The 72089-nt window shown below is 38.7% G+C and overlaps 3 protein-coding genes across 8 annotated transcripts; 2 read left to right on the plus strand and 1 right to left on the minus strand.

Annotated features, from left to right (window-relative positions):
• The first annotated feature begins 829 nt into the window (after nucleotides 1-829).
• LOC126827262 (uncharacterized) lies at nucleotides 830-35812 on the plus strand. Of its 3 annotated transcripts, XR_007682628.2 has the most exons (6): nucleotides 830-967; nucleotides 4483-4682; nucleotides 9145-9240; nucleotides 29384-29523; nucleotides 30153-30404; nucleotides 31117-35812. XR_007682628.2 is itself a non-coding variant. In XM_050556533.2 (4 exons), exons 1-4 carry the CDS (start codon nucleotides 26494-26496, stop codon nucleotides 31282-31284), a joined length of 1233 nt encoding a protein of 410 aa, XP_050412490.2. In that variant the 5' UTR covers nucleotides 26492-26493; the 3' UTR covers nucleotides 31285-35812. The 3 variants fall into 3 exon arrangements, 1 of the variants encoding a protein (XP_050412490.2); XR_007682629.2 differs by lacking the exons at nucleotides 830-967; nucleotides 4483-4682; nucleotides 9145-9240 and adding an exon at nucleotides 14367-14476; XM_050556533.2 differs by lacking the exons at nucleotides 830-967; nucleotides 4483-4682; nucleotides 9145-9240 and adding an exon at nucleotides 26492-27166.
• Nucleotides 35813-38426: 2614 nt separating this feature from the next.
• LOC126827265 (contactin-6) lies at nucleotides 38427-48213 on the plus strand. 2 transcript variants are annotated; one of them, XM_050556539.2, is made up of 7 exons: nucleotides 38427-38676; nucleotides 40162-40277; nucleotides 42056-42394; nucleotides 43603-43860; nucleotides 44335-44664; nucleotides 45284-45412; nucleotides 47465-48213. In XM_050556539.2, the coding sequence occupies exons 2-7, from the start codon at nucleotides 40187-40189 to the stop codon at nucleotides 47512-47514; spliced, it is 1197 nt and encodes a 398-aa protein (XP_050412496.2). In that variant the 5' UTR covers nucleotides 38427-38676; nucleotides 40162-40186; the 3' UTR covers nucleotides 47515-48213. The 2 variants fall into 2 exon arrangements, 1 of the variants encoding a protein (XP_050412496.2); XR_007682630.2 differs by lacking the exon at nucleotides 42056-42394.
• Nucleotides 48214-52716: 4503 nt separating this feature from the next.
• On the minus strand, nucleotides 52717-62264 carry LOC126827256 (orexin receptor type 2). 3 transcript variants are annotated; one of them, XM_056102425.1, is made up of 2 exons: nucleotides 62050-62264; nucleotides 52717-55827 (listed from the first exon to the last, which is right to left on the minus strand). In XM_056102425.1, the coding sequence occupies exon 2, from the start codon at nucleotides 55825-55827 to the stop codon at nucleotides 54577-54579; it is 1251 nt and encodes a 416-aa protein (XP_055958400.1). In that variant the 5' UTR covers nucleotides 62050-62264; the 3' UTR covers nucleotides 52717-54576. The 3 variants fall into 3 exon arrangements, with proteins under 3 accessions (XP_055958400.1, XP_055958399.1, XP_050412482.2); XM_056102424.1 differs by having other exon boundaries at nucleotides 52717-55908; XM_050556525.2 differs by lacking the exon at nucleotides 62050-62264 and adding an exon at nucleotides 58527-58973 and having other exon boundaries at nucleotides 52717-55908.
• Nucleotides 62265-72089: the final 9825 nt, after the last annotated feature.

A 72089-nucleotide genomic window follows, 5' to 3' on the forward strand; every position in this document is an offset into this window, starting at 1 on the left:
CATGTTTATAGTTGAGGAGATTTCCATCGAAAATATGAAATCCAAGATCTTTTCACGAAAAAGCAATAAATTTTACTTGATAATTTGTGAAATTGGGCGAAACTTTCCAATTCCACGAGTTTAGGCATAAGTTATTTCTAATAAGTGAAATGAAATGAAATGGGGTTTAACGTCCTACTGTTCTGCTCCTTAACTTGGCTAATGAAGACGGGCATACGCCATACAGTGTGCTATGAGGGAAATTTGTCCGGGCAGCGGCGCTACGGCCTACTCTTATATCGAATTCCAACTGCCACGGGATCTTTTACGTGCACGCCAATATGTACACGGGACGTCGGTTTTTCGTCCCATCCGAACGACTAGACAGCTGTCCTTGTCAGGCCCTCCATCCTGCATCACTGACAAGGGGAAAGCACGCCGGAAAATCTGGATGACCTTTCTCGGCCAATGCAGGGATCGAACACCCTACCTCGAGGCTAGCGAGCCAGCGTCTTACCCACTTACCCACTTAGCCCAGTTAAGGAGCAAAACAGTAGGACGTTCAACCCCATTTCATTTCACTTCAAGAACTGGTGTAATCATATGTAGGCCTATTCTCATGGAATAAAAATGATGACAAATACTGCAGATTTTATATTTTTAGGTTATCTCGATTGTCATTGCTACCGCTGTTACGATTATAAACAAAGTCTCGATTATCCATTTTTTAAATTAAATTATTAAAAGGCGATCGTGTTTTAATCCGTCGAAAATCACAACCACCCGATGTTCTAGAGGGTAGGTTATGCTAGGCCTACAGTAGGCAGATATATAGTTCTTATATATGCATCTTTAAAAATGGTTCCAATTACGAGACAATTCGAGATTCTACGTGACTAAATGGAATCCCACGTGCAGGAAAGTCTGCAAGTAGAGGATAGGATCTAATTCTGACAGCCCTGCACGAAACTATTCAAAAGTTCTTCAGGTTAGTTGATATATCCCTTTAAAATATATCATTGAATTCCTTGTATTACCAGGAATATGTTCATATATAACATAACCTGTTACTTTGTATAATAACTTTGTGGGGTATATATTCTATAATCCATGGCCGGGAGGTTCTTTCATGTATGTAAGACGTCGACTATATAGTGTTACTATATTTAGTAACAGGCAGGTGTAATTAAGATGGGAACGGCTAAATTCCATTCGTTCCATGTCTACTGTTACTGGCTAGACTGTAGAATTTATCCTTTATCTCAGATTATGTAAAAGTCCATCTTTTCTTTATAATTTTATAAAGTAAAAATTCAGTAGATCATAGAATAGTTTTATTTATTTTGTTGTGTTTGTAACACGTGGTGCGCGAGACAGGAATGTGAGATAACCTTGTAATGGAGGAGGGCACGTGCAAATAGCGCGTGATGTGTAGATATCTACATACATACATACAATTGGTACAGAAGATACTTGATGACTTATAGTATATGTGAGAAAGAGAGAGAGGGAGAGAGAGAGAGACCAGGCCATTTCAGGACTAACATATGGTTTAATTATATTTCAATAATTCGCTCGCTTGCCCGTAGCCGGTTATATTGATAAGCTTATTTTTTCTCTCATGGATTAATCTGAATTCTGTTGAAAAGTTCTTTTCTTGGTAAAACTGAAATATAGTGAAAAGAATAGGTAATAAAGTTAAAAAAATAACAAAATCACATAAATCTTACCAAATTAAAGTAATTTAATATTATTGTTAAGAAAGTAATAAAGTATACTTATCTTTCTATCTTAATCGAATCTGTGAAAAAACACCACCATTCTCTTCAGTTTCTTGTTAATCATATTAAGTTGTTATACACTGAATTTTTTAATTTTAAATTCAGCCAATGGCCAAACAGATTTCAAGAGAGTACATTGGCTGTTAATTATAGTTTGTGGACAGGTGTGCACGGTTGACAGAATCTGAGTACAGAATCTGCTATAGTCATTAAAATCTAACTAGCAGGATCACCTAACTGTCAGACTGTGTTCAAATAAACTGTGTCTTTATTTCATTGACTTATCTGAAGAATAATTTATTATCTGATATTTTTGTTGTGAACATCTACATTTACTGGCATTTTTTGGAGGGTGGGGTGGGGAATTCCTTTGAGTGTCAACATGTATCACTATTTCATTCATATTATATACACTATTTTATACTTTGTATTTGATTTTTCGTTGTAAGCTTATTCTAGTTTGTCATTTGGTATCACAATAAATTAAGGAAAACTGCATCCAGGAAAATTATGTTGGAAAAGTTTACATAATTCACACAAGTGCATCACTAAATTCTATTGTAAACTATAGTATGAATAAAAGACATCGCCAATTTATGAAATCTGTACGTAGTATAAAACATTGTTTCTACAATATTATGTAGGAAACTATAGTAGCTACTAGGCTATTTGTTAAAATGGTTTAAGTACAGTATACATATAAATTCTTAGTTTTCAACAGAATGTCATAGACAACTGTAGGAATATACTACTGACTTGAGACAATAAGTTAGTTCTATAGAAAACTATAGTTTTTACCACCAAATCTATAGGTATCACAGCTGACATGAGAATACAAGTTAGTTCTATAGCAAACTATAGTTTTTAGCACAAAGGCTATAGAAAACTGAAGGATTACTCAACTGACTCGAGGATACAAGTTAGTTCTACAGAAAATTATTGCAGCACCAATGAATCTGTAGGTTTATTTTTTTCCCAATAGTTTCTTACAGTATTCTATAGAATTCTATAGAAATTACACTTGGAAAATATTCATCTACCAATCCTACACAAAACTATAGTACATGTTTTTGAATCTATAGTTATGTAAAAAAAAAAATACAGAATGATTTCGTTTTCCTGCAGCATTCTATAGCATTCTATAGAATCCCACAAACTTCTATAGAAACCTGTACTTTTTCTATAGGACGTTTTCATAAGGGAGGGTTCTTTAGCAGGGGGATGAAACCGGAGGACCCCGAGAGAGAGAGAGATGTGGTTTAACGTCCACTCGACACAAACTAGGTCATTTCGGGACTTACACATGGTTCAACTTTATTTTCATAATTCGCTTGCGTGTAGCGGTCTTTAGCAGTGGGAGGAACCCAGAGAAAACCCATGAGATTGGACAGGCAACCCTAATCCTTGTCACGTACAACCAGGGATTCGAAACCACGCCCGTTGTCCCAATAAGCACATTATGAAACAGCGCGCACGTGCTAACCATTCGGCCATTCAACCCCCCATTATAGTATATGAACATCAACGGCAGACGAATATTAAAATAGGTTTGGGAAATGAAATGGGGTTTAATGTCCTCGCTGTACTTTCCGGCATCAACTGATCGAGTTAATGACGACAGGCAAACGCGATGTAATGTGCTATGGCAGTGGTTTTTTGGCAGTTGGTATTCGATATAAGAGTAGGCCGTAGCGCCGCCGTCTGGGCAAAATTTCACTCATTGCACACTGTATGGCGTTTGCCTACTTTTTGTTGATATTTTGTCTGTAAATGATATACAGGTTGCAATTAACAGATTTGGATCCAATTTGGAATGATCCAGCATAGGTTTGTAGGCCCTACCTATATATATTGGTCCATGTCCAACCCCCAGGGGCAGAGCCACGCCCATTTTTGTGTTTTTTGTCTACAAACTGGAATTCTAAATGGATCATCTTGGAACTTGGCATATTTATACCTTATACTGTAAGGATAGCAACGATTTATTTTGGTGCATGTCCCGACCCTAGGGGTGTGGTACCACACCCACTTTTTTGTTAGTTTTTATCGGTAAATACTCTATAGGTTGCAATAATTAACAGATTTTATTCAAATACAGCATATCAATCATTTCAATAACAGGGTGGTGCCTATTTATATTGTTCCATATCTAACTCACAGGGGCAGAGCCATGGCCAATTTTTGTATTTATCGTCTACAGGCTCGATTCTGAATGAATCATCTTGGAACTTTCCATATTTATTCCTTATACCATAAGACTGCAACTGTTTATTTTGGTGCATGCCCCGACCCCCTGGCCTGGGGCAGTGTCACACCCACTTTTTTGTTAATATTTTACCTGCAAATTTGACAAAACAAACGCCTAGTCTTCTTTGCCTCTTGTCATATTACAGCCATTTCATATTTCATTCTCTTCATTTTAAAAAGTACCATATCAATCAAAGCAGGAATGTGGACGTATATTGCAGCGTTAGCGTTGCTCTTGTTATTTCATTAATTCGCAACTGCTTAGGGGCTTTAGCAGTGGAAGGAAATCGGAGAAAACCCACAAAGTTGGACAGGCGACCCTACTCCTCGTCACGTACAAGCAGGGAATCGAAACCACGCCAGTTGACTCAATGACAGACTTTATGATCAAACGTGCATGCGTTTAACCATTCGGCCTCCGATCCCCCAAGACGTTAATGGACCCTTGTATAATGTATTGTATTTTTTTTTTCAGCCAATATGGAACAGGATTGAATCTGAGTGCCCCTAGCTACCAACCACAACTCCATTTATTTAAGTAAACTATGCGTCAACCTTTGAAAGAAAGAATTCAACATGCCATTGATCATGCAATCTTTCGTGATGAGGTGGAGTATGGGGCACTCATTGTTGGGGGAAGACGAATCCCACGTAAAAAACGTAAACATCGAACAGGTAGATATTTCTCTAATCTTAAATTCAATGTCAGTTCGCTGCTAATTCAATGTTAGTCTACATGTATGTCAGTTCGCTGCTTATTCAATGTTAGTTCGCTGCTTATTCAATGTTAGTTCGCTGCTATTTCAATGTTTAAGAGAATTGCTAATTCAGTGCTTAAACACGCTGCTATTTCAATGTTTAAGGACATGGCTAATTCAATGTTTAAGAACATGACTAATTCAATGTTTTAGAGAAATGAAATGAAATGGAGTTTAACGTCCTACTGTTCTGCTCCTAACCTGGGCTAATGAAGACGGGCATACGCCATACAGTGTGCTATGAGGAAAATTTGCCCGGACAGCGGCACTACGGCCTACTCTTATATCGAATTCCAACTGCCAAGGGATCTTTTACGTGCACGCCAATGTGTACACGGGACCTCGGTTTTTCGTACCATCCGAACGACTAGACAGCTTTCCTTGTCAGCCCCTCCGTCCTGCATCACTGACAAGGGAGAACCACGCCGGAAAATCTGGATGAACTTTCTCGGCCAATGCAGGGATCGAACACCCGACCTCCAGGCTAGCGAGCTAGCGTCTTACCCACTTAGCCACGTGATCCCCTGTTTTAGAGAATGTCTAAGTCAATATTTAAGAGAAGGGTTAAGTCAATGGTTAAGAGAATGGCAAAGTCAATGCTTAAGAGTGTTGCTAATCCAATGTTTATGAAAATTGCGCATATTTTAATTTTAATGTGCTTTTTCACGAATACACTAAAAATTAGTGGTCTGTATCCAAATTTTACGATATTGAATTGGAATTATTTCCCTTTAATGATTTTGCCAAGGCAGGAGCAAAACCACAGCGTACATCAGTGGTTAGTTTTGCCTAATACTATACACCTTCAGCTTCTCATATTATAAGTTGCGCTTCCTTCGATTAGGCTTAGCACGTTTATGTAAACAATGTAATAATAATCTTTATAGAAGACGAATACCATTTCATATTTGACTGTAATATATATAACAATCTTATAAATTCAAAATTTACGCCAATTTTCAAAAGCAATCCTCACATCTCGTGCCATATGATTAATGTTTTAAATCCCCCAAACAAAATTGCTAGTCAGGTGGCTTCATATATGTATATATAAGTGTCTCTAAGAAAGAGCATCAGAGTTACCTGTTAACTAACACCCCTGGGCCCTGTTTCTCGAAATCTTAACTAAAGATAAAATCCAAATTTTAGCAGATACTTCAATTTTGATTGGCTAAACACTAAAATCAACCTAATATTATCCAATCAAATTACTAAAATCTTGATTTTATCTTAGTTAAAATTTAGAGAAACAGACCCCTGTTCAATATAATATGTTTATAATATACTAATACATACGGTAGAAATAGTTTGTTTACTTTCCAGGCTAGTTTAGATAATTTTCGTTTTAGCTCTATACTGATTTTCATTATATTGAACATCTTTTGATGCTCATAGAATCATTGGACATCCAGAAAATGATCACCCCAGATGTTATGTTATAATTGTATGATCAGCTTGTGTTTAAACTGTGTATATACTGTCCTTGGTGGATGCAATGATACAATAAAATCTTATCTTATCTTATTACACCTTTTTATATTCTGATCGGACAGAGTTTTGTCTTGTGACAAGTGCTGTCGAGTGGTATGATTGATTAGTTGATTGAGGGGTCGGGGTGGGGGATGTATCTTTGCCTGAAGGTTCCACCCACAAGGGTCCGTACATAAATTATGTTAAACACACGTCAAAGTTCCCATTCCAGCCATACTCGGTATCTCCAGTGGTGACGTTCAGTTCCACTCCACCCCACTATCGAAACGAAACGATACCACTTGGGTACCGAGGAGACAATCTACCACGTTATTCTCAAAAACCAGAATTCATTCACCTGACTGGTGCAGATAAATAGGTCGCTTAGAAAACATTTCTTTTTTTTTATTCATTTTCCTTCATTTAACCGAACTGCTCGCAGGTGGCCGAATGATTTAGATCATTATTATTATTATTATTACTACAACATATTTAAAGTGAGCCCAAGAACAGAGTCTTGAGGAACCCCAGATGACAAAACAGATTCAGATGACGATTTACAATTAACTAAAAAATATACTGTTTTCTACCCACAAGATAGTTTTCTAAAAGGTTTAATGCAGAGCCACAAATACCGAATTTAAAATGAAGTCTACGTAAAAGAATATTTCTATTATTGTTATTACCATTAAAATATCATTTGAAATCGATTGAGTCAAGGAGAAGGATCGCCTGTATAACCTTGTGGGTTTTCTCCGGGTCTCTCTCACTGCTGACGATGTACTGAAATAAAATTGAATCATATGTTTTTTTTTTTAGAAATGACTTAGTTTCTGTCGAGTAGACGTTAAACCTCAGTTTTCTCCATTAGCTGTGAATGTCAGGTTGTTATTGTTCTGTGGGCACATGTTATTGAAGCTACACAAAGCTACACGAGACAACATAGATACATGCACATGTGTTACTAATATTAAACTTATCATCAATGGGATGTACTTCTTAACATCTCCAGCCTGGCATGTGGCCCGTATTCATAATAATACATTCCTGAATATAGCTTTGATCAACCAGACATTATGTGGACGTATATTGCCGTCGCCCCCGTCCGTCGGTCCGTCCGTCAGTCCGTACATCGTCCACAATTTCTTGTGAACGCTCTAACGCCAAAAGTTATCATCCAATTGTTTTAAAATTGATATATGTTGTTTACATTAGTGAGATGAAGAAGCCTATTTAATTTCAATAATTTCTGTTTATGTCTAGAGTTATGGCCTTGTTTCACATTATTGAACCTTTTGAACGCTCTAACGCCAAAAGTTATCATCCGATCTTTCTGAAATTTATATGAATTATTTAGATTAGTGAAACGATAAAGCCTATTGAATTTCAGCAATTTCCATTTTTACGTCTAGAGTTATGGCCCTTGTTTCACTTTATTGATCCTTGTGAACGCTCTAACGCCAAAAGTTATCACCCGATCTTTGTGAAATTTATATGCATGATTTAAATTAGTGAAACGAAAAAGCCTATTGAATTTCAGCAATTAACAATAATTACTTCTAGAGTTACTGCCCTTGTTTCATTTTGTTAAACCTTGTTAATGCTCCATTGATGAAAGTTATCATCCAATATGTATGAAATTTATATGCATTATTTAAATTAGTAAAACGAAAAAGCCTGTCAAATTTCAACAATTTCTGTAGATTACTTCCAGAGTTGAGACCCTTGTTTCAGTTTGTAGAACCTTGTAAATCCTCAAACGACAAAATTTATAATCTGATTTGTATGGAACTGTCTTGTAAAGACCCCCAATTACCTACAAAGGAATAAATATTCGACAACCCTTGTCGACCGGGAGAAAACAGGCGACCCCACTCCTTGTCATGACAATAATGAGATAGGTATCCCCAGGGCAAGATGGTGACCTGACTAAAGTAGAATTGAGAACATATATATATATATATATATATATACAACATTTGGATTGAAATAATTATACTTGTATACAGCAAAATTTGATAAGAACTGTTGTAACATGGATGGGAAATCTTCCTTTGTTCTTTTCGTTGAATAAGCAGAATGTTTTCCCTCTAGTAGATTGGGTGGAGCTTAACCGTGCAATAACTAGATATGTTAAATGTTATTGCACTCTTTTGCTGCTTTATATTAGTTTTAGTAGAAATCATATAGAGAAGTAGAGTGGGTTTTCTGTGCAATAACAACAAGTATGTTGAGCAGGTGTCAATGTTACAAGTCATTTATAGCACGCTTCATTCGTTAACATGTTTTAACACCTGGGCCTGCGGCCGTGCTATAAATGGCACATACATACATAGAGAATCAAGACATTGTCTGTGATATCACCTCGGTGGAAGCGGACGTTAAATAAAGCTATTTAACACACAGAATCAAGACAATGATGTAAAAACAATGAGGCTTAATTTTATCGAAGAGTGTTTATATTTTTTGATATCATAAAAGACGAGTAGGAGATTTTATTTATCACCCAACCCTTTCTTACACGCACAAATAAATAAATATAATTGTTTGGTATAGATGGAAAGTTGTTTCTAGGGGGGATATCGCTCAGTAGATAATGAAAGTTGTCACACAAGCCCCGGATTAAACGAAGAGCTGTCATGTTGCTGTACTTGGGATAGATTTGATTGAACAGGAAGAATAGACACAATCCCTCAAAAGCTCAAGTATCAGAAGCCAATCCAGCAATGGCCAGAGAGATCGGCTTACCTTTCCAGGTCATAAGCCTCCATGTTCGCCATATTTATTTCATAAATTGGAAACAAGTATGGCGGCTTGGGGGCGTTAACTTTTTTTTATTTAATTATTTCGGTATTTTTTTAACTGGAGTTCAGCTTTAAACACCATGTCTGTGGTTTTTTTTGTTTCAGTGAAGAAAGATCAGAACAACAACAACAGTAACAAAAAACAGAGTAAAAAAGATCAAAATAAAAACAAGAAGTATTACAAGAATTGCCATAATGAAGGTAAGTTCATCACAATGGACCATTATCACACACACTCCTCGCAGTGTTTCGTTTGATTAGAGCTAATCCCACTTAACACTGCTGTAATGGAAGCAAATTTATGTTCCAAATTATGACTGGTCAATACTCCGATTAACAACCAATAGCTAACAATATCATTACGCTTTAAAGTAGCTTAGTCTCTAACTCAATATCATCCAAAGTCTTCGACATTGTAAACACAAATGGTAATGGTGATCCTGCAGTGTCTTATAAGGGTTTTCCACGTGCGCGCTGTATCATAAAGCCTGTCATTGAGTCATCTGGCATGGTTTCGAATCTCCGGTTGTATGTGGCAAGGAGTAGGGTCGCCTGTCCAACCTCGTGGGTTTTCTCCGGGTCCTCCGGTTTCCTCCTACTGCTTAAGACCCCTACACGCAAGCGAATTATGTAAATAAAATCAAACCATATGTTAGTCCCGAAATGACCTAGTTTGTGTTGAGTGGACGTTAAACCCCATTTCTCTCTCTCTCTACATTATTATAGGCCTTGCAACCAATTTGTGTCAATTTCTAGGTCCCAAATATTAGCGATTTAGTTCCTTTAAACTGAACCAAATATGTTTACATAAATTTACGTCATGACTCACGATTTTATTATGCCTAATTAACCAGTGCATATCCGAATATTGCAGAAAAACTAATTTGGTGACAAACAAGGCTATCAACACGGCTATAATGTAAACAATACTGTTTGGAGACGAACAATACTTTCAACGTTTTTAATACCTTAAATCACTGTCCAAAGTTTTAGGAAAGACCCCAGATTAAATGAAGGACTGTCGTGTTGGGGTAGATTTGATTGAACGGGAAGAATAGACAAACTCCGTCAAAAGCTCAAGTATCAGAAGCAAATCCAGCAATGGCCAGAGAAGGATTTCTCCGGCTATTGCTTTAGGAATTTCATTTTCTGGTACCAACTTCGCATCACTGACTGCTGTATGACGACTATTCGGCAGAAATGGCCCTTCGCTTCGTAATGGTAGGGGCATCTCATAATGATCTTCTATCATTCGTATCGAGGTAATCATCTTATCTCTAAAAATTCCTGGACCTTCCTAGATCATCTCCCGATAAAATGAGGCTGAGCGTCTCACTTTTCTCAATCTGATTAAAACACAGATCCTATTTCGTTTCGTTTTTTATAGTTCAATATTTCGTTTTACTTGTCTTTACTACACTAGGATCTGGAAGAGTTGTTATCATTGACGTGTTCTAGTTGATGTAAGGGATTAGCCAATGAAACGGTCTGTTGTAGCGAGTTATTGACGTGCGATGCACGGAACCGTGTGTAATCTACTAGATACATCAACGCTGATTGGTTAATCAAATGTCGGATGTCATAGGATCAAAAGCCGCTCATATTACCCCTGACGCGACCTCCACTGTTCAGATCTTCATGTAGTAGAGGTCACCGAAAGTATAAAAAAAATGAAACGAAATATAGATCTGTATTTTAATCAGATTGAACTTTTCGGCACCGATCTAATATTATATTTCTATCACATATGTCTGACACCAACATTGTCCATTAAGCTAAAGCAAGAGACCACCCAACACTGTTCCAATTAGCTACCCAATTTTTATACGCCCACATTTTAGTGGGGACGTATATTGGGTCGCCCCTGTCCGTCCATCCGGACGTCCGTTCACACTTGTTTGTGGCCACTCTACAGGTCACAATTTTAATCCAATTTTGATGAAACTTGAAATGCATGTTTATAACCCAAAGATCTTGGTTGCTTTCGATATGGCCCCTGATTGTTCGAAAAATTGCATTTTTAGTTTGTGGTCCCTATAGAGGTCATAATTTTTATCTGATTTGAAATTTCGTGAAAATCGGACCAAAACTGCCGGACAAAATGGCCACCCCTCCTACGCAAATAGTGTAAATATATGGTATATCAAGGTTGTGGACCCTCTAGAAGTCACAATTTTGATCCGAAAAAATGTATTTATAACGTAACGATGTTAGTTCCTGTCGATATTCGCACATATCGGATCGTAACTTTCTGAATTAAGGCCCTAGATTTTTCGAAAAATCACTTCTTGTTTAGCTTGTTCTCTATCCATCTCTTGCAAAATGTGGGCATATCCTGCCTGGCAGCCGATGGTTACATGTAGCCAACCCATATTCCAATCCCCTTTCTGCTTATAGCATCAAAAAGATCGATTTTATTTTAAATTCTATTTACGGTGATATTCTTTTAATTTATGTGTGTAAATTTGGTTGGTGCAATATATCCCGGTTGGTGCTGACGTGTCGTTAAACCACATAAATGTAGTAATATTGTTAGCTGGATTTGTGCTAAAGAACACACATGTCTGATAATATTATGGCCTTGATTAATTATTCTCCATTGTCAGTATATTATATAGAGGATATTTGTCGTTTTAGAGTAAATAACATATTATATTTCATCGAGAAGCAAGAAAACTTATATTTTCATGAATGCGTAGCATTAGTGAAAATATAAACGTTTTCTTGCTTAGAGATGAAATAAAATATGTTATTCATGACAATGAGTGAAAATATAAACGTTTTCTTGCTTAGAGATGAAATAAAATATGTTATTCACGACAAAACGACAAATGTTCTATTTATTTTATGTTTTTACAATCATTTTATGTAAAAACAACATGGACTACTTTTTCCGCTTCTAGCCAGTGGAATAACACTTTTATTTCACTGATAAAACTCAGTATTCCACTACTGATCATAAAATAAATAGCTATAGTATAAGTTTATTTAAAAAAACAAATTAAATTGTTGATGAAATATCATGAGAATAACAATCACATGATTAATTACATAATAATTAGCCAATAGAATAATTAATGGCTGTGAATCTGAGAATATATAATTAATAGAATGTGCGTACTAGGTGAGACGTCATGAAGATTTGAGAGAGGCAACAGCGTGTATAAATTCGTTAGGAGAGACCGTTGAGGTCCAAGTGGCAACATCTGGGTTGAGGGATGGAGAAAATGACTAAGTTATTATATTGTATCGGAGCTTAATATAAAACTGTAATCAAGAAACTCTGGTATTCGTTGTTCCTGTTAATCATACTATTTTTAAAAAGTACAATCACAACGTGAAACCGTCATTAATGTGGAATGTCAGAAGAATTACCAGTTAAAGAATTACATATGCAACCACAGACAATACCAGACGATCATGGGCAGTTCCAAAATATGTAGTAAAAACTATGCATGTGTTATACGCCGGATGTGGCTGCCAGTTTTAGTGCGTCGTTCGCTCTCCACGTCTGACAGAAAACCCATGGTGCTATCTATGTTCATTCATTCTAAAGTCTTACATTAAAATTCTGATCTTCGATAGGACGTAAAAATGGAAGGGTATATGGTTCAAAATACAATCGGTAGTAAAAGGTAAAAGATCAATCAATAATAAAAGAGGAAATTCTTATCTAAAAGAATATTGTCTTGATGGAAAAACTGAAATAAAATGGAATTAACGATCTACTTTGTGCATGGTGGAAACCTAAGTTTTATTCATTTAACCCAAAATGTTTGGGCTTTGTTAAAAGATCATGTTTTCTTACAACTTAGAACTCTTTGATAATATTATGAAATAAAATGAAATGGGGTTGAACGTCCTACTGTTCTACTGGGCTAATGAAGACGGGCATACGCTATATAGTATGCTACGAGGGACATTTTGCCCAGACAGTGGCACTATGTTCAACTCTTATACCGAATTCCAACTGCCAAGGGTTCTCTTACATGCACGTCAATGTATACATGGGTCCTTGTCAGGCCCGCGGTCCTGCACCACTAACAAGGGGAACCACACCGGAAAATCCTGATGAACTTTTTCGGCCAATGCAGGGATCGACACCCGACCTCCAGGCTAGAGAGGAAGCGTCATATCCACTTAGTCACCTCGACTTCCTACAGTCAAATGACTTTGAATCGAAAATCATTGTTGTTACTAACCGGTGAAGGCACGCAAAGCGCCAATCTCTCAGTTAGATACAAATAGCCTGTATTCATGTTGTTATTGATATTATAAATATAAAACATATCAAGTTTAAATTACCATTAATAACAATGAGTCATAACAGACAGCTGTTAAAATGTTGAAATGACACCACAAAAAATGTTAAAGTGTTAAAATGACACGACAATGACAATTATGACAATAATCCTAAACAACTGCTTTAGGAACTGCTAAAAACCCCTACGCGCAGGCGAATCATGAAAATGAAATTGAACCAGGTGTTAATCCCCAAATGACCTAGTTTGTGTCGAGTGGGCGTTAAACTCCATTACTCCGCCTCTCTCTGTTATTATTAACCAAGCGGGGATCACGTGGCTAAGTGCGTAAGACGCTTGCTCACTAGCCTGGAGGTCGGGTGTTCGATCCCTGCATTGGCTGAGAAAGTTCACCCAGATTTTCCGGCGTGGTCCCCCCTTGTCAGTGATGCAGGATGGAGGGCCTGACAAGGACAGCTGTCTAGTCATTCGGATGGCACGAAAAAACCGAGGTCCCACGTACACATTGGCGTGCATGTAAAAGATCCCTTGACAATTGGAATTCGATACAAGAGTAGGCCATAGTGCCGCTGTCCGGGCAAAATTTCCCTCATAGCACACTGTATGGCGTATGCCCGTCTTCATTAGCCCAGTTCAGAGCAAAACAGTAGGACGTTAAACCCCATTTCATTTCATTTCTAAGTCGATGTTTACATTGTATTATCCCATGTTAAACAAATGAATTAAAATAAAATAGGGTTTAACGTCCTACGTACTGTTCTACTCCTAACCTGGTCTAATGAAGACGTGCATGCTCCATACAGTGTGCTACGAGGGAAATTTTGCCCAGGCAGTGGCACTATGGCCTACTATAATATCAAATAGTGCCGCTGCGCGGTCAAAATATCCCTCATAGCACACTGTATGGCGTATGCCTGTCTTCATTAGCCCAGGTTAGGAGCAGAACAGTAGGACGTTAAACCCCATTTCATTTACATCTAATCATAATAATTCATATTAACATATGCTTGTTGCTAAATATTTAGTATATATTATAACATGCTTGTTAGGTCTACATACAGAAGAGAGCAGGTGTTGTAAACGATCAATAATTTAACTTGTTTAAACTGAGTTGTTGGCATCCATATAGGATAAACAACTTCTCTATGCTGGACTGACTTCTATTGTATTCAACGGTGAGTGTTTATATCTATTACCACTATATGTGTCTTAGCCAATTAATTACTTGCCCTTTACACAGTTCTAAATGTTTGGCGCAATATATCCCGGTTGGAGCTGACGTGCCATAAAACCACATTTCATTTCATTATACATTAACGTTGGTTAATTAAACGTTTTAACGATTTCAAGGGGCGAGTAGATAATGATACAAGCGAAGGTCCAAGATATTTTGGACGTGGTCGAACAAGTCCAAAAAGGACCTTTGCTTTACTGTACGCGTATAACTTATACAAGCGAAGGATTATTTAATGTACCCCTAGCGGATCAAAGAGTATATTTTGGACGTGGTCGGACTAGCCCAAAATGACTTTACTCTACCCCTAGCGGATCGAAGCGTATATTTTGGACGTGGTCGGACTAGTCCAAAAGGACCTATTTACCCCATTTTATATGCTTGTATTTTAGACAGTTAGACACATTTTGATTGAGTGAAAACATCTTATATTCGTTGAAACCACTATGTGCCTTTGTCGCCATATAGCCCAGTTGGAGCCGGCATGCCATATAACTTATTTTATTTCATTACATCATTTATTAGCCTAACCGATCCTTTATTTTAAATTTTAACTGTAGATAGAAATATGTGTAATTTTTGATATGCATTAAATAATTTTAAACACCGTGTGATATTTGGTTTTATTTATACATATATACAATATATATATCTTATTTTGTGATATAATTTCACCATATGGTTGATGGGGGAGTTGGATGGCTGAATGGTTAGCGTGTGCGCGCTGTATCATAAAGTCTGTCATTGAGTCAACTGGCATGGTTTCGAATCCCCGGTTGTACGTGACAAGGAGTAGGGTCGCCTGCACAATCTCGTGGGTTTTCTCCAGGTCCTCCGTTTTCCTCCCACTGCTAAAGACCCCTACGCGCAAGCAAATTATTGAAATAAAATTAAACTATATGTTAGTCCCGAAATGACCTAGTTTGTGGATGTTAAACCCCATCTCTCTCTCTCTCTCTCTCTCTCTCTCTCATATGGTTGACGCAATATAGCCCAGGCGTTAGCTGGCGCGGCATAAAATAAAATTTCATTTGTTTGTATTTTAGTGATGACCTTTCTTATGGGAACTGGGGTTTTGGGGTGGTCTAGTTGTTTAACCCGTGTGCATGAAATCATAAGGTCTTTCATTCAATCATGTGGCGTGGTTTCGATTCACCGCTTATACGTGACTAGGAATGGGATTGCCTGTTCAACCTTGTTGGTTTTCTCCGGGTCCTCCGGTTTCCTCCCACTGCTAAAGACGCTTACACACAACCGAATTATTGAAATAAAATTAAACCATATGTTAGTCTCAAAATGACCTACATGTAGTTTGTGCCATTAGCCCAGTTGATGCAGAAGGATAGGACGTTGAACCCCATTATGTTTGTTGGCTGGGGTATTACTTGACCTGGACTATATACGGATTAATGAGTTAAGCACAAACTTATTTATCAATGCACAAATTTGGTGAAATCAAGTACCTGCAAAAGTCGTTACAGTTAAAAACTTCTTAATATTATGAGCTAGGTGTTTCAGAAAGGGTATGCATATCTTTCCCAGTGTGCGACATCCGCCACTACTGCGTTACACTTTTAGAACACAATCTGACAAATGCTATATTGTCATATCGGAATCACGGTGGTGGTACAGGGGATAAGGCGCTGGCTCACTAGCTGGTGAATTCCGTCTTCGAAAGAATCCGCCCGATTTTTCAGCATAGTCTTGACAGTGGTGCGAGATGAAGGGTCTGGCGAGGAACAGTGCCAAGTTGTTCGAATGAGACGAAAAATCGAAGTACCGTGTGGACGTCCATGTCAGAGAGAGAGAGAATTAATGTCGGGACTAACATGTGGTTCAGTTTTATTTCAATGATTTGCTTGCGCTTAGGGGTCTTTAACAGTGGGAGGAAACCGGAGGACCCAGAGGAAACCCACTGGGTTGGATGGGGGCCCAACTCCTTGTCACGTACAAGCTGGGAAATAGCCAAAAATGCCGTTCTCGAGGGGACGAAAACCCTTATAAGACACTGCAGGATCACCATTCCCCCGATGGTGCACAGTGAAATAGACGTTAAACCCCGTTACATTTCTGGTTTGTGTAGTCATGAAACTCTTTGACACACCGCTAATGACGTCATCAGCTTTAAGGTAATGTCCTTATGGTAACATTATTTAAACATACATTATGCTAGAGCTAAATCTGCCTATTTCATAGTGAAAAACTAAAATCCTCCCTTCTATATTAAACATACATTATGCAAGAACTAAATCTGCCTATTGTAGGTCTCTCTTTAGGCCTGAAATATTATCTAAAGTATTAATTAAACATTAATTAACTTATCCAGACCACAATTAACTCTTGATGTAATCGCTAGCCTGCGATATTTTCTGGATTAGAATCCTATCTGCTGCTTAACGCTCATTGATAATTAAATAAAAAAATGGATTATCGAGTCTATCTTTTCTATCGTACAGACTTTAGTAAAGATGATCGAGGCTAGACCCCGAATTCAATCGCTAAAATCTCGGTTCAGAGTGGATCAATTTCACTGAAATTTTCCGCAAATTTACTTTACATAATCTGTTTGTTAACTATTACAGTGAGAACTGCCAGCTCTTTATCTAATCAGGGGATCACGTGGCTAAGTGGGTAAGACGCTAGCTCGCTAGCCTGGAGGTCGGGTGTTCGATCCCTGCATTGGCCGAGAAAGTTCATCCAGATTTTCCGGCGTGGTTCTCCCTTGTCAGTGATGCAGGACGGAGGGGCTGACAAGGAAAGCTGTCTAGTCGTTCGGATGGGACGAAAAACCGAGGTCCCGTGTACACATTGGCGTGCACGTAAAAGATCCCTTGGCAGTTGGAATTCGATATAAGAGTAGGCCGTAGTGCCGCTGTCCGGGCAAAATTTCCCTCACAGCACACTGTATGGCGTATGCCCGTCTTCATTAGCCCAGGTTAGGAGCAGAACAGTAGGACGTTAAATCCCATTTCATTTCATTTCATTTCTTTATCTAATCTCCCATAATATTATTTAAAGGCTCAATACCACTCTTGTTGTAACTGAATAATATGTCCCAATCTTTATTCTAGTCAACAAATTGTACTATTTTACAATATTCCAATTAATTGATGATACAAATTTCATCTTAACACACCTAATTTAAAAAATTGGAAAAATTCAACTAACGTGAAAAGCCTAACGTAAACCTTTTCAAATGTGACTTGGATTTAAAAATATTTTTGAACCCTCTGGACAAGTAAAATAGGATTTAATGGATAATTTACACAACAGGTAAGACACTAGCACATCAAGTACTTAGAATAAGGCTATTTTTTATTTTCTGGAGCTGTCAAGCCAGCAAGAGTGTTATTGTCCCTTTAAATAAAGATTTTGTAACTCTACTTCTCCTAGAACTTTTGGGGGTTGGATGGCCGAATGGTTAGCACGCGTGCGCTGTATCATACGGTCTGTCATTGAGTCAACTGGCGGGGTTTCGATTCCCCGGTTGTACGTGACAAGGAGTAGGGTCGCCTGTCCAACCTCGTAGGTTTTCTCCGGGTCCTCCGGTTTCCTCCCACAGCAGAACAGAAGGACGTTAAACCCCATTTCATTTCATTTCTACGCGCAAGCGAATTATGGAAATAAAATTGAACCATATGTTAGTCCGGAAATGACCTAATTTGTGTCGAGTGGACGTTAAACCCCATTTCTCTCTCTCTCTCTCTCTCTCTCTGTAAATGGTTCTTTTATTTTACGCATTTTCAGATATATTTTTATAATTTGTTTTTGCATTTAAGAAATTCATGAATAATAGAAAGGATACTAAGTGGAGGGCCTGACAAGGGACAATGTATAGTCCTTTGGATGAAACAAAAAATCGAGGTCCCGTGTACACATTGCCGTGCACATAAAGGAATCCTTGGCAGTTGGAATTCGATCTAAGAGTAAAACTTCCCTCATAGTATACTGTATGTCCGTCTTCATTAGCCCAGAGACGTTAAACCCTATTTCATTTTATTATTCATTACCCCCTCCTTTCTTTAATTTTCAACATGGTATACTTAGCTGGCAGTTCTCGTTCATCAACGTGCAGAAATTGCAAATCGATTCTTAACACGATTTAACTACAATCTCTTTACATCTATTTCTGATGTTATGTGTGCCGTTGCCCGGGCAAAATGTCCCTCATGGCACACTGTATGGACGTCTTCATTAGTCCAGCCGGAGCAGAACAGTAGGGCGTAAAATCCCATTTCATTTTTTTGTTAAGACTTAACTACTTTTTGTGGTATATGGTCTAAACTTTGTGATTTTTATCGCCATTCATATCACCTAATTTGTGTGCAACAAAAACATCAGCACGGCCTCTTGTTTATGCCGCGATTCTATCACTAATTATGTCATATGTGATGTTGTTTAACAGTTTTACCTGTATTTTCTCACCTGGTGACGTCATTGTTGTTGTGCTTTCATTATACCAGTAATTGGATATTATTATTAAGGGGCGTTATGCAAGAGCTAAATCTGGCTTCAAATGTATTTTCTCACCTGGTGACGTCATTGTTGTTGTGCTTTCATTATACCAGTAATTGGATATTATTATTAAGGGGCGTTATGCAAGAGCTAAATCTGGCTTCAAATGTTATATAAGTTATTATTTAGACATTTTTTCAAGTGACAGAGAGAGAGAGAGAGGGAGAGAGAGAGAGGGGGGGTTAACGCCCACTCGACACAGACTAGGTCATTTCGGAACTAACATGGTTTAATTTTATTTCAATAATTCGCTTACGCGTAGGATTCTTTAGCAGTGGGAGGTAACCGGAGGACCTGGAGAAAACCCACGCGGTTGGACATGCAACCCTACTCCATGTCACATACAACAGGGGGATTCGAAACCACGCCAGTTGACTCAATGACAGACCCCCTGATACACCGCGCACGTGCTAACCATTTGCCCATCCAACCCCCTATAATTAACTCTCAAGGGTATCAGGTGGTTTAGGTGTTGAATGAATTACAACGCCTTCGAAATTTGATAATTTAACGATACAATGGTTAATCGAGACTTTGTTTATTGTCGTACCAATGATACTTGACAATCGAGACTAACTCGTGTAAACTTCAAACACACATAACGTCACTCCGAATTTTAATATTCATTTTTCATTATGTATTTTTGAACTAGTATACGGTCACCCCTTTAGCGGAATGTTACATTTCTACCAACCACGTCGGGAGGTTTGATGGCTGAATGGTTAGCGCGTGTGCGTTGTATTATAAGGTCTGTCATTGTGTCAACTGGCGTGGTTTCGATTCCCAGCTACAACTAAAGATGTTCATTTTGATCCGATATGTCTGGTCAGAAACAAGAAGTTGTCTTGTCATTCAACAAATGGATGATCAGCAGTAAATATTAACATGGGGGCTACAATGACTGAGGGGGGTGACATCCGGGCGAGTTAATTAGCTCGCAATATTAACCAACTGATTAAAACACAGATCCTATTTCGTTTCGTTTTTAATAGTTCAAAACTTCGTTTTACTTGTCTTCACTACACTAGGATCTGGAAAAGTTGTTATATAAGCCGCGTTCTGGTTAATGTGAGGGATTAGCCAATGAAGCCGTCTGTTACGGTGAGTTCTTGGCGTACTATGCACGGAACTGTGGGTAAACCACTAGAAACGTCAACGCTGGTTGATTAATAAATGTCTGACGTCATACTTCAAAAGCCTTCGTATGACCTCTGAAGCGACCTATCACTATAACCCGTCAGATCTTAATATTAAGATCTTGATATTAACTTGTTTTTTTTTTCGAAGATTAAATTCTAAAACATTTTTGAAATAATTATTAAGAAAAATAAGACATGTGTTGGGATGGATATCATTGTATTAATTTGGTAGATGGGTTTGTATGTCTGGTTTGGGTAGATATTTGGAGGGCGGACGTATTTAGTGGAGGTGTCTAATTTTAGTAGATATTTGCCAGAGGTGTCTAGTTTTTATACGCCCACATTGAAATGTGGTCGTATATTGTCGTCGCCTCCGTCCGTCCGTCGGTCTGGCTGTCCGGCGTCCACAAGCTCTAGAGGCCAAAGTTAATATCTGATTGACTTTAAATTTATACACAGTGTTTAAGGTCTTGAGACGAAGAAGCCTATTGATTTTCAGCAATTTCCGATAATTATTGCCAAAGTTATGGCCCTTGATCACTTTGAAAAATCTTGTGGACGCTCTAGAGGCCAAAGTTAATATCCGATTGACCTAAAATTTATACACGATGTTAAAGGTCAGGAGACGAAGAAGCCTATTGATTTCCGATAATTACTGCCAAAGTTATGGCCCTTGATCACTTTGTGACGCTCTATAGGATAGGTGTTATCATCCGATTGACTTCAGATTGATACACAGAGTTTAAGATCTTGAGATGAACAAGTATATTGATTTTCAATGAATTTTTATGTCCTGAACAGCTAAATCTATGATATTAAAAGTTTTGTATACAAAACGTTAGCATGTGGCAGAACTTTATAAAAACAAATAAATTCTAATGGTTTTCTGATAATTACTTCATGAGTTGTTGCTCTTGATCAGATTGTAGTGTATTATAAATGTTTCATTACCGAAAAAAGAAAAATATACGACAAATTTTGTTGACTGCTCGGACGATTTAGCTGTTGTGGGCGTATGTTTCGTTGCCTGGCAACCTATCCTAGTAGATATTTTTTGGGGGCTGAGGTGTCTAATTTTAGTAGATTTTTGCCAGAGGTGTCTAGTTTTAGTAGATATTTATGGGGGTGGAGGTGTCTAATTTTAGTAGATATTTGTCGGAGGTGTGATTAGTTTTGGTAGATATTTATGTCGGAGGAGGTGTCAAATTTTAGTAGATATTTGTCGGAGGTGTCTATTTTTGGAGGGCGGGGTTGTCTAATTTTAGTAGATATTTGTCGGAGGTCTGTCTAGCTTTGGCCATTTTTTTAAAGAAGATTTCTTTTAAGGACAGATTCATATTAAAGAAATGAGTGAATATTTTAAATTTCAATTTATGAATTCTGTGCTAAACCTAAAATATTTCAATACATATTCAAGTTAATAATATAATTGTACAATGAATCATAATTGATGGAAGACATTATTGATTTTAATATTTTAATAATACTTCTAACTAGGTTATGTATATATGTATATATTATATGTGTGTATGGAGAATGACAGAGTGTGCTACAGGTAGCTTGACAATCGATGAGACGATAAGCGACATCTGGTCGTATATTTGTTACATTCAATATACATTTATTAGTATTTGTTCGTGCAAATTGAAACCATATAATAATCGTTCTCTTCAGCAGGTGTACGGCCGCCATTTTTTATATTTAGCCGTAAACAAGTTTATGAGTTTTGTGAGTGTATGTGCGTTTTGAACATATTGAACATGGACATGGTTTAAAGTTCGATAGCACTGGAAATTTAATCCTGTTCTCTTCAACAAGTGATTATTTCGGAAAATATTCTTTTTAAAAGTGATTTCTATATATAATATTCGTTAATACACAAGTGCAAGTTTTATGATCACAGTACCGAGAGAAGTTGTTTTTATTAAGGGATGTTTTTTTTAATCATACAGGGATATTATTCAATTTGTTTTCAGCTTTGTAGAATTATTTAGAATTTTTATGAAATTGTTTTGTGTAGTTTATGAATTAGTTTATGAAATTGTTTTACATCTGAACTCTGGGACATGAAATCATTTTATTTAATTTATGAATTTGTTAATGAAATTGTTTTACATCTAAACTCATGGACATGGAATTGTTTTATTTAGTTTATGAATTAGTTAATGAAAGTTTAATATCTAAACTTGTGGACGATTGGGTCGCGAGGGGCAGACTTGAATTCTACTGACTGACTACCTTTGTACAGGTTCCCATCTTATTTAATTCACCTGTTGTATTATATCATTAATTGCGTTTATTAAAACCGTCGATTGAGGAAGGATTTTGAACCGTTTATAAACTATTGTAAAAGTTGAATCTTTCAAAGGAATATCAGTCCGAAAATGGTCCACTTCTTTTCGGTATATACAAATATCAAATGAGGTTCAACATCTGAGGGGGTTGGGTTGGTGGATGGCCGAATGGTTAGCACGTGCGCGCTGTAACATATTATTGAGTCATCTGGCTTGGTTTCGAATCCCCGGTTGTACGTGACAATGAGTAGGGTCGCCTGTCCAACCTCTTGGATTTTCTCCGGGTCCTCCGGTTTTATCCCACTGCTAAACACGCCTACGCGCAAGCAAATTATTGAAATAAAATTAAACCATATATTTAACCCCTCCCCCATCTCTCTCTCTCTCTCTCTCTCTCTCTCTCTCTCTTTAATAACATTAGGCTGTACTTTACTTATATTATATGGTAAAATGTATCAGTTAAATAGCTTATAGTTATTGATTAACACAGAACGTTTTAGTCATTAAACGTTATCAAGCGTTTTATTAATGTATTCACTACAATGGCACAGGCTGTTGGAACATATTGCCACCCACTGTGATATTCTCGTCACGTGAGACAATATGGGCGTTGGCCGAATAAGTGTAATGATCATATATTGATATAGATTGCAAGTTAGGACGTTCTGTATTCTCATATTGAAATGATTCTATGTATTGTCGTCGCCTATGTCCGACTGTTCTACCCTGTTTATACGCCCTTATTGGAATTTATGTGGTCGTATATTGCCTCCGCCCGTCACAACACAATTTCCTTCGATAGCTCTAGATTCAATCTAATTAAAACACAGATCATATTTCGTTTTTTTATAGTTCAAAATTTCCTTTTACTTGTCTTCACTACACTAGGATGTGGAATAATTGTTATATTAACAGCGTTTTGGTTGAAGTGAGTGATAAGCCAATGAAACGGTCTGTTACATCGAGTTCTTGGCGTGCCATACACGGAACTGTGGGTAAACCACTAGAAACGTCGACGCTGATTGATTGATCAATGTCTGACGTCATAGGGTCAAAAGCCGCTCGTACGACCCCTGACACAATCTTATAGTACACCTTGTCAGATCTTCATGTAGTGTAGGCCATCGAAAGTATAAAAAAAACGAAACAAAATATAGATCTGTATTTTAATCAGAAGATTGCTCTAGATTCTAATGTGACCATTCGCTTGATTTGCCGTTGATACTAAGCATTCTCGAGATGAAGAACTGTATTAATTTTATACTTATTGTCAGAGTTATTGTCCTTGATCATTTATACTTATTGTCAGAGTTATTGCCCTTGGTCTATTGTACTCACTGTCAGAGTTATTGCCCTTGATCACTTATAAACATCTTGTAGTCGCCCTAGAGCCTAATTGGAAATGTATGCACTGTGTTTATGTTCAAGCAAGGAAGACTCCTATTACTTTCTAATGATTGTATTCGACCTTGATCAATTCTTGTGAACGTTGTAGATGATGAAGTTGTAATCTGAAAATGTGCGACACTTACTTCATAGGTTCGGTTGTTGAAATCGTTAGAGGTTAAACGATCGCGGCCGGAAGTTAGCTTTATATTCATCCTTACAGTATCTGAAGTTAATCGTGAGTGGCATTTAGCGATCGGGAAACACATTAACAGAACACAGTTTTTATGGGTTACAATCACTAGTTTTATTCTAAAAGTACGACGTTCTGAAGTTCCAAATCAAAGTTAAAGGACACCGGAAAAGCTTCATTTTTTTTTTAAAATTATGCAAGTAATTGTGTAAACGTATCCTTTCCATAAGTATAACACGAACCCGAATGTCAATATTACCTGCAACAGGTAAATTTTAACGTCACAGACTGTTTATTGACGGAAAGTTACCACTACTCGTGCAGAAAGACGGAAATTACTAACACTGAAATTTACCTGTTCTTTAAGCTTATGATATTAGTTTATTTATACAACTTGGTGATATACCGGTACTGCAGTCTGTCTCGTATTGTGGGGTTGGATGGTCGATTGGTTAGCATGTGCACGCTGTATCATAAGGGCTGTCATTAAGTCAACTGGCGTGGTTTCGAATCCCCGATTGTACGTGACAAGGAGTAGAGTCGCCTATCAAACCTCGTGGGTTTTCTCTGGGTCCTCCGGTTTCCTCCCACTGCTAAAGACCCTACTCGCAAGCGAATTATTGAAATAATGAAAATTAAAGCATAAGTTAGTCCCGAAATGACCTAGTTTGTGTCGAGTTGACGTTAAACCCCATCTCTCTCTCTCTCTCTCTCTCTCTCTCTCGTATTCATCACCATGACCATGGTACGCAATTAATTTATGTCATATGATTTTAAATATTTACTGATTCAGTCATACCCTTTGACCGGCTTCCATGTTTTGATAAAATTTGGTTGGATTAAAGCATTTGCACCAAAGATTTAGCAACATGTGGCAATGTCATGCTCTAGAGCCTGTATGATGTTCACCATGAGATATACAAATTGAAAGTGGCATGCTATATAAAAATGCAACTATCCCCACTACATTTTATCCTTCCAAAAAGGAAAAGGAATAGCTAAAATAGAACAGGGTCCATTTTGATTGCTTGGTGCTTACGACCATTAAACACCATTTCATTCATTAAACTTATATGTTTTGAAAATGGATTTAGGTTGATATTTTGGAACTTTAGATTGATTTTTTTCAGTTTTATTTATTTTCATAAAATTTTATATTACAATGTTGTCAGAATTGATTCTAGTTGCTCACTAGTTTGGATGTATATATAATTGTTATTTATATTGGTTAGTTTACGTGGAATATTATGGCGTGATTATAAATGTTTCATTGTGTGTAGGTTTGTTAAATGGACTTGTTTCAAATCCTGTAGAATTTACGTTAGTTAAATATGATGGATTATTTATGGCTTGATTACAATCCGATTCAAACACAGATCTTATTTCGTTTCGTTTTTATACGCCCACATTGAAATATGGTCGTATATTGTTGTCGCCTCCGTCTGTCGGTCCGTCTGTCCGTCCGTCGGTCCCTATAGGCTTAAGTTAATATCCGATTGACTTTAAATTTATACACAGTGTTTAAGGTGATGAGACGTAGAAGCCTATTGATTTTCAGCGATTTCCGATAATTACTGCCAGAGTTATGGCCCTTGATCACTTCAAAAAATCTTGTGGACGCTCTAGAAGCTAAAGTTAATATCCGATTGACTTTAAATTTATACACAGTGTTTAAGGTCTTGAGACGAACAAGTATTTTTGATTTTCAATGAATCTTTATGACTTGAACTGCTAAATCCATGATGTGAAAAGTTTTGTATACTAAACATTAGCATGGGGCATAACTTTATAAAAACCAAACAAATTCTAATGGTTTTCTGATAATTACTTCTTGAGTTGTTACTCTTAATCGGATCTTAATGTATTATAAATGTTTCATTACCGAAAAAAGTAAAACTATGCAAGAACTCTTGTTGACTGCACAGACGATTTAGCTGCTGTGGGGCGTATGTTTCATTGCCTGGCAACCTATCTTTTTATAGTTCAAAATTTCATTTAACTTGTTTTTACTACATTGACGTGTTCTGGATGATGTGAAAGATTAGCCAATTAAACGGTCTGTTACAGCGAGCTTTTGACGTGAGGTGCACGGAACTGTGGGTAATCCACTAGAAACAGCAATGCTGATTGGTTAATCAAATGTCTGATGTCATAGGGTCAAAATTTGCTCGTATGACCCCTGACCCAACCTCCCAAAACAACTGCTCAGATCTACACGTAGAGTAGGTCATTGAAAGTATACAAAAACGAAATGAAATATAGATTGGCTTGATTAGAAAGGTTTCATTTTCTGTAGGTTTGTTAAATGGACTTATTGTTTCGGGTACTGGGGAATTTAATATTTAATATTTCTTACAACAGCTGCTTCCTCCAAAAGATGTTTAACTATCCATAACTTTGAAATATTAACTACTAAGAGTTGTGGTTAAAAATGACTACATTGAAAAAGTTGGCTAAACCTAATCCAGACGTTTCCCCAGATGATAAGTGGTGTTTAGTTTGCGCGACGGTTTTAACTTCGGATGGTGTGGAGTTGTTAGGAGATGGCACTGAAGAGTTACAGAAAAGGTTTCATCAAGTATTGAAAGCACCGGTTCCCAAGAAACCACCGTCGGCAATAATATGTAAGAAATGTGACAGAAATATCCGACGAATCGCTGGACAGAAAGGGGAAGCGGCCGAACGTGAGATCGAGTACATGCAAAAGACGTACCGTAAAACAGTTAGCGACTATAATCTTAAGGTCGAACGAAAGTCACAGAAGCTTAAAAAGGTGGCCGAAGCCTTCATGGGATCCAAAATGAAAGCTGCAGATTCGAGTCCCGAGAAGCCAGTAACAGTGGCAGCCAGTAGATGGCGACTCATGGCTAAAGCTAAGTCCAGCACTACTGAAAGTAAGATTCCACTTCCTTTAGCTAATGGCGCATCTAGCCCAGGAGGAAGTCCGAGTGGGGCTTCTACACCTACAGTTGATCGGGACGCTCATGCCCCAGACGGCGCTGCCACCCATGACGCCAAGGAAGAGAGTACTAGTTCCAGTGACGCTACTGCAGGCGGGAAGAAAGAGGTTCGTTTCTCCACAGAGGGAGATCAAACTGGTGCAGGTATAAACATAGTGTCTTTAAACATGGCGTCTCGTGAAATTTTCTGACACATATTTTTGTTTCATTATGTTTACTGTTCAATAGATGGTGTTTTACCGTGAATAATGTAGATCTTTAGGTTATTGTTCACTAGGTATAATATCATAGCTTTAAACTCATGTTTCATAGGTTATACAATCTGTTTATGAATAAGCTCTAAGTTGTAATGGGTACCGTACCGTATACCATTCCGCATCAGGTAGTTCTGAACATTTCTATGTGTATCGGAGGGGTGTGGGGGGGGGGGGATGTACATGCAACTAAACAACAAGTAGCATTCAATTTATTAAAGATGTATTATGCACAAGATGAATCTGCCTATTGCACAGGCCTTTCTTTAGGCCTTAAATGTCATATAAACTATTAATTAGACATTTATTAACATGACAAGACCGTAATCAACTCTCAATGCCATCTGATGGGTACGATTTTAAACAGATTTGAATCCAATCTGCGATTCAACGGCTGTTGATGATTAACCGTAAAAATGGATAACTGAGACTTTGTTTATTATCGTAACAACGGCAACAATGACAATCGAGACTACGGTGTTGAAATTCGGTTTTCCCAGCTCAGATTAAAGTAATTTAACTGAAATTTTCAACATATTTTCTTTGCATTATCTATTTTTTAACTATTATGGCGAAAATTGCCTGCTCTTTATCTAATCTCCCATAATATATGTTTAGCAGGGGGGGGGGGATCTTTAACAGTGTAATTACATAAATGTCAATAACATCATTAAATAGTGTACCAAATACAAAGCCCCTTTAATTATTCCAGCTTTGTCAGGTTCTGTAAACGATGTTGCAGCACAATGTAAAGAATAGAGTTCCTTTAAATAATGGGCGACTATAAGTCTTTCGTTTTAATTTTGTAAACCATTGTGACTACCATTATGATTGATCCTGACTTCTAACTAGTTTTCGGAGCAACGGTGAATAAGTATGTAAGACTCTGGCTCGCTAGCTTGGAAGTCGCGGGTTAGCTCCCGGTGTTGGTCGAGTAAATTCATGGCCTGACAAGGGCAGCTGACTTGTTGTTCGGTTCCTTCAAACAAGGACAACTTTGCACTGAAAATTCTAAACACGCTTCGAACGACGCAATTTTGATAACTTCTTTTTAAAAGCGGCAAGTTTTCCTAATAAGTAAACAGATGCCTCGTTGTAATTGCATAGGCGTAGGTACATATCACTTACCGTCATACAGCCGAGGTTAAATGTAGAGTAACGCAATCTGCCGAGGTTTGCAGAGTGCAAACATAATGACGACTCATTCATTTCGAACATTAAATAAAGACTTGCGCAGTTACTCATTGATTCCATTTCTGATATAAAGACTGAATCATTTCCTGTATAACCTCCCTCATATACAATAAAATAATCATATTTATACATGTTTAGTTTAGGTTTTCTAGATTTTCATGGGAGGGCGCGGTGGCTCAGGGACAAAGACCTGGGCTCGCTAACCCAGACATCGTCTTGATTTTTATACTGTCATGTCTGTCACTGTATTATAAGGCCTGTCATTGAGTCAACTGGCGTGGTTTCGATTCCCAGGTTGTACGTGACAAGGAGTAGGGTCGCCTGTCCAACCTCATGGGTTTTCTCTGAGTCCTCCAGTTTCCTCCCACTGCTAAAGGCCACTACGTGCAAGTGAATTATTGAAATAAAAGTGAACCATATGTTAGTCGAGTGGAAGCTAAACTCTCTATCTCAATAGCGGGCACAGCGGGCATGGGTGGGTGTATGAAGTTAATACACACGAGTCTATTTGCTCGGTAGACGCAGGATCGCGAAATCATATCCCTGCCATTAAGGCCCATGAACGAACGGACAAGTCTTTAGTTGTAATTGATCGTAGCTTTGCTAAAGTCCCGATTACCCTCGCACACTGTATGGCGTATGCCCGTCTTCATTAGCCCAGTTTAGGAGCAGAACAGTAGGACGTTAAACTCCATTTCATTTCATTTCATTTCACCCTCGATGACAGAGGACGTTAAGCACGAGTCTATGGTTGTAATTGATTGTGGTTTGACTCGAGTCCCCAGAAGACATACCATGGAATACAAAAAGCACCTAAACCACCATTCGCTCGCTCTTCTTGTAAGTTTAAACCGTACATTATGGCTGACAAGTCAAGTCAAGTAATGGGATTGTTGTCTTTTTTTTATTTCAGAAGCGAAAACTGGAGACAAAAGTCCACTAATTAAACACGACTCTTTAGAGAAAGTTGATCAAGATACATGCGCAGAGGACCGTCAATCATCTACGTCACAGGAAGCAGAAAAAGCAAAAGAATCAGAACCAGGATTTAAGGTAATTTATCTAAAGATCTTCGTTGGTCGGTAAAAATAGTTTTTTCATTTGACGTTATTTTCAAAATAATGATGTAGTATGATAAGACAGTTTTCAGTAAATCGTTCTGCCCTTTAATGACACAATTGAATCAGGAAATTTCAAATTAGGTTGTATGAATTATTTGGAAGGAAATATACCAATCCATTCGAGTCTGTTTTACACGTTTTTGTTCGGGTTGGGTGGCCAAATGGTTAGCATGTGCGCGTTGTATTATAAGGTCTGTCATCGAGTCAACTGGCGTGGTTTCGATTCCCGGGTTGTACATGACAAGGGGTAGGGTTGCTTGTCCATCTTTGTGGGTTTTCTCTGGATCCTCCAGTTTCCTCCCACTGCTAAAGACCCCTACGCGCAAGCGAATTATTGAAATAGAATGACCTAGTTTGTGTCAGTGGACGTTACCCCCCTCTCTCTCTCTCTCTCTCTCTCTCTCTCTCTTTCTCTCTCTCTTTCTCTCTCCATGAGATCAGGGGAAGCTACCGATAAGGTGAAATTTAATGGTGGTCTCTATCCTAATCAAATAACAATGGTTGTCTCCCTTGCCTTCAACCGGCAGTCTGAATTATATACTTATTATCTACATATTTCAGATGCCATTCAGTTTCTTTAAGAAGAAGGAATCGATAGATGAGAAACCACTGAAAGAGGAAAATGAACTAAAAGAGGAGACGCAGGAGAATGTGGAAGCCGCTGTAAAGGAAGTCACCGAAGTCGTTTCTACGGACGCTGAAACGGCCATTATTTCAACAGTGAAGGTCCCAGCTAAAGATGCCAGTGAACAAGATGGCGGCACTGAAAACAAGGGTGGCGACCATGTAACACAATTAAATGGCGAAGTGAAGGTATTTACATGAAGTTAACACCATATGTATCCAGGCCCGTAAAATGTTCCACCCCCCCCCTTATGAAAAATTTTTCGACCATAAAAAAAAATAGATATACATTGTCCGTCAATATTGCAGCACCCCGAGAACACTTCCCGCCCGCCACGTTGCTCTGAGCTAGTTACGGCCCGGTATGTATCCCAATGAATTTGCAATAGTTTGTTCATACTGAGCTAGTTACGGCCCGGTATGTATCCCAATGAATTTGCAATAGTTTGTTCATATCGTAATCCCAATTTTGACACGGCTTTGTTTAAAATCATAGCACCAGAAAGTACTAGGCTCTTGTCGCGTACTTTGGCTCGTCTTGAGTTTCTAATGTTCTAAGATTATTCCAGAGGGTTAAGTTCCTGTTATTCTAAGATCACTCCAGATGGTTGCGTTCCTAATATTCTAAGATTATTCCACATGGTTAAGTTTCTATTATTCTAAGATTATTCCACATGGTTAAGTTTCTATTATTCTAAGACTATTCCACATGGTTAAGTTCCTGTTATTCTAAGATTATTGCAGATGGATAAGTTGCTATTATTCTAAGACTATTCTATATGGATATTCTAAGATTATTGCAGATGGATAAGTTGCTATTATACTAAGATTATTCTATATGGATATTCTAAGATTATTCCAGATGGATAAGATACAGCATTAAATGATGTATTTATTTTAGGCCGAATTAGCAACCAAGTGTGAAGATGGCCATAGGAAGGATGGAGAAGGAGAGACAGAAACTAAAGATGAAGTTAAGTTGATTAAGAAAGAAAACACCCCGCTGATAAAAAATGAAAGTAATGTGAAAGACTCTGGACCAGGCATGCTCTGTTGCACCATTATGTAATCTTAAATATACTCCATTCTACCTTACACCCTTTAGTATGGGATTTGGCAAAATTCAATAAATTATTGACATTAACTTCCACACGCTCTCTTATCGATAAACCATCTTAATTAAGAGAATTTCCATCAAAAAAAGGAATAAAATGACTGATTGATTTCAAAAATCTGTTAATATATATATCACAGCATGCACTAATATAACACACTTCTTCTAACTATGGGAAACATCAATTACGTTGATTTTAACATCACAAATTATTCTTAATTAGAAGTCCTTGCTATTATTATTGAAAGTCTCCAATGAAGAAAGAAACAGAATTGGTGTTCGGGTTTATTAAATGACGAATGTAAAATTTTTAGAAAGAGTTTCCAGTGATTTTTTTTTTAAATGAACAGTATTACCCATTAGTATTCTTGTTACTGCTGTTATTGTTGTTGTTGTTAGCAAAGTTTATAGTTGGCAAAAATGTTTAAATAAAAACTTTAAAAAAAAAAAATCTAGAAAAAAAAATCGAAAAATGAAAAAAAAAAATAAAATAAAAAAACAATGGTATATATAAAATATATAATCTATAATTAATTTTACATAATATAGTTAGATCACAGCTGTTATTAGATTAATATAAAATTGTAGCTTTCAAATTGTATTAGAACACTCTATGGGGTAACTTTTCAGACCATTGTCATGAAGTTACGCCATGATGGTTGTACTCACGAGATTTAAACGATTTGGGCGAATTTCACTCAAATTTCAAGTTGATTTACAAAATTTGAAGAATATAATTTCTTAGACAATGACATTTTTTTATTATCTAAGATAAAGATTTATCAAAAATATTATACAACTTTCGTAACTATTTCGTTTATCTTTTTTTTAAATAAGATCACGTGATATTATTATGGGTCATATATCACATAACTGAACGTTCGTAGACGGTAACCATTTAATTTACACTGAATAATTGGGATAATCGATATAGATATAAAACGAACGTCTTGACAATTGGAATAATCGATATCGATATAAAACGAACGTCTGGACAATTGGGATAATCCATATGGATATAAAACGAACGTCTTGACATTGTTTCTTATCTTTGTCTGCGATATCACCTCGGTGGAAGCGGACGTAAAATACAACTAACACACACATTGTTTCTTATCTTCAATTTAAAGAAAATGGATACCCTCTGCGTACGTCTTTATTGGTTCTTGGCTGATCACGTGATGTTACGTTTACTTCGAGGCTTGGCGTATGACCATGTCTTTCTTAAGCATAATTTTTACATCTATTGTAATTTATTATTGTATGTTAAAACCCTGATATAGTGTTTTAATTTCAACTTTACCTCCTACAATATGCGTTTAGTTGTTAGGGTTGCTTTTACTTTAATAATGACATGGCCATTTGGAAATACGGTGCAAAAAGTAAACGCGTACGTGTGATTAAATTGCTGGTGTAAATTTTTTGAGGCGAAGTGGATTTATCCGTGAATTGAAATGAAAAACAGATTAATCAAATATTTAAAAATAATCTATTTGATTCAAAGGTCGACAGTTGAAGTTAAACACAAAAACTACACCCATGCAGTTTGTCATCTTATTATAGCAACTGTGTTTCTTTGTTATTATTTATTTTGTTGTCTCTTATAAAAAACTTAGTACTATACATGTATATAATTAAATATATTTTCCGAATGAGATTATTGTAGATGATCCCTGGTGGACTGACACGATGCCAGAAATTAATCCGACCTTTTGCATTTGGAAGTTTACAACGTATTGTAGTCAGGCCTGGAAATAACGGTTTTACAAGTACCTGACAAAATGTCAGGCACTAATAAAATAGTATCTGACATTTTCAACTTAGTGTCGGACATGTATTAATAATATCAATAAAAAAGACAAATCTGTGCCGAACAAAATGACAGGTACCAGAGGTTTAGTGCCTGACAAAGCCTGAATCTGTGCCTGACATTGTCAGTGACAGGTGCCTTATTTCCTGGCTTGGTTTTAGTACATTCAGAACTGACTTTTCAATGGGAAATTTGTTCTGTTTTAATAGAAACGAGTGTTGTTTTCACTATAGAAATTGTTCTTAAGTACTGATTTTTCATTAGGTCATCTTTGTTATGTATATTGTTTTTAATATGCTGTGCATTATACAGACAGGGCCGGATTTACCTGGGATACTTGTGGGTCCTTGGCAAAACTCATTGGTAGGCCTCCAAATTTATAGGTATCTTGAAACAAGGTTATGCGCAATCGGATTAAAACACAGATCCTATTTCGTATCATTTTCATAATTCAAATTTTGTTTTACTGGTCTTTACTACACTAGGATCTGAAAAAGTTGTTATATTACCCGCGTTCTGGCTGAAGTGAGGGATTAGTACTAGAAACGTCAACGCGGATTGATTAATCAATGTCTGACGTCACGTGGTCAAAAGCCGCTCGTACGACCCCTGACGCGACCTTCCATTACAACTGGTCAGATCTTCATGTAGTGTAGGCCATCGAAAGTATAAAAAACGAAACGAAAAATAGATCTCTATTTTGATCAGATTGGGTTATACTGCGTGACAAATTAATATCAGTTGGCTCCCAGATACCATTAGGCCCTAGGCCGATAGCCTACCATGTCTTTTGGTAAATCCAGCACCAATAAATTACTTACAGGGTTCCCGCGGTCCTTGAAAATCCTTGAATATCCTTAAATTTAAAATTTCATTTTCAAGGTCTTGAATATCCTTGAATTTCGCGGAAATAGGAAAATATCCTTGAATTTCAGTTGAGATCCTTAATTTTGTTTCAAATGTCTTCAATTCCTTTTAAATATGAGATTATAACGATAGTTGGTAATGTTTTGGTTATTTTTAAGATGAAAAATTGTAACTTTAGGCTATAAAAAGTCCTTGAAAATCCTTGAATTTGACGTATATTTATCCTTGAATATCCTTGAAAAAATGTTTGACGAAGCCGCGGGAACCCTGTAAATCCAGCACCAATAAATTACTTAGTCTTATAGTTTTACACATATTTATAGTATGTCTAGTTTAGTGCACGTGATAATATAATTGACAGATATTTTCTTGCTATTAGTTTAGGCTATTTTTCTACTTTTGTACTTGTTCTAAAATTGCTAGATTTTCCATTGATATGTATATTTTATACAGAATTATGAACAGGCAGGACAAATAGTCCAGATATTGAACTGTTCATGGGTTAGGTTTGGGAAGGGGGGTTGTGTTATCTGGAAAAAAATGGGATTATATTATAAATGGGTACAATGGACACCTGTTGCATGCCTGTACAGTAAATTTGCATTCAATATATCCAAGTCAAATTTCAAATATTCCTTCCACATAAATTCTTCCAATAAAATTATGAATCGCAAAGACATAGTTTTTAAACTTTGTATGTTACTCGTCCTGTATCATTTGATAACATTTGGCACATTTGTCAGAGGAATCTTTGCTTGTGAAATTTTCACACAGCTGAGATTGTGAATCATTTGATATTAAAATATCCGATATGTAATTACAGTTAGTTTGCTTTGATTATAATTAAACTGTCTTCCCAATATATGGTTTCGATTCCCCGGTTGTAAGTGACAAGGAGCAGGGTCGCCTGTCCAACCTCGTGGGTCCTCCGGTTTCCTCCCACTCCTAAAGACCCCTACATGCAAGAGAATTATTGTAATAACTTTGTTAGTCTCGAAATGACCTACTTTCTCTCTCTCTCTCTCTCTCTCTCTCTCTCTCTCTCTCTCTTACAATGAATTTACCATTATTTCAAAATCTGAAATTACAAATGATAGCGTCCCCTTTTATACCAATCAACAAAGGACTCATTTGAAAGATTTTTTTCTTTAATTATATCACATAGTTTGGAAGAAAAGGGGGGTATTTATTCTTAAAATAGATAATGAAACACGGGCTTCCCGACTGGGCAACATATTTATAAAAATGATCCTTGGCCGTATCCAGAACAACTCCAATCGCTTATATGGATGTAACCAGTTGTCACCGTGTACTGATCTATTTGGTATAAAGAATAGTGATTTACTATGGTAACCAATGGTTACTATAAATGATTGGAGGTTGCTATGGACTTAAGCGATTTGCTATGGTAACCACTGGTTACTATAAGTACTGATTTTAGGTTGCTATGGGTTTTAAATATGGCTACTTACTATGGTAACCAATTGTTATTTTACGTACTGGTTTTAAGGACTTAAAGAATGAGATACTGAAGTAACCAATGGTTACTATAAGTACTGGTTTTAAGTTGCTATGGACTTTAAATATGGCGACTTCCGGTGGTGACCAATGGATACCGGATACTGATATGTAATAGATTGTATTATTTAGTGAATAATGAACCAAGTATTTGACTGTATTATATAGAAACTGTGATCTAATATACCATACCATTGTTTTATTGTTGTGATTCAATCTAACATAGCTACAAACTATTTATCTACTGTTCTTATCGGGCTGTTGTTCTCAATAAAATATAAAAAAATGTCTTGGTATTTATGATGTTCTTTAAACGGTTTGCTTGCAGGGCCCTGGGGTTTTCCACTTATCAGGACCCGCCAAATCCCCCACCCTTACGACTAGAGGTAGATAAAAGTGTGATTGAGAAAAGCCGAGGATGGTGCATATTTCTGAAGAATTGGCCCGAGAAATCCCTGGCAATTGCAGGATTGGCAGCTGATACTTTGGCTTTTGAGGGAGTGTGTCTATTTTTCCCGTTCAATCAAATCTATCCCAAGTACAGCAACATGACAGCCGTTCGTTTAATCTGGGGTCATCCCTAAAACTTTGGACACTGATTTAAGGTGAAAGTATTGTTGGTCTCTGAACAGGTTGTTAATCGGACTATTGATCACTCATAACTTGGAACAGAAATTTGCTTCCATTACAGCAGTGTTAAGTGGGATTAGTTCTAATCAAACGAAACACGGTGAGGAGTATGATGATGATGACGGATGTTTAATACTACTGTGTATGTAAGAAAAGCTTATGACAGTGTCGAGGCTCCCTCGATCTTGATGCCCTAGGTTTCAGACCGCCAATCCTGTCGGTAAATCCGGCAGTGTTTGCTTAGAAAATATGTCCATGACGTGAGATCGGAGTTTACGTCTTACTCGGCAACGCCAACCAGGTAATTGAGGACAGGCATACCCCATGCATCGTGCTATGAGGGGAAAGTGTATCCGGACAGCTGCACACCAACCAGGTAATTGAGGACAGCTATACCCCATACATCGTGCTATGAGGGGAAACTCCGGCTGAGAATAGGCCCTAATCTAATTGACCGACATTTTAATTCCTAGATCGACGATTTTAGTCGAAAACACGGAGTATGCTTTTAGAAATTTTTAAAAGTATTTATTTCTCTTCTATTGTCATATTGAATGAAGTTAATTTACATAATTCGCTTGCGCGTAGGGGTCTTTAGTAGTGGGAGGAAACCGGAGGACCCGGAGATAACCCACAAGGTTGGACAGGCGACCCTACTCCTTGTCACGTACAACCGGGGAATCGAAACCACGCCATTTGACTCAATGACAGATCCGGGTGGATTACCAGCAGCATTATACCTGGTTTTCTGCCAACAAACCAAGAAGGATTGATCGATGGTGCATGTACGTACATTAATTAGTATCTTTGTATTTGGTTGCAACAACGAAAGGGAGAGAGAGAGAAATGGGGTTTAACGTCCACTCGACACAAACTAGGTCATTTCGGGACTAGCATATGGTTTAATTTTATTTCAATAATTCGCTTGCGCATAGGGGTCTTTAGCAGTGGGAAGAAACCGGAGGACCCGGAGAAAACCCACGAGGTTGGACAGGCAACCCTACTCCTTGTCACGTACAACCGGGGATTAGAAACCACACCAGTTGACTCAATGACAGGCCTTATGATACAGCGCTAACCATTTGGCCATCCAACCCCCCAACAAGGAAAGGGCAGCAGAAAAAGAGGATATAATATTCTCATTGGGGCAATGGGAATATGATGACATTGATGTGGGCATTGCCTTGAGTAAGTGAGGTAACTCTTTCGAAATTCGAGGGCGCTTTTTCAGAAGAGAGGGTTCTTTTTAAGGAAGAGAGGGCACAGTTTAGGAAGAGAGGGCATATAGCCACACACACACACACACACCTATACCCTAATAGGAATCCACATCGGTTTCGAGAGTTATGAACCATTTCCAGTTTCTTTCGTGTCTGCATTTATGAGGGCTGTAGGGCCTATACCCTGCCTACTCGTAAATCACACCTCTAGAATTAGTACGTTATTATGTATTTCAGGTATGAATTAATGTTACAGTCTGACAGTGTTTAACCTTTCTAATACTATAATTCTCTGACCAGTCATTGCACGCTAGGTCATGAACTCTTGTACATCGCATGACTTATAATGAGTGTGTAACTGTGTTTATTTAACGTCCGCTTTCACGGAGGGGATATCACTGAATGTTAAGTTAAGGTAAGGGTTATAATATGATGTATTCTTTAATTCATTAAAAATCTTAGTATAACTTTATGTAATATTTGAATCAAATGTTAGTTTTATTTATTAATTTTTTATTTTAATTTTTTTTTTCTACATTTAATTTGAATGTGAATTTAGTCTCATATAGAAACTGATCCAAACCCATCTAAATATAGAGCAGTGTAATATGATACTTAGCATGCCCTAAACACCACATCATCTGTATCAGATAATTAGGCTACAACATATTGTCTTTGACAAGTTGATGACACGATTCTCTTCAACAGAACTGTATTGTCTGTGGGGGTCGCATTCCTAAATTTGAGGAAAAATGGCTAATTTCCACCTAGTCCAAGCACTGTATAAGGAGTGCTCACTTATTTTATTTTATAAGATGGGGTTTAACGTCCTAAACTGTCTGCACCGACCGGACATATTATGAGGGTATGAAGGCCATTTTGCTGGACAGTGTATACTATACTACTCTTATTTGGAAGTGTTCGTCTTCATGGTATTGTTAAAGTTGAAATATCTACCAATATCCCTTTAAATAGCTTTGATTATTTCACATCTAATTTTACTGTCTATGCTGAACTCGCATATCTTTTGATAAGCTTTGTTATTTAATTATAGTGACTGTGAGTATCGGACTACCACACTTTGTTATTGAACCACATTGTTATTGAAAAGTGAACTATATGTTAATCCCGAAATTACAGTTTGTAACTGTAAGTATCCGACCACCACGCTCTGTTATCCAGTATTGGGACTAGTACAGATTTGGAGAGCTGGATGCACATGACGTCACTGTAACTGATATGTAATTAGCCAGTTATCTATCTATAGTATATCTTGACCTATATCACCACACGATGTCATTCGTAAGTAAATTCAACAATATAATTATTGTTCTGTATGTGGCGGGTTTGGATGGCTGAATTGTTAGCGCGTGCGCGTTGAATCATAAGGTCAGTCATTATGTCAACTGGCGTTGTTTCGATTCCCCGGTTGTACGTGACAAGGCGTAAGTTCGCCTGTCCAACCTCTTAGGTTTTCTCCCACTGATATTGACCCCTACGTACGCGCAAGCCATATGTTAGTCCCGAAATGACCTAGTTTGTGGCGAGTGGACGTTAAACCCTATTTCTTTCCCCCTCTCTGTCCTGTATGTAAACAATCGACGCAGGTTTTGGAGGTCGATTGTGTGTGTGGTGATTGGTCGAGTTGAGATCATTAAATCTGTACTGAGTAAGATGGCGCGGGGTTTTCTCCGTGTCGACCTCTGCTAAAGACAACTATACACAAGCGAAGTTTAGATTTAAAGTTATACCTTATGTTGGTCTAATAATGAAAGAATTTGTGTCGTGTGGACGTTAGCCCATCTCTGGCGTGCATGTACAAGAACTCTAAATAGTTGGAATTCGAAATGGCAGAATTCCCCTCAAAGCATTGGCGTGCTTGTAAAAGAACCCTTGCAAGTTGGAATTCGATATAAGAGTAGGGCTTTCCGCCGCTGTCGGGGCAAAATGTCCCCCATAGCACACCGTATGGCATATGTTTGTCTTCAATAGCCCAGTCGGCGCAGAACGGCAGGTCATTAAACGCCATTTCAGTTCACCTGTATTCCTCTATCCCCTCGTCGGGGATCACGTGGGTAAGTGGGTAAGACCCTGGCTCGCTAGCCTGGAGGTCGGGTGTTCGATCCCTCCATTGGCCGAGAAAGTTCATCCAGATTTTCCGGCGTGGTGTCCCCTTATTGCAGTGATGCAGGACGGGGGGCCTGACAGGGACAGCTGTCTAGTCGTTCGGATAGGATGAAAAACCGAGGTCCCGCGTACACATTGGCGTGCACGTAAAAGATCCCTTGGCAGTTGGAATTCGATATAAGAGTAGGCCGTAGTGCCGCTGCCCGGGCAAAATTTCCCTCATAGCACACTGTATGGCGTATGCCGGTCTTCATTAGCCCAGTCTAGGAGCAGAACAGTAGGACGTTAAACCCCATTTCATTTCATTTCATTTCACTATCCCCGCGTCACCCCCCCCCCCCTTTCCCCGATGACTCATATATTTCAATCGGTTTTTACAATGACTGTTTAAGTTAAATTCAGATTTAAGACTCGAGTATTTACTATGACAATATGATAGAAAGAGAGTTATAAAATCTGGGTCAACGAGAGAGAGAGAGAGAGAGAGAGAGAGAGAGAGAGAGAGGTTTCCTCCCACTGCTAAAGACCCCTACGCGCAAGCGAATTATTGAAATAAAATTGAACATGTGTTAGTCCCGAAATGACCTAGTTTGTGTCGAGTGGACGTTAAACTCCACTTCTCTCTCTCTCTCCCTCTCAATACAGTTGATTAAATTCCAGTCGAGTTAAAGGTGTTGGGATCAGAATGGATAGAGTAAAATACACCACCAGTACAATGTATTTATATAAAATGAAGATCATTTGGATGTTGATGTTACTAGCGAAGAACACATCTGGTATGTATATGATCTTATACTCTACTAAAGGGAGGTTGGATGTCCGAATGGTTAACACGTACGCGTTGTATCATAAGGTCTGTCATTGAGTCAACTGGCGTGGTTTCGATTCCCCGGTTATAGGTGACAATGTGTAGGGTCGCCTGTCCAGCCTCGTGGGTTTTCTCTGGTTTCCTCCCACAGCTAAAGACCCCTATGCGCAAGCGAATTATTGAAATAAAATTGAACTATATGTAAGTCCCGAAATGACCTAGTTTGTGTCGAGTGGACGTTAAACCCATTCTAAAGTGGGTGCTAGAAAAAAGGTCTGCTTTCTGAACACTAAAAGATATATTGACTCACCACTTACTAGGAGTTTCAAGTATTGTACGTTCAACGAATAAGAAGTGAAATGGGATTTAACGTCCTACTGTTCTGCTCCGTCTGGGCTAATGAAGACGGGCTTACGCCATACAGTGTGTTATGAGGGAAATTTTGCCGAACGACCTGACAATTACAGCTGTCTAGTCGTTCGAATGGGACGAAAAACCGAGGTCCCGTATGGGCGTGCACGTTAATGATCCATTGGCAGTTGGAGTTCGACATAAGAGCAGGCCGTGTACACTATGCACATCTTTATTAGCCCGGATATGTAACCCCTTTTCATCTCCCTGCATAACGTGCATATGCCCAGGTCTAATAATTTAAAACACGCGTGTTAGATCCCCATTTCCCCCTTTAAATGTCTCTTGATTTCCCCTCCAAATTCCACATGGGGTCTGTAGGCGACGCCATGTATTGTCACAAACAAGTACGAGAGGGTACTTCATGACTTGCGTGCATGACACGCCTTATAACCTACAGAAATGAAATGAAATGAAATGGGGTTTAACGTCCTACTGTTTTGCTCCTATGCATGTGCGTTAGGCGATAGGTCCTCTTCCAGTCATATTAAATTTCTCTTGATATCCCCCCAACATTTGCTCGTATATCTGATATTCTTTAATCTAACAATAATCGTCTGCACTGATAATCTGATATCACTTCTTCTTTCTAGCTATTGAAAAAGGACGTTGGTCTAACATTCCTAAATAAAGTCGCTTGTGTCTTTGTGGTGCAATTCAAACTGAAAAACATGTGATTTGTGAATGTCCGATATGTGACGATGTTCGTGCCGACTATCCAGAGTTAGACTTTTCCAGTTTAAAATCTGTTTTCCTTAACAACCGTGTCTATGATGTAACTAGATGTGCCCGTCAGTGCTTGAGAAAATTCAGTTAAAATAATCATCTTTCTATCATAACCAGACTTATCAACATATTTGAACCCCACCTAGAGTTTTTAATTAGTTAAATCAGTTAACATTATCACTTGTATTTGTGCTATATTCACAGCTATTATACCCATCTTGTTTCATATTTAAATTTGGTAAAAACTTTCATGATATATTTAGTATGTACATGTATCAGTTTTAATTCTCACTTTGCCCGCTCTTCACATTATTCGATATATATATACTATATTATGATGGTAATAAACTATAACTAACTAGGTAACATTCTAAAAATATTCTCCCCCGCTCCCATGAAACCAAACTGTATGCCTTCTTGTTGCTGTGAATGATCTGAACTCAACTTCAGATGATACGACAAATTTAAAAAGAATTGCATTTCTGGAAAGCTTAGACTGTGGACTATTCAAATATACTGTCAGATCGAATTTTATAAAAATGACAAAGAGCCTGGTTTTGTGGAAGCGGCTAAATTAAATTGTTTTAAGAAATATGGTTGTATTTTTAGGACAAACTGCAACATTACATGGAGATTCACCATTTGCGGTTTTGGGAAAACCATTTGTTTGGACATGTGACACGGCAGATCTTCCAGGGGGTGTAACGGGCACAAGCTTTAATCTGAATAACAGTAAAGTGTGTGATGTGTTAATCTACAGATACCCTACATCTAACTGCTCGAAATCTTCTGGCACAGATAGCAGGATCACCTGTGGCTGTCGTGGATCTAACATCAGTGCATTGTATCTGAGTATAACATCGTCTTTTCTAGAAGATACTGGAATGTGGTCGTGTAGTTTAGATGAATATTCTCAGTATAAGAGCTCCGTGGAACATCATGTATATTGTAGGTGCTTCACATCCTCAGTGGTCTCATTCCGTTCTAATCCACTAACCTCTGGGTTAATCTATGGGGGGGGGGGGGCGTTTTCAAGTCATCTGCCCATGATGATTGTGCTATTTTCATTAACCAATCCCATAAATCGTTAATTGCAAAGGGAGTTGACCAAGGGAAGTAATATATACATATGTAGCACTCGGCAACCCTCAGCACGCCAATGCGTACAAGGGACCTTGGCCCATCCGAACGACTATACGTTGTTCCTTGCCAGGCCCTGTCCTGCATCACTGACACGGGGAAAGGACATACACCATACAGTGTGCCACGAGGGCAATTTTGTCTACTCTTATATAGCATTCCAACTGCCTTAGGTGCACGCCAATGTGCACACGGGACCTCGGTTTTCGTTCCATCCGAACGACTATACGTTTCCCTTGCCAGGTAATTTGTTTGATAAATATTCACCTTTTACTTTTTATTCTACTCCAACGCAGTGACGGCTATAGATCTCACTAGGTTTGCTATTATTTTACCATATGTAACTGTGTTAAATTAATAATTCAAGATACATTATGGGAGATTAGATGAAGAGCTGGCAGTTCTCACTATAATAGTTAAAAATTAGATAATGTAAAGGGAATTTGCTGAAATTTCAGTCACATTGATCCACTCTGAACCGAGAATTTAGCGATTGAATTTTCGGCCTAGCCTCGATCATCATTACTAAAGTCGGTAGGAAAAAAACATAGTCTCGATTATCCATTGAATTGTAGGCCTGGCCTCGAGATCCTCATTACTAAAATCGGTGTATGTTTTTATTTGGGGGATCACGTGGTTAAGTGGGTAAGACGCTAGCTCGCCAGCCTGGAGGTCGGGTGTTCGATCCCTGCATTGGCCGAGAAAGTTCATCCAGATTTTCCGGCGTGGTTCTCCCTTGTCAGTGATGCAGGACGGAGGGGCTGACAAGGAAAGCTGTCTAGTCGTTCGGATGGGACGAAAAAACGAGGTCCCGTGTACACATTGGCGTGCACGTAAAAGATCCCTTGACAGTTGGAATTCGATATAAGAGTAGGCCGTAGTGCCGCTGTCCGGGCAAAATTTCCCTCATAGCACACTGTATGGCGTATACCCGTCTTCATTAGCCCAGGTTAGGAGCAGAACAGTAGGACGTTAAACCCCATTTCATTTCATTTCATTTTTATTTGATTCAACAGATGGTCCAGGTTCATCAACTACGTTAAACATACCAGAAAGATTTAAATCTGTAAAGGAAGGAAGTTATGTATTACTAGAATGTAGCGCCACCTGTCTTCCGGCTTGCCAGTACTTGTGGTACAAAGGGGGCCGGTTATTGGTCAATACGTCTAAGTTACAATTGGATAATCTACAAGATGGCGATACTGGAAAGTATACCTGTCAGTCCTACAACCTAGTCAGCACCAATACAACTATGATCACCATACTCGTTCTGGGTAAGTCATGTTTTCTTCCAATAAAAAGCCAGGGCCAGAATGTGAGCACTACCAAGTTCCTTGGTAGTTAAACACATGTTGATTGAGTCATTGTATTGAAATATGCTATTGGATGGCCGAATGGTTAGCAGGCGTGCGCTGTATCATAAGGTCTGTCATTGAGTCAACTGGCGTCGTTTCGATTCCCCGGTTGTACGTGACGAGGAGTAGGGTCGCCTGACCAACCTCGTGGGTTTTCTCCTTTTGCTAAAGACCCCTACGCGCATGCGAAGTATTGAAATAAAATTGAACCATATGTTAGTCCCGAAATGACCTAGTTTGTTTCGAGTGGACGTTAAACCCCATGTTAAAGACCGCTGCTCGCATACAAATTAGGTTATACATTTTAATTTCGAAATCACCTAGTTAGTGGCCAATGAATTTTCCGTCCGCCCCTCGTTGTTGTTGTTGTTGATAGTATTCCTTCTATTTCAGACGAACCCCAACCGCCGAGAGATCTAAAACATGTTTTTAGTACACAGGATACGGTCTGTTTAGTTTGGAGGGCCGGTGATGATGGCGGAGCAAGTCATGAATTCCATATTCAGTTTCTTAAACTTAATAAAATGTCAACAAAAAGCGAAGCACCGTTTGTTTTAGATTGGAAAGATATCGGTGATGTGATCGATAAACCGGTTTATGGGGGTCCTGTTTCAGCTTGTGTCAGGAATCTAGAACCAGAATCGACGTACTACTTCCGGGTTTATGCTAGTAACGAGCATCACACCGGAAATCCATCTGCGTCCATTACAACTTCCACCAATCGTAAGTAATGTATTAAATATATATTATGCAAGAGCTAAATCTGCCTATTGCAGGTCTTTCTTTAGGTCTGAAAGGTTTTCTAAAGTATTAATTAGACATTAATTAACAAAACAAGATTTATATAAACTATTAATTAGACATTTATTAACAGAACGGTTCGCCATTTAAAAAAATTTAATTTAAAAATAGGAAAGGGAGGCTAAGTCTTGAATATACCAGTGCCGTGGTTACCACTATACACACATCTTGTCAAAACTACAAACAGTGATAACTTGGCTCAGAATGAAGTAATTTGAATAAAATATCAATATTTTTATTTTACATTATCTATTTTTGAGGTATTATAGCAAGAATGGCCAGCTCTTTTAGAATTTAAAGAAGTTAAAGTTCTCACGACCCTAGCGGAAACCTTTCAAGCATTGAATTTATATAAATTTGTAAGACTGTTAGATGTTCAATTTGTGCATAAATTCGGAAAAATACCAGAAAGCACCATTTTCAGTCAGTTTTTCACAAATTTTCTCGCGTTCGAAGGGGGAGGCGAATGCCAGGACCTCCCTAGAGCTAGGAGCCCTATTGGCCCCCAATCTTCCCCTGAATTATATATTTTGTTTTATAGTAAAGGAAGAGATGACGTCAGATGGACTATCTTTTGGATCTGGTATTGGAGTGGGACTAGGTTTAGGTCTAGGTTTTCTTGTCGTCGGCATGCTTGTAGGTGTTTGTTTGGTCAAACATCGCCGTCAACGTAAGTTCATCTATTTCCTGGCAGACTTATCCCTTTTTAGCTATAAGCGTATTTTAAAACCCAGATATCCCAGAAAGTTCATCTAATTCATGGCAGACCTATTTCCTTTGTTTTTTGTTTTTTTTTAATTCTAAGCGTATTTTAAAACCCAGCGCCTTCAACATAAGTTCATCTATTTCATGGCAGACTTATCCCTTTTTGAGCTCTAAGCGTATTTTAAACCCCAGCCGTTCCAGTAAGTTCATCAATTCCATGGCAGACTTATCCCTTTTTTAGCTCTAAGCGTATTTTAAACCCCAGCCGTCCCAGTAAGTTCATCAATTCCATGGCAGATGTAGCTCCCTAGATGGTTGTTTAGTCAAACAGCACCGTCACAGTTAATGCAATCTGATTAAAATACAGATCTATATTTCGTTTCGAAGAAAGCAGGGGACTATTAAAATGGTTCTGTCTGTCTGTCTGTCCGTCCGTCCGTCCGTCTGTCTGTCCGTCACACTTTTTGGGACACAATAACTCCCTTTCTAATTAACCTAGAATGTTCCAACTTGGTGCAGGTGTTTATTAGGTCAATGCCTTGATGGAGTTCGAAGATGAGCATTTTCTGCTTAGGGTAAGCAGAGATAAGCAATTTGATTGGTTGATGCTTTGGGACACGATAACTTTAGTTCTAATTAAGTGAGAGTGATGAAACTTGGTGTATAGTTAGTTTCATTACATCAATACCTTGACTGAGTTCGATAATGAGCATTTTCTGCTCAGGGTAAGCAGAGCGATAAGCAATTTGATTGGCTGAGACTTTGGAACACAATAACTCTTCTTCTAATTGAGCCAGATAGCAATTTGATTGGTTGATGCTTTTGGACACGATAACTTTAGTTCTAATTAAGTGAAAGTGAGGACACTTGGTGTATAGCTTTATTACATGAATACCTTGACTAAGTTCGATAATGAACATTTTTTGCTGAGGGTAATCAGAGTGATAAGCAATTTGATTGATTGAGACCTTGGAACACAATAACTCTCCTTCTAATTGAGGTAGAATGTTCAAACTTGGCGTAGGTGTCTATTAGGTGAATGTTTAAACTTGATGTAGATGTTCATTAGGTGAATGTCTTGACTGAGTTCAATCAATATAACATTTCGAGCTGACACTAAGCAGAGCTAATCGATTTCATTTGTCGATGGTTTGGGACAAGATAATCTTGATTCTATCTGATAGAGAGTGATGAAACTTAGTGTATGGTTTAATCGTTTGATACTTTTGAAAAAAATAAATGTGCAATTAATTAATATGTGTCATCTTTTTATTTTGGTATTTCGGCGGGGGACATCAGCCTCACTGTTGGCTTGTTATACTTTAGATGGCCTACACTACATGAAGATCTGACCGGTTGAAGTAAAAGGTCGCGCCAGGGGTCGTACGAGCGACTTTTAACCATATGACGTCGACATTGATTAATCAATCAGCGTTGACGTTTCTAGCGGTTTACCCATGCAGTTCTGTGTATCACTCGCCGTAACAGACCGTTTCATCAACCAGAACGCCTGTTATATAACGCCTCTTCCAGATCCTAGCGTTGTGAAGACAAGTTAAACGAAATTTTGAACTATAAAAAACGAAACGAAATAGAATCTGTGTTTTGATCAGATTGCAGTTAATGGCACATGGCCGAACTAGGTCTTAGCGTATTTTTATAGCCCGGTCTGTCGTCCGTTCACCTTTATATCTTTCCACTTCTGCTCAAGTAAATTGTTTCAGTGGCATTTTTCTGATTGCGGGGTTGGATGGCCGAATGTTTAGCACGTGCGCACTGTATTATAAGGTTTGTCATTGAGTCAACTGGCGTGGTTTCGAATCCCCGGTTGTTCGTGACAAGGAGTATAGGTTCGCCTGTCCAACCTCGTGGGTTTTCTCCTGGTCCTCCGGTTTCTTCCCACTGCTAAACCAATTTTCATTTAAAATTTGATGAAATATTAAAGGGGAACACTACTGACACCAGTCCTTCTCTTGATGCACAGTAAGATATTTATTTATTTATTTTTACATTAAAGGATCCAGAGCAAATTATGATAATACAGATTGTACAGTTTTGGTGAATTAAATGGCTTCAGGAGTAAATTGCTGTCTGTAGAGTGTTAACATGGGGTCAGTTATAAAGGGGGGTGACTCCAGCAGTTTACGTTACAAATTATTTCAGAATCCAGAGAAAATTATGATAATACAGAGTTAGAAGTAAATCGCAACCTATAAAAACTATAACAGCATGATTGCTGGAGTGTTAACATGAGATTTGTTACAAAGGGAGGGGAATCCGAAGAAAGTCAACGATAAAATTCAATAGGCAACACAACAGATACGAATAGTAGGGTGCCCGACGATTAAAAAGAGCTAGCCATTCTTGCTATAATAGTTCGAAAATAGATAATGTAAAATGAATAATTGAAAATTTCATTCAAATTACTCTACTGCGAGCGAAGATATTAGCATTTGAAGGTTTGACAAGACGTGTGCAATAATTTCAACCACCACACTGGTTGTTCGAAGCTAAGTCTCGCTCCTCCATGTTTAGCTTAAATCAAAATATGGCTGAAATGTTCTAATCTATTTAATATCGAAGAAATCCGATGCCATCGATAGTTGATTATGGCCTGGGTCAGTTAATTAATGTCTAATTAATAATTTAGAAAACATTTCAGGCCTAAAGAATGACCTGCAATAGACAGATTTAGCTCTTGCATAATGTATGTTTAAATATATCTCTAAATATATTGATGATTATTGCACAATATTTATATAAACATTAAACTTTAACTTATTTTCCTCAATTTATTGTTAAGTACGAACTGGGTTACGTGTTTATGGTTTGAAATTCGTCGCGCTTAACCAGTCTACTGACCGTTCTCTGGTCGATAGACAGGCCTGGATGATCGAGACTATCTTGCACAAAAACATAACTGAGAAACCCATCCCAATTCAAAAAAATCACGAGCACGACAAGTCAGCGAAGGTTTCAGGAACCTCGTAAAAGCAGGAGGAAAATCTATAATCACTATTTTTTGGGGGGATCGATAGCGCGATTTTCGGAAATATGATTTCTACTAACACAAACGATGCCGTTTAAACCGGTACTGTTTTTAAAATAGCAAACGGAAATATAAAGCGAAAGTCACTGAGACATAAACATATGTCTTTAAGTTTCATTAAAATTTGATAATAATTGCGACTTCTAGAGGTCCACAGCCATGGTGTGACATACTTTTACACTGTTTGCGAACAAGAAGCAGCCATTTTGTCTGGCAGTTTCGGTCAGATTTTTACGAAATTCGAACTCAACCTTCATTGATTTGTAACGGTGTTATATTTAAACGGTTTTTCAAATTGAATACAAATTGTGACTTCTAGCGGGACCACAAGCTAAAAATGCGATTTTCCGAACAATCGGGGGCCATAATCCAGGAAGTTACGTTTGGATATGCACAAATATCGAGAAGAACCACGATCGTTGGGTTATAAACATGTATATCAAGTTTCCTGAAAATCAGATGAAAATTGTGACCCCTAGTGTGTCCACAAGCCAAAAACATGATTTTTCGTACAGTCACGGGCCATAATGCATGAAGTTATGGCCCGATATATGCCAATATCGAAAGGAACCGAGATATTTGGAAGATAGACCTATATTTTAAGGTTCGGCAAAATCTGATAAAAATTGGGATCTGTAGGGTGTCCACAAATAAATTGTGGACGGACAGCGGCGACGGCATAATACGTCCACATTGTGGATATTGAACTGGCAATGTAAATGGGTTTTCTGAAATGACATTTCATGGGCGTCGAGATCTCGGGGATACTCGATTGAACGTTCCGGAACTAAATTCTTTCAATTACAAAAATAGTGTCATCGAGTGAAAAAGAGAATTTCGGAGTACAAAGCACGTGCCGAGTGTATTAAAAATATCTCAACCAATCATGACAGCTGAAACATATTTGTTATTTAAAATACGTCACGATTCTACTCACACCACCTCAGCTATCGGGCTGGCAGAACTGTGACAGGGCTGAATTCCATATCACTTGTCAATTCGGGACGTTCCGGACTGACAATCGAGCACACCCCACCCCTTTGTTTCACTCGGCAAATCTCGACAGATTCCGTTACCCTACATCTAATCTCGGCTGTATGACAGTAAGTGATATGTACCTACGCCCACACATTTGCGATGCGGCTGCCGGTTTACTTTAAACAGGAAAACGTGTCGCTTTTACAAAAAAGTCCCAAATTGCGTCTTTTGTAGAGTGTATATACCTAAATGAGCAGAGATATTGTCTCAAGGCTGCTGGTTTGATAAAATTCCCTGATAATTCCCCAAACCCAATGCCAAACGTGACGTTTGTTGATATAATACACTCTCCACAGAAATCTCCATGAGGGCAGCCATTTTTCATTCGGAACCTTTAAAATAGTTCAAATATGGCGGAAATGGTGATACAGCCGAGATTAGATGCGTAGAATCTGTCGAGGTTTGCGGAATGCCCTTTGTTTTAGGGCCAGTTACCTCCCTTAGACTTTGTTCATAATAGTGTAAAAGACCGGATACCAGTGCCGGACTGGGGTGACGAAGGCCTACCTGTCAGGTCATTGACCAAGGCCCACACAAGTACGCGTCGAAGGCGTGTCACGAGCGCGCCAAATGCGCGCGAACGTCCGAGGGGTGTCAGACCAAAGCAGAAGACAAATTTTTGATTTCCTGATACAATTAGATAACAGAATGACCTAAGAGCACTATCATTAGATGAATTTGAGAATTCTCTTCAGTGTCAAAAACAAAAACCTTTAATTCTCAGTTTTTGGCGATTATTTCGGCGATAATGACTTAAGAAGAACTAAGTAGAAGTTAAATGATGAATTACACGGTTTTCGGTATAATGAGGTCAAACTAATAAAGTTCTCTCCTTGTAGTACACTTCTTTTTTTGTGTTATTTGTCAGTCATTTTTTCCCTATCTTTTCTTTCTCCTGTCTTGTGTCCTGTCCTTTCCTTTCTTCTTTCTTTTCTTTCCTCATCCTCTCCTGGTGGGGCCAGTCCGGCACTGCCGGATACTATGGTGAAAACACACTTATCAGCAGTGAATTTTCGCTAGGCCGCTACAATCACTGATAAGGATGACATCGATGCGACTTAATGAGACAGAAATATTAACTTTTTTCCTGCGACAAATTAAATTCTAAAACATTTTTTTTATGTTTTGGAAAAATAAATAAAGGCGTTTGACGTATTGTAGGTAAAAATTATTTCCTATTTAGTGTAAATGGGTATTAAAATGACTAAAAGGCAGCATTCTCTCCGAAGCAGAACGTCTTATGTAAACAATGCATGCGCCATTCAGCCAATGATTGACGCCGCGTGCTGTGACGGCACGTGTTAAGGCAGCCATCTTTGACAGAGATAATATACTAGACTCGTAATTCTCTATGAAACAGATTGTGTTGACAGCGGATCAAGACTAGTTGTCTGAATGCTAGAGACTATAATCCCTTGAGCAGTCGTCATGGAAGGTGGATTGAACGTTCCAGAATTGAATTATGTCAAACCAAAAAATAGTGACAATCGAGTGAAAATGGGATTTTAGGGGTCTTTAGCAGTGGGAGGAAACCGGAGAACCCGGAGAAAACCCACGTAGGGTGCCCCACCATAAATAAATATCTCCAAATATATTGACAATTACACCACAATCTTTATATATATACAAATCAGTTTCGCACATTTATGGCCACTAAATAAACGGTCATGTTGTACTTAATAAGTTATGACCATTTAATCATCTATAAATAATAGACTGAAACTGGTTCCAAGTGTCGGCCATAACATCCGCGCACTTTTGAGTAAAAAAATAGGTTACGTGCTCTTGTTTTAAAATTAGTCTCGCTTAACTAGTCTACCGACCATTCTCCGTCTGATTGACAGGCCGGGATAATCAAGACTATTTTTTTTAACAGAAAGCTGGAACAAGAAATTGAATTTAGAAACAAGCACTTTAGCCAACTCGCAACTGTTTTAAGAACCCTGTAAAAGTAAATAGAAACTACTGCTAGTATCATGTTCTTGCCTAACCCGAGTATTTCAGACATATTATTTGTACTAAACCAAAAGAAGCAGCTCCTAACGGTATAGTTAATGATGAAGCAATTTAAAAAAATAAAACGAACGTAATTTCTAAAGCTGCTGTAATAACCGAAAAAAGCTAAATATTACTGCTATTCAGAATCGTCAATAATAGATTGATTGTTTACGGTTGTAATAGTTGATAGATCTGTAGAGATTTTCATGTGCAATGGCTATTTATAGACTCATACGAGTGTTATCGTACCGCTTGACTAGCAAGAAATCACTTCGAGACAAGCTATTGAAGCGTGCACATTCGCTGTGTCGTGTTCAACTTTCAGTAGAGAAAATTTTCGCTGCACGGTGCACCCTACCATTGTCATTGACTTCAATCACTCGGCAAACCTCAACAGTACCCTACATCTTATCTTGGCTGTATGACAAAGTCCGCCATTAGAACTACTTTCAAGTTCCCGGATTACAATGGCGTTGTTCATAACGACCAATGACGTCATTGATGACGACGTATTTGAAGAATGTTTTATCTTACAAAATTTTCAAAGTTTGAAACTGTTTTTCTTTCAAGTTTATCCGATTTTCTTTAGACAAGGACAAATTTGCACTGAAAATTTTACACACTCTTCGAACGACGCAATTTTGAGAACTTCTTTCTAAACGCGGGCAAGTTTCCCTTATAAGTAAACCGGTGCCGCATCGCAAATGTATAGGCGTAGGTACATATCACTTACTGTCATACAGCCGAGGCTTGATGTAGGTACCGGAATCTGCCGAGGTTTGCCGAGTGTGACTTCAATGTTACATATGGTCATAGATTTATAATAAACACATGGTACATCCATGACAAGGGGGGTAATAAACAGCCCTTTATGGAGTCAGACTACTAAATCTCACCCCATTGACTTCAATGTTAAATCCACGATAAGGGAGTTGATAAACAACCCTGTTTTGGAGTCAGACTAGTAATTCTCACCCCATTGACCACACTGTTAAATCCATGACAAGGGAGGTAATAAACAGCCCTGTATGGATCAAGACTAGTAATGGTCTAACGCGTGTTTTAGTACACAAGGGTTATCATTGATTCCACAATTACTCTGGTTATTTTAATACTAGTTTTTCTATGGTTACATGGAAAAATTCGTCCAGACACATCTAGGGGAATGATATCTCCGCGACCGATAACTAGCCCCGAGTTCAAAAACATTCTCAGCTTTAAAGATACATTAGTTAAGAGTTTAATAAAGAGTTGGTCATTCTTGCTGTAATAATTCAAAAATAGATGATAAAAAAAGAAAATATTGAAAATTTCATTCAAATTACTTCATTTTGAGCCAAATTATAACTGTTTGTAGCTTTGAAAAGTTGTATGCATAGTGGTGAGTGACGTAGTTGTATTTTACGTCAGCTTCCACCAAGGTGATATCGCAGTGGTAACCAGGGCACTTTTATATTCGAGACTTGGTCTCGCTTTCCCATTTTTAAATTAACTTTTTAAATGCCAAACCGTTCTAATCTAGTTAAAATCTCAAAGTATCCGATGCCCTCTAAAGTTGATTATGGTCTAGTTGTGTTAATTAATGTCTAATTAATGACTTAGATAACATTTCAGGCCTAAAGAAAGACCGACAGTAGGCAGATTTAGCTCTTGCATAATGTATGTTTAAATAAAGAATTTACTCAAAATTGTTCGCCTTATAAAACTTTTGTTGTTTTAATGTATCAAATACATCAAGTAGAAAACATGTACTAATTTTTGTGTTTCTGGATCAAAGATATTTCTCATAAACAGTGATTGAAAGTATGAGAAAGCTTTGTGACCTCGGGGCCTGTGGTTATACAGATACACACCTGTCCACAACTTGATTAAATCAACCCTTTGTCAGCGCTAAATTTTGACACAGGAAATGAAATGGAGTTTAACGTCCTACTGTTCTGCTCCGAACTGGGCTAAATGAAGACGCCAAGCATACGCCATACAGTGTGTTTTGAAGGAAATTTTGCCAGGACAGCGGCACTACGGCTTACTCTTATATCGAATTCCAACTGTCAAGGAATCTTTTACGTACACGCCAATGTGTACACGGGATCTCGTTTTTTATGTCCCATCCCAACGACTAGACAGCTGTCCTTGTCAGGCCGTCCGCCCTGCACCACTGACAAGGGGAAAACACGCCTGAAAAATTCCGATGAACTGTTTTGAAAGCAAAAACAAAATACACTTACCATGCGTGCGCAATGAGAATGATGTTCATTTTATAGCAAGATCCAGCATACAAGGACACATCTTCAATAGAAGGCTTAATCTCGCCTTAACTACGTACATCTTATCAAGCCCTTCACGTAATACCCCGCATATTTTGGCACTATTTTTGATTGGGTATAAGCCCAGCTTGTGATCCTATCAGATTCCTTCGTTAAAAATATCGTTACGATTATTAAGTCTCGCCTAAAATGTCTACATGTGACAATCGAGTTGCAAAGTTCAAGGTTCGATCAATGTCAAGGTTGCTGGAAATCATACCTGATCAACAAAGAGTTTCTATGGAGGCCGCCATATTTGTTTACAGTGTGTTATGTGCGACGACCCCTGATTGGACGATGCTAATTGATCACGTGTAAACACAACGAGCGCAAAATTTCGGGAATTGCCCAGTTCTGAAGCAACGGTTAGCTGTTGTAAAACTCGCGATCGTTGCTTCGGGAACATGACAAGGACATGGCAATAATGGCGATAAACTACAATACCCGTACACATCACGACCGGCTATAGCTATCAACAATAGGGGGGGGGGGCTGGATGGCCGACTGGTTAGCGCGGGCACGCTGTATCAGAAGGTCTGTCATTGAGTCAACTGACGTGGTTTCCATTCCCCTCGCTGTACGTGACAAGGAGTAGGGTCGCATGTCCATCCTCGTGGGTTTTCACCGGTTCCTCCGGTTTCCTCTCACTGCTAAAGAACTCTACGCGCAAGCGAATTATTGAAATAAAACTGAATCATATGTTAGTCCCGAAATGACCTGGTTTGTGTCGAGTGGACGTTAAACCCCATTTCCCTTCCTCACTATCAACAATATTTCACGTTTTGTACTTCTATCTAAATCACACGATGTAGGTGACGGACTTTTCTCACAACAGAACACCGTTTTCACGGCCTTTTTGGCCTGTCGCCGGAAGTTCAGATTCAAGAAACTGTATATAATTGGATTAATGGCGTTATTAATGAAGAAAAAATTGGAGAAAAATTTACTGGTGACCTCAACTTCTATACTTCTTGTGTGTTCTAGGTCTTTCAATAACGATCTAGTCATCATAATGGCTATAGCAGGGAGATAACTGATGACGAACGCCACAGTTACAGCGAATAACACAACCGTTGTCCTCGTGATACGAATTCTAGAAGCGTAGTTCGCCAGACTTCCAAATCGCGTCCTTTTCTGCCCCCCACACTCTCCATTTCCGGTTCCCGTTCCGGAAGAATCATCCTCGCCATCTTCATTGCTGCCACTGGCCGCGAGATATTTGATCCGAATCTTTTTCTTTCCTTGCGCCGTTCCCGGTGATCGAGTTATCTGATCTCCTATAACCATGCTGCGACGCTGTTTAATCTCCACCCATATTCTGACGTAGAGAATAGTAAGAACGAGTAGTGTCGCCACGAAAACTACGGACAAAGTCCCATAATACAACTTCTGAAACGTCGACTTCCGGTACTTCTCCTCGATAGAACAATCATAACCACGGACTCCTTGTATCGGGGTCTGTGGATTGGTGATGCCAAATAGAAGGGCGGTCGGTGTAGAGAACATAAGCGCGAGCACCGTTGCCATGAAACACAACATCTTAATTTTGAACAAACTGATCACCATAAGGGGTTTACAAATCTTAAAATATCGATCAAATGCGATCTCGACAAGCACAATGGCCGAACCGTAGATCGTAAACGTTTCCGTAAACCTGAACACCTTACATCCAACGGAACTGTAAAACGTGTAAGGATATCGTAAATCATAAATTTCTGTTGGCATGCCAACCACACAGGCAACCAGATCAAATATGGCCATCGTTAATATAAAATAATTGGACGAGGTTTGTTTAAATCGACGTCTATATACGTACACCACGAGTGAGTTGCCTAAAACCCCGATCACCATCAACAGAGTCACCCATAACATCACTGGTATAAAATGTACAGCTTTAGCATCGTTTAATCTCTGTAATAAGCCTGTTTCAATAGAGGTATTATTGCAGGTGCCCGTACAGTTGCCCGGATTATTGGTACTGTTCTCCATCTGAAAATATAAACCGGTTTCAATAGAGATATTATTACAGGTGCCCGTACAGTTGCCCGGATTATTGGTACTTTTCTCCATCTGAAAAGATAAAAATATATTCCCATGTATCAGATAGACGAGAGTCTTAATGAAGATCGGGGGCCACGGTGGCTAAGTGGGTAAGACGCTGGCTCGCTAGCCTGGAGGTCGTGTGTTCGATCCCTGCATTGGCCGAGAAAGTTTATCCAGATTTTTGCGGCTGGGTGTGTCGTCCCATTCTAATGACTAGGATCCCGATGATGATCGAGAAAGTTCATCGTGATTTTCCGCCGTGGTTTCCCCTTGTCAGTGATGCAGAACGGAGGGTCTGACAAGGACGACTGTCTAGTCCTTCGGATGGCACATTGGCGTGCACGTAAAAGATCCCTTGGCAGTTTGAATTCGCTATAAGAGTAGGCCGTAGCGCCGCTGCCAGGTCGAAATTCCCCCATAGGACACTTAGTACGTTAAACCCCATTTCATTTCTTAATGAAGATATTCCTACGCACTTTCAATGATATATCTGTTTCCAATCTATTCCTTGTGGGACCACAGTGGGTCATGGAGTAAGACGTTGGGTCGCTGTAACCAGGAAGTCCCATGTTCTATCCAGGGGTTGGACGGGAAAGTACCACTTGATTTCCGGTGTGGTTTCCTTGTGTCAGTGGTGCAGACGCGGGCCTGGAAATAAACAGCGTCCAGGTGTGTGGGTGAGACCAATCCAGAGGTCCTGTTGTTGTGCACGTAAAAGAACCCTCGATAGTTTATACAGCATTTGTGAAAACTGTATCAACAGGTTGTAATTCAAAACAACCCAGTTGACTCACGGAATATAGGAACAGTCCTTGCTATAAGAAGACTAGAATATGTGATATGCCGATATGTGATTGGTGTGTATAAGACTATGACCCCAGATCAAAGAAATAATACCCAGCCTTTATTTAATACAGCTCCAAATAATCGTTCTAATTAGCCTGGCCCCTGACATCATGTCTCATTCCTGCTGCTCTTTTATATTCCCCGACTTTCTTAAACAATTATTATAAAATCAGTAGCGTTATCATGACGTCGATATTGACCCACGTCCGTATTTATCCTCTAATTAGCATTAACGAATCTAATCACTGGAGGACCAAAATCCAGTAGGCGAATCCAGTAATTGGATTTAAGCCAATTCTTTAAAGAGAGAGAGAGAGAGAGAGAGAGAGGAGGTGGGATTTAACGTCAACTCGAGACAAACTACATGTGTATGTTATTTCGGGACTAACACATGGTCCCATTTGCAATAATTCGCTTGCGGGCAGGGGTCTTTAGCAGTGGGAGGAAACCCACTTTAAGAATAATGTATCTCCCAGTGACAGACCGTATCATACATTCCCCCCCCCCTTTAAGAATAATGTATCTCTAAGAATGATGTAACTCTAAGAATAATGTATCTTTAAGAATAATGTAACTCTAAGAATAATGTAACTCTAAGAATAATGTATCTCCAAGAATGATGTAACTCTAAGAATAATGTAACTCTAAGAATAATGTATCTCCAAGAATGATGTAACTCTAAGAATGATGTAACTCTAAGAATAATGTAACTCTAAGAATAATGTATCTCCAAGAATGATGTAACTCTAAGAATGATGTAACTCTAAGAATAATGTATCTCTAAGAATAATGTATCTCCAAGAATGATGTAACTCTAAGAATAATGTATCTCTAAGAATAATGTATCTTTAAGATTAATGTATCTCTAAGAATAATGTATCTCTAAGTTCACATTAGTTTTAAAAGACTGATGTATTAGAATAGATAAACTTGTGTCATTAATACCTATGTCACATGATCAGAAGAAATCTGAAACTGAACCTGATTAAACTATTAAATTACGTCTTCGTTTCGGTTTATATTTTCTTGTGATGTTTTACACTGCGATGCCATGGAATACAACATCAAAAATACATAAAACGGAACGCATCTGATTTAAATATGAAGTGAAACGTCCTACTTTAGCACCGAATGGGCTAATGAAGACGGGCTCACACCATACAGGCTGTTAAGAGGGACATTTACACGGACAGTGGATACTCAGGTCCGTAACAAGGGGCGGGGGGCGAAGGAAGCCCCCTGTGAAAAAATTGTCGACCATAAAAAAAATAGATATACATTATTGTTCGTCAATTTTACAGCACTCCTGAGAATCCTTCCCCCCCCCCCCTTTTGTTGCTCTGAGATCGTTACGGCCCCGGTGACACTACGGACTATTCTTATATCGAATTCAAACTGTCAAGGGTTCTTTTACGTGAACGCTAAATTATACACGAGACCTGGGTGTGCCGTTCCATTCTGATGACTAGGATCCTGGTGATGATCGAGAAAGGACAACTGCCTAGTTATAGTTCGAATGGGACGAAAACACGAGGTCCAGTATACATATTGGCGTGCACATAAAAGATCACTTGGCAGTTGGAATTCGATATAGGAGTAGGTCGTAGCGCCGCTGTCTAGGTAGCATTTCCCTCATAGCCCACTGTATGGCGCATGCCCGTCTTCATTGGCCCATTTTACATCACTGACATGCAGGAAATTTCTCAGTCAACACTGGGATTGTACCCCCCAATCTCCTGGTTCGCTGTACACATTGAGCACCTTTAGAGCACCATTGGATATGATGAAACAATACGTACCCTTATCATTTCAACACAGACAGCTAGGTCTAGCTGTGGTAGTCCATTGATAGACCCATCACACAAATCTAGCTGTGGTAGTCCATTGATAGATCTATCACACAAATCTAGCTGCGATAGTCCATTGATAGACCTATCACATAAATCTAGCTGCGGTAGTTCATTGATAGGCCTATCACATAAATCTAGCTGCAGTAGTCCATTATAGACCCATCACATAAATCTAGCTGCGGTAGTCCATTGATAGACCCATCACATAAATCTAGCTGCGGTAGTCCATTGATAGACCAATCACATAAATCTAGCTGCAGTAGTCCATTGATAGACCCATCACATAAATCTAGCTGCGGTAGTCCATTGATAGACCAATCACATAAATCTAGCTGCGGTAGTCCATTGATAGACCTATCACATAAATCTAATTGTCGTAGGCCATTGATAGACCTATCACATAAATCTAGCTGTGGTAGTCCATTGATAGACCCATCACACAAATCTAGCTGCCCATTAATAGATCAATGTAACGAATACATATAGATGACGAGAGATAACTAAACCATATCCTATATCACGGTTTGTTTGTTACTAGTGAAAGACAAGGACACTTGGCTAACATTACAAAGTTTTTAAGCGGGTCACTAGGTAAAGAGAGAAACAAAATGGCAGCCATATGTGAAGAAGATTAAAGGCGGTCAAAATGTCTCGGGGTGAAACCTGAAAGTTCAAAGGCAAATAGATGAGATAATTAGTTGGGCGTGGATCTGTTTAAAGTCTCGACGCGTCATTTTATTAAATTTTTTAGCGCTATAGGAAATGAAATTAAATGGGATTTAACGTCCTACTGTCATGTTCTGACTTGGTTAATAATAAAAGTGAGAGACAGAGAGAGATGGGTTTAACGTCCACTCGACACAAACTAGGTCATTTCGGGACTAACATATGGTTTAATTTTATTTCAATAATTCGCTTGTGTGTATGGGTCTTGCGCTTAGCGGTGGGAGAAAACCCACGGGGCTTCGTCCCATCCCAACGACTAGACAGCTGTCCTTGTCAGCCCCTCCGTCCTGCATCACTGACAAGGGGGAACCACGCCGGAAAATCTGGATGAACTTTCTCGGCCAATGCAGGGATCGAACACCCGACCTCCAGGCTAGCGAGCCAGCGTCTTACCCACTTAGCATCGCGACACCTATAAAGGAGTGAACAGTTTGATAGTTAGCTAAAAATGCCAAAGACCCATCGTCACTTTAAACTTGGTGGTTACACGGAATAAATTATCACAAGGTCTGTAAATCTATTATTTGCTATTTTAGTGTGGTTGTTAAATGACATTTAGCACATAGACCTATTTACTTTGAAACAGTAGGACGTTAAACCCCGTTTCATTTCATTTCAATTATTGAGAATAGACCACTGCCCCGAATGGTAGCCATATTGAAAAATCTATTATTTTATTTTGTTATAATACGCGTTATTTCTTTACAAGACTACATAATCATTTTTCAGTTTCTTTAAACATGAAAATAAAAGCGGATTAAATACTTCTTGAAACTCTGGTGTTCGATTAAAATCGTCGATGCGGGAATGAAAATGTCCGTCAACTAGCGTCGTGTCATTTCTCAAGCCGAGCTAATTGTAGACAGTCAGGGAAAGTTTCGTATGGTCAAACTATTAAAAATCTCCCTTGTCAAATAAACCATCGTAACAGCAGGCTAGCAATAGAATACCAGTATTGTTTCGAATTCCCTGTTGTACGTGACGAGGAGTAGAGTCGCCTGTTCAACCTCGTGGGTTTTCTCCGGGTCCTCCGGTTTCCTCCCACTGCTAAAGACCCCTACGCAAGCGAATTATTGAATTAAAATTAAACCATATGTTAGTCCCGAAATGACCTAGTTTGTGTCGAGTGGACGTTAGACCCCATAAACAAAAGGTCATGTGACTTGTCTGATTTAGCTCATAACACCTGAGTCAAATCACGTGGTTGCGATCCCAAACTTATACCTGACACTCAATAATAGCTTCGCCTGTCTAACCTCGTGGGGTTTCTCCAGGTCCTCCGCTTTGCTTCCACTACTAAAGGCTTCGGGGCTGGTTTCAATCCTCCACTTATGCCTTCCCAACCTCGAGGGTGTTCTCCAGGTTCTCTGATTTCCGGGGCGTTGGAAGGCCGAATGGTTAGCGCGTGCGCGCTGTATCATAAGGTCTGGCATTGAGTCTACTGGCGTTAAACCCCATCTCTCTCCCCCCCCCCCTCCCTCTCTCACTCTCAAAATATCCACATCACCGTCAAAAGGTAACAAAATCATACTAAAACATACCCACATCACTGTAGAAAATAACTAAACCACATTCAAAAATGCCCAGCATCAAAAATACGCACATCACTGTTATAAACTCAAACGGTAACCAAATCACCCAACCAACTGTAAAAAGTGTACCCAACCAATTGTCAAAAGTGTACCCAAAGGATTGTCAGAAGTACTCAAACCATTGTCAAAAATACCCGAAGTAGTGTCAAAAGTACCCAGACCAGTGTCAAAAGAACCCAAAGTAGTGTCAAAAGTACCCAAAGTAGTGTCAAAAGAACCCAAAGTAGTGTCAAAAGTACCCAAAGTGGTGTCAAAAGTACCCAAAGTAGTGTCAAAGGTACCCAAAGTAGTGTCAAAGGTACCCAAAGTGGTGTCAAAAGTACCCAAAGTAGTGTCAAAGGTACCCAAAGTAGTGCCAAAAGTACCCAAAGTAGTGCCAAAAGTACCCAAAGTGGTGTACCCAAAGTGGTGTCAAAAGTACTCAAAAACATATACAGAGTAAATTTATAGACAAGAATGAATGGAATGAATGTCGATTTGACGTCCTATTGTCTGCTACAAGACCAGCGGCATACGACATGCAGTGTACTCATACTAAACTTAGGCTGTCAGTCTACAATTAGCTCCGCTTGAGAACAGACACTAAGATAGTTGACCGACATTTTAAGTCCTAAATCGACGATTTATCCTCGAGGTATGAAATAGATGGATCTCTAAGAGGGAAATTTTACTTCGACGTTTATGACTCCTCTTCGTCGAATTCCAGCTGCTGTGGATTCTTTTACGTGTACACTGACAATTCCCCAGTAACTTTTCCAACCAATTTGTGTTGGTTGTTATTTCACATCACTGTACTTATACTGAAACAAAAACATTAATTCAAAATCAACCACGCCGGGCCTTGAGCGGCCCAATAGTCCAAGGCGTGGTTTGGATTACCAACACCGTCAAGTTGGGAGTTGTTGGGTTATTTTATGGTTACATCATTACACGTATGTTGCGTTGCCTGGCAACCCATATTTTTATGGTAACATGATTGCAAGTATCTTTCTTTGCCTTGCAACTTCTCTTTTTTATGGTTACATCATTGCACGCATGTTTCATTGCCTGGCAACCTATTTTTTATGTTTTTTTTTCATGGTTACATTATTGGCGACGTATACTGAAATAAAATATTAATTCAACATTAACCACGCAGAACATTTTATCATTACCTGTCTAAATATAGAATGGGTCCGATTTGTCTATAATGGGACTGTCAATGGAACACGGCCGGACTGTAATTCAGGCAGCCATTACCGTGAATCCGCCAGCCGCCAATAGAATGATCTGGGCCCTGTTTCACGAAATTTTAACTCAAGATAAATCCAAATTTTAGTAGATACTTCAATTTTGATTGGCTTAGCACTAAAATCAATGTAATATTATCCAATCAAATTACTAAAATTTCGATTTTATCTTAGTTAAAATTTCGTGAAACAAGCCCCTGTTTCAACGATGTAAAAGGTTGTTAGTGGCGTTCAGTGTGTTTTAACTTGGTGTAATGTCAATAAGATCTAGTTAGTGTCAAATAATGAATAAGCGATAGGAAACGTTCCCAATGTTTACTCTTACACTGATGGACATATTGTCATTTGCTAACTCATTGTCATAATGGCGGACGTTGCAGCTGCCATAATGATTCGCGGCCAGGATTTCATGATTGCGAAAGTGAATTGAGACGTAATTTGTTTAACACCGACTGGGCTAGTGACAGCAGGGTTTAAAGTCCTACTGTTCCGCTCCTACTGGGCTAATGAAGACGGACATACGCCATAGGCCTACAGTGTGCAATGAGGGAAATTTTTGCCGGGCAGCGGCACTATGGCCTACTCTTATATCGAATTCCAACTGCCAAGGGATCTTTTACGTGCACGCCAATGTGTACACAGGACCTCGGTTTTTCGTCCCATCCGAATGACTAGACAGGCCCTCCGTCCTGCATCAATGACAAGGGGGAAACCACGAATATGGTGTAGTAAGACCATCAGATTTTGAATATATATATATATATATATATATATATATACTAGTGTTTGGACACCGCTCACCAAATATTCCTGAAGGATAAAAGTTATTTTTAGTCTTTATCTCCCTTTCCCTTTTCCCCCTTTTGCATGGCGATTTTTGTTGACATTTTGGTGTTGAATCAAAGAAAGGGTTTTGAAAATACATTTTCTGTCAGGTTTTGGTGAATATTCATGATTTTGGGCCGGGATATTTGGTGAGCGGTGTCCAAACACTAGTATATATATATATATATATATATATATATATATATATATATATATATTCAAAATCTGATTGTCTTATTACACCATATTCGTGGTTTCCCCCTTGTTATTGATGTAGGACGGAGGGCCTGACAAGGACAGCTGTCTAGTCATTCGGATGGGACGAAAAACCGAGGTCCCGTGTACACATTGGCGTGCACGTAAAAGATCCCTTGGCAGTTGGAATTCGATATAAGAGTAGGCCGTAGTGCCGCTGGCAGGCAAAATTTCCCTCATAGCACACTGTATGGCGTATGCCCGTCTTCATTAGCCCAGTTAGAACAGAACAGTAGGACGTTAAACCCCGTTTCATTTCTTTTTCATAGTATAGGCCCTTTTGGACTTGTTCGACCCCGTCGAAAATATCTTGGACCTTCGTTTGTATTATTATTTACTCGTGTACAGTAAATAGGTCCGTTTTGACTTGTCCGACCACGTCCAAAATATCTCGGACCTTCGCTTGTATTTTTATTTACTCGCCCCGTTAAATCGTTAAAACGTGTAATTAAACATGCATTATGCAAGAGCAAAATCTGCTTATTACAAGTCTTTCTTTAGGCCTGAAATGTTATCTAAATTATCAATTAGACATTAATTAACTTATGTTATCTAAATTATCAATTGGACATTAAATAACCATAATCAACTCTAGATGTCAAGGCTAGCCTTCGATGCTGGCTGGATTAGATTCCTATATGCCGCTTAACGAACATTGATAATTAAATCAAAACAGTGGATAATCAAGACTATGCTGTTTATATTAATGATTTTAGTAATGATGACCAAGACTATGCGAAAATTTCACCCGCTTCGTTCTCGGCTCATAGTGGATCAATTTGACTGAAATTTTCAGCAAATTACCTTTACACTATCTAGTTTTTAACTATTATAGCGAGAACTGCCATCTCTTTATCTTATCTCCCATAATGTATCTTTAATAAACGTTAATTAATAATACGAACATTATTGTTGTGTAAAACATGAAACAGGTGTAATTAAATCATGGCCGTGGGTCTTAAACCACGATAATAGAATATGGCTGAGTTTAATGACAATGTATAATGGACGAGTTAATGGACTATAAACATCAACAATCCTTATTTTATGGAATAATTATAAAATAATCAATCTGGTTAAAACACAGATCCTATTTCGTTTCGTTTTTAAAGTTCAAAATTTCGTTTTACTTGTCTTTACTACACTTGGATCTGTTATTTAACTCGTGTTCTAAATGGTGTCAGGGATAAGCCAAAGAAACGGCCTGTTACGGCGAGCTTTATGCGTGCTTTGCACGGAACTGTGGGTAATCCACTAGTAACATCAATGCTGATTGGTTAATCAAATGTCTGACATCATAGGGTCAGAAGTCGGTCTTTTGACCCCTGACGTGACATATCGCTACAACTTGTCAGATTTTCATCTAGTGTAGGCCATCGAAAGTTTAAAAAAAACGAAACGAAATATAGATCTGTATTTTAATCAGATAATAAAATAATGGTCTTGGTTCCTGTATTTCAACTTAAATATGACAGATCGAATTCTTAGCTTAAAGCAAATAATCAGCTATTGTTATCAGTGGGTGATCGATCCCTGCATTAATTAGCCGAGAAAGTTCATCCGGATTTTTCCGGCGTGGTTCCCCCTTGTCAACTCTCGATGGCATCGCTAGCCTGCGATGTTTATTGGATTGGATTCCGATTTGCTGTTCGACTTCCATTCATAATTAAATCATGAAATGGATAATCGAGACTATGTTTTTTTCCTACCGACTTTAGTAATGATGATCGAGGCTAGGCCGAAAATTCAATCGCTAAAATCTTGGTTCATGGTGGATCAATTTGACTGAAATTTTCAGCAAATTCCCTTTACATTATCTAGTTTTTAACTATTATAGTGAGAACTACCAGCTCTTTATCTAATCTCCCATAATGTATCTTTAATGTAAATATACGGTTTATTTTAATCAAGCTTTCCATGGAGCCATTAAACCGATCGTTTGCTGTAATTTATCAACTGGTACACATCATTAATTTCGTGTGGCATCTTCTGTCTTGTTCTCAAATTGCTAATGCATTTTAAAGATCCCCAGACAGTAGAAAGCCGAGAAAGGCTGTGATGGACATTCTATGCACTGGCCACAGTAACGAATCGACATTGGGGTTAAGTAGAACACCTTTTCGGGGGGATCCTCAAAACAAATGCCGTGAATAAAGGGTACATCTGAGGAGTTCCAAAAGATTCCGATTGGAGCCGATGAAGCCATAATTAATAATGTATATAAAAATTAAGGCCTAAAGAAAGATCTGCATGATGTATGTTTAACAAGCCAACAGTGAGGCTGATGTCCCCCGCCGAATACCCAAATAAATAGATGACACATATTAATTAATCGCACATCGATTTTTTTTCAAAGTATCAAGCAATCAAACTGTTTATAAACTATACACTAAGTTTCATCACTCTCTATCAGATAGAATCAAAGTTATCTTGTCGGAAAGCATCGACCAAGGAAATTGCTTATCTATGCTTAGCTTTAGCTCGATATGTTAATCATTGAACTCAGTCAAGACGAACATCTACATCAAGTTTAAACATTCTACCTCAATTAGAAGAAGAGTTGTTATGTTCCAAAGTCTTAACCAATCAAAATGCTTATTGCCCCTTAGCCTAAGCAGAAAATTCTCATCATCGAACTTAGTCAAGGTATTGATGTAATGAAACTATACACCAAGTTTCATCACTCTCACTTAATTAGAACTACAGTTGTCGTGTTCCAAAGCATCAACCAATCAAATTGCTTATCTCTGCTTACCCTAAGCCGAAAATGCTCATCTTCGAACTCCATCAAGGCATTGGCCTAATAAACACCTACACCAAGTTTGAACATTCTAGGTCAATTAGAAGGAGAGTTATTGTTTCCCAAAAAGTGTGACGAACAGACAGACGGAGAGAGAGAGAGAGAGAGAGAGAGAGAGAGAGAGAGTTTAACATCCACCTAGAAAAGTCCGTCACCTAAAAAGTGTGATTCAGATAGAAGTACAAAACGTGAAATATTGTTGATCGCGGGGAAGGGAAATGGGGTTTAACGTCCACTCGACACAAACTAGGTCATTTCGGGACTAACACATGGTTTAATTTTTTATTTCAATAATTCGCTTGTGCGTAGGGGTCGCAGTGGGGGGGGGGGAAATCGAAGGACCCGGAGAAAACCCACGAGGTTGGAAACGACAGATGCAAGTCATACGCAGTTCCTGTGGAGAGAACTTCCCATCCAGCAAAATAAATATCATTCTGAACAAAGAAGAAAACTATCTATACTGAGAACGAATCTCTGCTATGGATGGCCGCCATAGTCAAAAAATAGTATAATAGGTTGTAACGCGGTTCTATATTCTGCTTTACATGTTCCATACACACACAAACAAAATCAACAAATTTAATTTTATAAACAGGAAGCCGAAAAATGATTCTCAAAGTATACTAAGCGTCGATTTAGGAATTAAAATGTCGATCAACCATCTTCGTGTCTGTCCTCGAGTGGAGCTAATTGTGGCACACAGCGTATCTTTCGTATGCGAATAAAGATGACCTTGTAAATAACGTATTTTATGAATTAGGCTTACCACGTAAATACTTCATGGCTTAGTCCTAATTCTAACAGATTAAAGCTAATCTTATCTGATGTAAGCTAATCCTAATCCTATACACTATGGTTACCAATAACTCTTTCACAACAAGAGGGAGAGAGAGAGAGAGAGAGAGAGAGAGAAAGAGAGAGAGAGAGAGAGATGGGGTTTAACGTCCACTCGACACTAACTTAGTCATTTCGGAACTAACATAAGGTTCATTTTTATTTTAATAATTCGTTTGCACGTAGGGGTCTTTAGCATTGGGAGAAAACCGGCTTTAACAATAAATAAGAACATTTTGCCAGGACAGCGACACAACAACTTACTCATATCTAATTCCATCTGCCAAGGGTCATTTTATGTGCACGCCAATTTGAACGTGGGACTTCGGTTTTTCGTCCGAGCCGAATGACTAGAAACTCTTCGTCCTGCACCAGTGACAAGTAATTTTCTCGGTCCACACCGGAAGAGAACCCGAGACCTTGCTCATTGAGTTCCCATCCCTACCCGACCCCTCCATTCCCGCGACTCCTCTCGGCAAGACAATAAATGTAACTGAGTTTGTATAATATCATATTCAAACCAACACAAGACCTACCTGATTAGCCAGAATCAAAACACCAAATCAATAAGAATAGGAGATTTCAACCGTTAAACTCCATGGAAACCACGAAATAAATTCCTACGAATTGACTTAGCTGTAGCTCATTTGTCCCAAACTATACACATGGTCGAATCTGAAATGAAATTGATTTTAACTTGCTACATCGCTGAACATACTCGTCACACAGTCCTGCTTTTCTGTACCCACTGGGCTAATGAACACTTCATACGCGATAGAGTTTGCTGTGAGGGTTAAGTTGGCGGCGCAGTGAAATGAAATGCGGTTTAACGTTCTATTGTTATACTCCGACTGGCCTAATGAAGACGGGCATATGCCAGACAGAGCGCTATGAGGAAAGTTTTGCCCGGGCAGCGGCACTATGGTCTACTCTTATATCGAATTCCAGCTGCCAAAGGATCTTTTACGTGCATCCCAATGGATACACGGTACCTCGGGTTTTCGTTCAATCCGAACGATTAGACAACTGCCCTTGTTAGCCCCTCCGTGTTGCACCACTGACAAGGAGAAACCCCGTCGGAAAATCCTAATGATCTTTCTCGGGCAAAGCAGGGATCGAACACCCGACAGCGTCTTACCCACTTAGCCACCGTGGCTCCTGACGACACAGCAACACTGCCATCCAATTTGAACATTCGCGGGAGTTTGGATGGCCAAATAGTTATTAGCACGTGCGTGCTGTATCATAAGGCCCGTCATTGAGTCAACTGGCGTGGTTTCGAATCCCCGGTTGTACGTGACAAGGAGTAGGGTCGCCTGTCCAACTTCGTGTGTTTTCTCCGGTTTTTCCGGTTTCCTCCCACTGCTAAAGACCCCTACGCGCAAGCGAATTATCGAAATGAAATTAAAACCATATGTTAGTCCAGGGGAATCGAAACCACGCCAGTTGACTCAATGACAGGCCTTATGATACAGCACGCACGCGCTAAGCATTCGGCCATCCAACCTCACAGACAAGAAGAGAATGTATTTGACTATAATGGCGGTAACATTATTGATAAAGACCCCTATTAAAGCGCTTTTACCATTTCATATCTTAAAATTTAAATAAGAGAAAAAAAAAAGACATTATCTTACCTGTTTGTTTGGATAAAACAGCGAGTGTAAATATCCAAGAATTAATCCGAATTATATACGTATTTCATTTATATAGAATGTATTTGATATTATTCCCATATGTTATGACACAACCCAACCATAAAATATCATATTCAATGACTCAATGACATATCTTATACATATCACACGCATCACCATAGGTTATGACACAACCAATATCATACAATACCATATTCACTGACTCAATGACATCTCTTATAGTTATATACATCACAAACCACACGCATCACCATTAAGCCTCGGTTTCATATTGTTCGTCTGCTAGATCAAACTTTAAAGGGGGAGAGAGGGAGAGAAATGGGGTTTAACGTCCACTCGACACAAACTAGGTCATTTCGGGACTAACATATGGCTCAATTTTATTTCCACAATTCGTTTGCGCGTAGGGGTCTTTAGCAGTGGGAGGAAACCGGAGGACCCGGAGAAAACCCAATGACAGCACACACGTGCTAACCATTCAGCCATCCAACCCCTCAAACTTTAAAGGAGGCAACTCTCAATATCTGAAATGAAATGAAATGGGGTTTAACGTCCTACTGTTCTGCTCCGAACTGGGCTAAGAAGACGGCAAACGGGGCCGGGAACTCGGTTTTTCGTCCCTTCAGAATGACTAGACAACTGTCCTGCATCACTGACAAGGAGAAACACTCCGGAAAATCTGCATGAACTTTCTCGCCAATGCAGGGATCGAATACCCTACCCCAGGCTAGCGAGCCAGCGCCTTACCCACTTAACCACCCTAAATACTTAAGTCTGAATATCATCCACAGCCTTCGACATTGCAAACAAATGAAATTTTCAAAACTGAGTTTTGCTTAATGCAGACGGGACATTGAAATCAACATTTTAAGTTTCGTCAAAATCGGATAAAAATTGTAACCTGTATAGTGTCCACTAACAAATAGTGGACGGACGGACGGGCAGCGGGGACGACAATATATGTCCGCCTAAAAACGTGGCCGTATAAAAAAGTTCTTGTATACCCAGGGCCTTAACTAGCTCAAAGCAACGAAAAATTTTCACGGGGGGGGGGGGGGCGAAAATTTTTGCGGGGGGGGGGCTGTGTATACCTCAATGTCCCTTTGAAACACGGTGCTAAAATTCGTTGTCGTGAGAATAGAGGAGGGGTCATCCCCCTTCGGGTGGGGTGGGGGGTTGATTGCCGAATGGTTTGCACGTGCGTGCTGTATCATGAGGCCTGTCATTGAGTCAACTGGCGTGGTTTCGAATCCCCGGTTGTACGTGACAAGAAGTAGGGTTGCCTGTCCAACCCCATGAGTTTTCTCCGGGTCCTCCGGTTTCCTCCCACTACTAAAGATCCCTACGCGCAATATTGAAATATAATTAAACCATATGTTTTTCCCGAAATGACCTAGTCTGTGCCGAGTGGACGTTAAACCCCATTTCTCTCTCTCTCGTCTCCCTTCGCCAGAAATAAATCAAATTAAAACAGGAGGCAAAGCTGGTTTATATCTTCTTGAATTCGGTTAGTTTATTTATAGATAAGTGCAGTTTGGGGGATTCTAATTGGTGCGCCTTGATAAACAGTGCGGCTAATCAAATTACGACATTCAGATTACTAGATCATGGATCCCAACATACGGACGATACGCTTGAGAACAGACAAGAAGCCAATTGAGAAACATTTCAAGTCCTAAATCAAGACTTTTTCCTCGAGAAATTTGAAAAGTATTCATTCTGCTTCCATTTAATCAAACCGAAAATGTTTATTTATTCTGGGGGTTTGGATAGACAAATGGTTAGCACGTGCGCGCTGTATCATAAGGTCTGTCGTTGAGTCAACTGGCGTGGTTTTGATTCCCCGGTTGTACGTGATTAGGTGTAGGGTCGCCTGTCCAACCTCGTGGGTTTTCTCCGGGTCCTCCGGTTTCCTCCCACTGCTAAAGACCCCTACACGCAAGCGAAATATTGAAATAGAATTGAACTATATGTTAGTCCCGAAATAATCTAGTTTGTCTAGAGTAGACGTTAAAGTCTTTCTTCCCCAGCATAACCGAAGTCGAGGACTTTATCTTGCTTATAAACCGTCTATGTTTACATGTACGCAAGATGAGAATATCCCAGAATTCCCACAAGAAAAACCTTATATCATGTTTACTTATGGGAAAAAACCCTACCCTGGAAGAATAACCCATTACAGGTTTAATGAAAAACTTTCAGAAGAATAACCCCAAATTCCCTGTATATATTCAAAACCTCCCCCGTCTTTCTGACCGCAAGTTATTCCGGGCATAGAATGTACCCCAAAGATCAAAGAGATTTACCGTTACAGGTTTATAACCCCAGAGACTACCTGGGAAACATTAAAGGGACAATAACACTCTTGCTGGCTTGACAGCTCCAGTAAATAAATATTAGCCTTATTCTAAGTATTAGATGTTTAAGTGTCCTACCTGTTATGTAAATTATCCATTACATCCTATTTTACTTGTCCAGAGGGTTCGAAAATATTCTTAAATCCAAGTCACATTTGAAAAGGTTTACGTTAGGCTTTTCAAATCATTTAGTTGAATTTTTCCAATTTTTTAAATTAGGTGTGTTAAGATGAAATTTGTATCATCAATTAATTGGAATACTGTAAAATAGTACAATTTGTTGACCAGAATAAAGATTGGGACATATTATTCTGCTACAACAAGAGTGGTATTGAGCCTTTAAGGAAAAACTCGTCTTATGAACCAGAAATGAAATGGGGTTTAACGTCCTACTGTTCTGCTCTTATGAACCAGATCAAGGAAGATATTCAACGACCAAACATTAATTACTGGTCATGCGAATATGGTTAGATCTTATTGATAAGGCCAACTTCAACAATCAAACATTAAACATACATTATGCAAGAGATACACTTGCCTATTGCAAGACTTTATTTAGGATTCAGATGTTATAGAAATTATTAATTAGACCTTTATTTACACAAGGTCAAAATCAACTCTGTAGACCCTCGGATGACTTGGATACAGTTTGGATTTAAACAGTCGTCCATTTAAAATTAAATCAATAAATGGCGGACCAAGTTAACGTTTACCGTTAGTCGCTGATGTCACTAACGGAAACTGGTGATGAAAGGCCTGTCAAGTGAGGCTACCACAGCCATTGAGCATATGTTACTTGATAATCGGGAATATGTGGGTGGAGTTATCGTCTGCCAATCAAACGATCGCCAATTCTCATAGACGGTGCAAACACAATTGTGAATTGATGCATATTTCTAGTCCAAACTTTCAACAGTGACAATTCCGTTCAGAACAAATCATTTGACTCAAATTTTCAACATTTTCTTTTTTTATCATCTATTTTTGAATCATTATTGCAAGAATGGCCAACTCTTTATAAAACTCTTAACTAATGTATCTTAAATTACTGGTCATGCGAATATGGTAAGATCTAATCGATAAGGCCAATTTCAAGTTAGGTCAAAGGTCACGAGATGTAAACAGAGCTAGCTCTAATCCCAACCGTAACCCTTACCCTGGACCTAGCCCTAATACTTACCCCAATGCTTACCCTACAATCTCGCCATCAATCACGTGCCTAACCTTTTTCAGCAA

Source organism: Patella vulgata, chromosome 7, assembly GCF_932274485.2.
Source record: "Patella vulgata chromosome 7, xgPatVulg1.2, whole genome shotgun sequence".
NCBI lineage: Eukaryota > Metazoa > Mollusca > Gastropoda > Patellidae > Patella > Patella vulgata.

Excerpts from the sequence above, each read along its gene's own strand:
- LOC126827262 (XM_050556533.2), top strand. The coding sequence starts at position 26,494 with ATGACTACATTGAAAAAGTTGGCTAAACCTAATCCAGACGTTTCCCCA. Across the intron at positions 27,167-29,383 it reads GGGAGATCAAACTGGTGCAG|AAGCGAAAACTGGAGACAAA; the intron begins GTATAAACATAG and ends TTTTTATTTCAG. Across the intron at positions 30,405-31,116 it reads AATTAAATGGCGAAGTGAAG|GCCGAATTAGCAACCAAGTG; the intron begins GTATTTACATGA and ends TATTTATTTTAG.
- LOC126827265 (XM_050556539.2), top strand. The coding sequence starts at position 40,187 with ATGGATAGAGTAAAATACACCACCAGTACAATGTATTTATATAAAATG. Across the intron at positions 43,861-44,334 it reads GATCACCATACTCGTTCTGG|ACGAACCCCAACCGCCGAGA; the intron begins GTAAGTCATGTT and ends CTTCTATTTCAG. Across the intron at positions 45,413-47,464 it reads GGTCAAACATCGCCGTCAAC|GATCCAGAGCAAATTATGAT; the intron begins GTAAGTTCATCT and ends TTTACATTAAAG.